The 69,658-nt window shown below is 41.9% G+C and overlaps 6 protein-coding genes across 6 annotated transcripts in view; 4 read left to right on the top strand and 2 right to left on the bottom strand.

The window, feature by feature from the left end:
• RHAG (Rh associated glycoprotein) overlaps nt 1-223 on the top strand; it is a 14,367-nt gene extending 14,144 nt beyond the window's left edge. The window contains exon 10 of the mRNA XM_074153024.1: nt 1-223. This exon is cut by the window's left edge and continues 1,798 nt beyond it. The gene's annotated coding sequence lies outside the window, so the exon portion shown is untranslated.
• A 4,505-nt stretch (nt 224-4,728) lies between these two features.
• Nucleotides 4,729-12,111, top strand: LOC141468150 (cytochrome P450 2K1-like). Its single transcript, XM_074153022.1, has 9 exons — nt 4,729-4,914; nt 6,186-6,348; nt 7,617-7,766; nt 8,828-8,988; nt 9,666-9,839; nt 10,900-11,041; nt 11,213-11,397; nt 11,624-11,765; nt 11,924-12,111. Exons 1-9 carry the CDS (start codon nt 4,729-4,731, stop codon nt 12,109-12,111), a joined length of 1,491 nt encoding a protein of 496 aa, XP_074009123.1.
• Nucleotides 12,112-14,699: 2,588 nt separating this feature from the next.
• Nucleotides 14,700-22,631, top strand: LOC141468151 (cytochrome P450 2K1-like). Its single transcript, XM_074153023.1, has 9 exons — nt 14,700-14,885; nt 15,802-15,964; nt 17,081-17,230; nt 17,508-17,668; nt 18,564-18,737; nt 19,352-19,493; nt 20,207-20,391; nt 20,585-20,726; nt 22,444-22,631. The coding sequence occupies exons 1-9, from the start codon at nt 14,700-14,702 to the stop codon at nt 22,629-22,631; spliced, it is 1,491 nt and encodes a 496-aa protein (XP_074009124.1).
• Nucleotides 22,632-28,676: 6,045 nt separating this feature from the next.
• GLYATL3 (glycine-N-acyltransferase like 3) lies at nt 28,677-32,811 on the bottom strand. The gene is made up of 5 exons (XM_074153658.1): nt 32,734-32,811; nt 32,186-32,293; nt 30,853-30,979; nt 29,989-30,115; nt 28,677-29,103 (listed from the first exon to the last, which is right to left on the bottom strand). Exons 1-5 carry the CDS (start codon nt 32,809-32,811, stop codon nt 28,677-28,679), a joined length of 867 nt encoding a protein of 288 aa, XP_074009759.1.
• Nucleotides 32,812-36,064: 3,253 nt separating this feature from the next.
• On the bottom strand, nt 36,065-43,442 carry CENPQ (centromere protein Q). The gene is made up of 9 exons (XM_074153687.1): nt 43,378-43,442; nt 42,198-42,353; nt 41,969-42,026; nt 41,126-41,240; nt 40,352-40,420; nt 38,957-39,086; nt 38,577-38,696; nt 38,230-38,307; nt 36,065-37,786 (listed from the first exon to the last, which is right to left on the bottom strand). Exons 2-9 carry the CDS (start codon nt 42,348-42,350, stop codon nt 37,658-37,660), a joined length of 852 nt encoding a protein of 283 aa, XP_074009788.1. The 5' UTR covers nt 42,351-42,353; nt 43,378-43,442; the 3' UTR covers nt 36,065-37,657.
• A 98-nt stretch (nt 43,443-43,540) lies between these two features.
• MMUT (methylmalonyl-CoA mutase) lies at nt 43,541-68,819 on the top strand. The gene is made up of 13 exons (XM_074153326.1): nt 43,541-43,576; nt 44,894-45,304; nt 47,869-48,236; nt 49,014-49,171; nt 50,518-50,689; nt 53,744-53,992; nt 55,271-55,382; nt 56,789-56,904; nt 57,573-57,688; nt 62,828-62,959; nt 65,169-65,316; nt 65,424-65,591; nt 66,965-68,819. Exons 2-13 carry the CDS (start codon nt 44,926-44,928, stop codon nt 67,091-67,093), a joined length of 2,247 nt encoding a protein of 748 aa, XP_074009427.1. The 5' UTR covers nt 43,541-43,576; nt 44,894-44,925; the 3' UTR covers nt 67,094-68,819.
• Nucleotides 68,820-69,658: the final 839 nt, after the last annotated feature.

The raw sequence follows: 69,658 nt of genomic DNA, 5'->3' as shown, positions 1-69,658 counted from the left end.
TCGTATATAGACAATTAAAATGTTATCCTCAGTACATGAAGCTCACTCCTCAAAATCCTACTTGCGGATTCAGAGGGTCTTTCATTGACCTACAGCTGTGAGGTAATTACACTGATTGTGAGTGTTGATCACGAAGGAACACCTAAGTGAGAAAGTACCACTCACTGTGAGTAAGTCTTTCAAAATGATGTCCTCAATAGTTATCATTAGTTTGTGAACACACAAAAAAAAAAAAAAGGAAAATAAACTATGTAGTTTTGTTCTCCAGTTCTCTGTATAATCTTTTCATAATAGCCCAGACTCTCATCCACTAAGTAGTTCCTTATTGTCCTCTGCCTTTTTTCATATTACTGCCCCAGAGAAATCAGTCCTTCAGGTTCTCTCAGAAAACACAACAGGGAGATGGATCCCTCTACATGGAGATATATTCCACCTAAACTAGCTATCATTTTCAGGAAATTCTTTGTTTCCTTTTTAATAAAGAAGGACCCTAGAAGTAGGGCCTGTAACAATAGGACAAGGGCCCTGTAGCAATAGGACAGGGAGTAATGGTTTTAAACTAAAGAAGGGTGGATTCAGACTAGATATAAAGAAGATTTTTACAATGAGGGTGGGGAAACACCAGCCCAGGTTGCTCAGGGAGGTGGTAGATGCCCCATCCCTGGAAACATTCAAGGTCAGGTTGGACAGGGCTCTGAGCAAGCTGATCTAGTTGAAGATGTTGGACTAGATGACCTTTAAAGGTCCCTTCCTACCTAAACCATTCTATGATTCTATGATTCTAAGTCCAGCTTAGCCTTGGAAACTATACTTTAGACGGCTGAAAGCTTGTGAGGAGTATATGACTCTAACAACTGGAAGAATTGGATTGGAATTAAATTTGAATTGGATTACAAATGTGAAGTTAAGCTAAATGAACAGGTTGTAGGAAACTGCAGACCATTATATGAGAAAGTTGCTGGATGTGACAGGAAACAATATAATACTCTGATAAGAATTACAGATAACACATTTTTTCTACTGCAAGAAAATGATAGATGTTGTCCCAATTCAGGACTACTGTGCAAACATGTTGAAGAGTACCAGAGGAAATCCTCTACTTGGAACTAAGAAATAATTTACTTCAGAATACGTATTAATGACATCCATTGAACTCTTAAAAAAAAATAAAAAATCCAACTTTCCCACTTTAGAATCAATCTTTCTCAACATTGTCTTCAAAGATGCAAAGGTGTTTACTTTATTGTGAGTGACATAACGAATGGGACCAGACCTCCCAATTTTCCAGCACATTTGGCCAATGACCCCTATGTTTGCATCCATTTGGGGTACTTTTTTTCTTGAGTTCATGTTCGGTGAGGAGAGCTAGGACAGTGAAAAGAATGACACTTGCTCTACTGAGTCTTGCTCACCGAGATGGCTAAGTACCACAACAATTTTCTCCTGTTCCTAAAAGAACCTGGCCAAGTTCTCCTCATGCATCTGTGACAGTGTGCTCTACTGCCAACCTGACCTTTATCTCCCATGACCCTGCCCAGGTGATAACCACCCATGGTGGTCATAACAGGTGCATCTAGTCATGATGGTTGTATCTGGCTCAATGTGGTTTCAGGGATACAGATAACAACACAATAGCCAAGGACTAACTTGACCAATGCACCCACCTAACCACAATACTGGTACTGGGGTCCATATGCGATATGACTACAGGTCAGTCATCTTACCCCCATAAATAGTGAACAGCCTAAGATCCCTTTGAGCTCTCCTGCATGGCCATGGGCTGCATGCCAGGATCTCAAGGTTATTTCTCGAGATTGAGAGATTTCTTACTGCAACAGATGCAATTAAGAGCATGCTAAACTTTGAAATCCTAGCTAAGTGATATAAAGGATTAATTCTGCATATATAATCCTTTAGACATAAACCGTTGACCAAGTCTGGGAGTAGGATTGGATCCAGCCACACAAGCAGGTCCTTTCTGAACCTCAACTCAAAGGGAGGATCTCCCTGACAGTTCTGTCTAACCCTATCCTCTACACAGTAAATAATCAAATGTGCCTTGCCATCGAATCTTGTTAAAACACTGATGCATTTGCTATCAAACTTCATTAAATCCCTGTTTCATATGAATAAACTTATCGCTGCTTCTTTCTATGAATACGGTGCATCACTCCATCTGCGACAGCATCATGTAAAACACCATAGAGCAGCAAAGTATTTGACTATCATAAACTTGACAAACACTTTAGAAACAACTCATCTGGTTCAAGACGTGTCTAGAGACATTGCCTGTCAGACCTTGGAGGACACACAAATATTGGCCCAAAGCAGGATTTTGAATCACCACTTCAAAATAAGGCCAAGGGGAAATGTTCCCAAGCAGGGAAGAAACACTCACAGCCTGTCACTCGTGTCTGTGACAACCTCAGGCTGCTCAGCTCACTCACTACCTGCCAGCACTGCAGGAACCAGAGACCTGCTGGAGGAAATCAGCAGGGCACCAGGGTGAGAGGGGTTGCCTCCTTCTCCCATTGCATTTCAAGAGACACCCCTAGTTCCCAAAGTGTCCCTCCAATAACCCTCAGAGTCTCCTACAGGCAGGTAAAGGCTGTGCTTGTTCTGAAACCCTGCACAGACTTAACCCTGGGCCCATCTCTTGGGAAACAACTCCAAATTGCTGCTTCCTTTCCTATCTCAGGAGTCAGTATCTGAGTCATTCTTTGTTAATAGTTAAATTCCAGGTACATGTGGAAAGAATGACATTCTCAGTGCCTTTTTACCTCCTTTGGGGAGGTGGAGTAGAAACAGGCCAACTGGCACACAGTGGGACATAGGCCTTGGACTTTTTACAGGACACTTTCCAGGTAGATGAAATGTCCTGGTCTTTCCTCCAGAGACCCTGGGGTCAGCAGCAGACTCGGGGAAAACCAGTACAAGAGCAGGCTTCCTCTAGCTTCTCTTCCGGGCTACCAGCCAAGTGCCCATGCCATTTTCCTCTAGGTCTCCACACCTCCATGCCCTGGGGGACTGATTCATCTCCTGCGCCCTTGGTCACATCTCTACAGGGATCCTGATGCCTGAGTCAAGGATAAGGGGCTCAGTCTGGGGACCTCACCTCACAAAGCCTTCATGTTTTTGCCTCGATGTCATGTACAATTTAGTTCTCTACACTTCTGCTAGAAAGCTCTTCCACACACTGTTCTGAAGGCTGCAGCTCATCTTCTCTGGTCAACCACAATCCAGCTTTCACTGATCAGTCTCAATCCAGCTTTCACCCTGGATGGTTTCTTCTCCATGGCTTCTTCTTTTAATACCTCCTTCTCTGCTGCTCACTTCTTAGATTCTAAGACACACAAGTCAGACTGTACCTCAGCCCTCTTTCTTCAACCAACATAGGCCATCTTTTCCCAATTTTCCCCTCAGCTTTGGCTCCCCATTCAGAGATAACCACACAAGCCCTTCTCTCTACCTCCCTTCCTAAAATGGTTACAGCTGGATGTCAAAGGCAATTGCCACAGCTGAAGATACAGACCCTACTGTAAAACTGCCTATAGGTTGCCCTGTTTAAACAGCAGTGTTGTACCAGATCACAGAATCATAGAATAGTTTGCATTAGAAGGTACCTTTAAAGGTCATCCCTGCAATGAGCAGGGCCATCTTCAACTAGATCTGGTTGCTCAGAGCCCCGTTCAACCTGACCTTGAATGTTTCCAGAGATGGTGTATCTACCGCCTCTCTGGGCAACCTGTTTCCAGTGTTTCACCAAAGATGACCTCCAGAGTTCCCTTCCAGCCTCAACCATCATGTGAAAATCAGGAACAAGCAAGGCATGGATTATCTGACCAGTTTCAACTTCTGGTTTTGGAAGAGAAGGTACCCTTTGCCCTCTATTCATTTTAAAGGAATCTGAGGCTTAGATCAATAGATCAATACAGACCTCACAATTTGACCAGATCAGTCTGACCCCACATTTCACTCTGCTTTTTTTTTGTTTGGTTGTTTGTTTGCTTGGGTTTTTTTGTGGTTAGACTCGATGATCTCAAAGGTGCCTTCCAACCAAGAAGATTCTGTGATTCTGTGAACTCCTGTTAGAACAAAAGATGTGTGTGCCATGACAAATCATTCAGCTAGCTCAGAGGAGCTTGCCACTAAGTTCTTCCTCTCATGACTACTTCTGATCAATGCAGCTTTCCACTACAGGACCCACAGCACATCAAGGCCATAAATCCACATTCAGGTTACTCAAGAGGAATCTCCACAACTGTCTCAGATCCCTAGTCCTCTGAGCTTCTGCTCTTGTCAATACCTGGCATCTCCAACATCTTCCATAAAGAGGGAAGGGAAAGCCTGAGCAACCAGTGGAACCTCTTCCTTCTTCTCCCACCTCCCCCCAGTCTCAAAGTTCAAGGCAGCATTTGTGTCACTGTTTCTAAATTTGACTTATGCCCTCAGACATCTCTGCCAACACACAGGACTAGTTTAGTCATCACCTATTAACCAGTAACCAGCATAGAGTAAAGTGAGCGCACGCGGTGGTGAGAGTGCCTAGTAGGGATTCTCAGAGGGGGAAAACCCCAGATGGGCATTTCTACCTTTTCTTAGAGCTGAAGTTCTTTTCTCTGTATGCGTAGAAGTGCCCGTTAGTGCTTGAAACTCTTAACTTCTGACGGGACATTGCACTCTCTGCCTGAATTTTCACCTTCTCAGCTAAATCTTTGCTGAAAGACAATGGATTTGGTCAATCTTCTTCCTGTGGGGTTACTGTTTATACTCATTCTCCTGCTGATTCTGAAAAGACAACATGCCTGGAAGAGCCACACAAAAGGAAACTTCCCCCCAGGACCCAGGCCTTTACCCATCATTGGAAATCTGCACATCATGGATATGAAGAGACCTCACCTGACAATGCTAGAGGTAACTTCTGTTGTTCCTTTTCTTAGCGCTCTCTAAGACAGTCACTGACCCCCCAGAAGGGGTACAAATTTTTCTCTGGACAAGACAATTCCACTGCACAGGCAATAGAATTAATTACCTGGTCTTCCTGTCATCTGATCCAGTGTCAGTGCAGGGGAATTGACTTCCAGCCACATCAAAAAAATTGATCCATTTCTGTGGAACACAGAAAATGATAGTGTTCTCCAGAAAAGGGTAACTAGAAGACAGGGGTCCTACAGTTCCCACAGGAACTTCCACCAGGGGCTGCTGAAATATTTAGGGAGGAGAGCAATACTTTCTGGAGGCTGATTGGTGGACTCAGCCATGAGGGAACTGGCAGAAAACGGCTTCTTGATCCTTTCCCTGCATCCTCACCGTGAAGGAGGAACTTTCCTGGTTTCCCAAAGCAAAGTAGGAAACAAACAAGCACTCCTTAATCTTTCATATCTAGTGGCAGTAAACTCCAGGATTTCAGGGAAGATGGTGTGTGACAGTCAGATAGTCAGTGTGATTTTCAAAGTCCTCTCACTGTGCTACTTCTCAGAGCCATGAACAGCAAACCTAAGAGTTTCAGACAGTTCCTGTGCCCTGATGTACTACCACCTTGAGAACTGGTCTCGTTCTGCTGGGGAACATTTCCGACATAACCACTATGAGTTCTCAGCTTCTGAATCAAAAGTTACCTACAGGGTCCATATAGTGGACACAGTTACCTCATAACTCAAAATGAAGCCATGAAGCCATTCTTAACCTGCCTTCCTGGATTTCATTCCCATGTGAGCCATGATGTCTATTCCTGCCTGGTTGTGGTTGTACCTCTTGCACCTTGTTACTAAAGGCAGTAACTCCAGATGAACCTAAAAGTATAACTCCAGATTTAAGAGTTGCTACTCATTATTGCAGCTGATTTCTACCTACATGGATTTGTGTACCAGGAACTGAACAGCGTTTGCCATGGTTACTGAGAATTTCCCTTTCTGTTTGTCTCTTCAGAGGAACATAGGGCCAAGCTCGTCTGCTCTTCAGCCTTTTCTTTAACCCCTCTAAAATTCTGTTACTCAAATACCTAACAGAATAAAATACCCCATTGTGAGTCTTTTTATTCATAAGAGCTCCAAAATTTGTATGATAAATTCTCCACATTTTGGACAGGGAAAGAAAAGCCAGTGTTGTGCAGGAAAAAGAACATTAAACTTGCTGAAAATCATATGAAAATAATCTTCTTTTATTGTCCCCTTTCATCCCACTAGCTATCCAAAACGTATGGCCCAGTCTTCAGCATTCAGATGGGACCAAGGAAAATGGTGATTCTATCAGGATATGACACAGTTAAGGAAGCTCTGGTGAATCAGGCGGACGCATTTGCAGGGAGACCTAAAATACCAATCCTTGAAGAAACAGGAAAAGGAAAAGGTGAGTGTGATGTTCTGTTGCCCATACACCTGCCTCCTGCAAAGAAGAATGAGACTTCCTCCATGGAGAGGCAAATGCAGAATGCCTCACTTTGTTTTGCTAAGTATTTACACATGAACACGTAATTTAGAGGTCTGAATCTGCAGCTGAGTCTTCATGTTGAGGTGACATGTTGAGGAGCTGACATGAGGGTATCTCCTGATCTCTTCTCACAAAGACCAGCCCTGCAGCTGCCCAGCTACCAAAACCTTGCCACATAAACCCAACAGAAGCTGGCAAAGTGTCTACTACATCAGCCACACTATCTTCAAATACTCCTTGTGAGATTGATATTATTGAATGTTTATTTAAAATTTTCCAGTTAAATTTACATTTGAGATTAAATCTCTCTTTAAGAGAGAATAAACAATAACCCAAGCCTTTAGTTTGCTTCCCCAGAGGGAGATCACTCTTGCTTTGAGTTCTTCTGGTGCAGCTTTCACTCTCCACAGATGTTAGACCCTGAACCTGATCTTTTGATTCCCATAAATATTTTTGGGATACATGGAAGTAGGGAAATGAGAGATTGTCATCTTCTGACAGGAAAGCAAAGGTGGGCACATTTGTATCTTGTGACCAGCTGGGAGTAAGCACTGTATCATTAAATGCCAACCTATCTGCAAGTGGTTTCTTTCCTCACTAGGGATAGAATCTTCAACAAGGTTCGAAGCAAGAATAAGTGATCATGATAGGTGCAAGCAGAGTAAATAGCAGCACCCATGGCTAAAACTTCTCTGCAGATGCCATTGAGAACTCTCTGCAGCTTTTCTAGTGTGCAGGGGGATGGGATTACCTCCAAGCGGGGAGATTTTCCAAACAGATATCCATATTTGAGGTTTCCTTTACTCTCTACAGTCTATGTGAGAACACAGGTGCTCTTGAGAGAGGATGCATCTTACCTAAGGGAAAAATCTTAGGTTAATGTGCCCACTCATCATCCCAGGTGATGTCCCAGAGGCACAAAACCCACTCTCTGTTCTAATCAAAGCTGAACAAATGCCCTCGTGTCTCAGGGTACATTAGACACCTCAGAACAGTGACTGCTTCCCTCAGAGCTTTCTCCTGATATATCTTTCCTGTCTTATTTCGTTCTACCTGGGGACACAACACATTTTTAGAGCTTGACAGGTTTCCTGCTAGCACTCATCTTTACCAGGATTCAGGGTAGATGAAGAATGTTTGCTCTTATGACAAAATTGTTATTGCTGTGTTTTCATTTTCCATTTCAGGAGTTATATTTTCTGATGGAGAAAACTGGAAAGTGATGCGAAGATTTACTCTTACAACCTTACGAGACTTTGGAATGGGCAAGAAGGCTATAGAGGATCGTGTTGTAGAAGAGTACAGATGCCTGGGAGACACCATTGAGGCACAGAAAGGTGGGGGAAATCTTACCTTCATAACACACTGATTTTGCTCAAGCCTTCTAAAAAATGCCAAGGGTCAAGGAGGAAAAGTCTCTGACCTCTTTGAGAGATCTACCTTTCTCCAGCATCCTGCATCATATAAACAAAGAGTTTATATGAACTGTCTGTCTCGGTCTCTCTACCTGGCAATTGCCTGACATGCAAATGAAAAGCATTCATTGAGGCACTGGAAGTCAAACAGGGAGTCAGATATCAAATAGCATATCTGAGTAGAGTAATTTGTTCCTCCATGTGCAGCGCCTTTGATTTAGTGGCATTGGGAGAGCAAAAGACTGTTGCAAGGACTTGCATATCCATACCAAAAAATTGATTGTCCGTAAGTCACGTGTCTAGGGAACCCCTTCCAAGAGGAGGCAGAACATCCAGTTGCACATTTCACCAGCATCATCCAAGATCATTTCTCACTAGGCTCAGTTACCAACAGCAGGACTTCAATAAGTAGCTCTTTCAACCAAGCAGACTTGGGATAAAACCACATTTCTACATCATCATTCTAGTCCAGGCTTCAAGTCCTCACCTTGAACTCCTGAAAGCAGCAGCTGCATCCAGCTGCAAAGGGGATGCACCAGACATCTCTAGAAGCCCAGCAGGAGAGATTGAGTGACCAAGAGCTACTGATTTAAGAGACTAAGGGCCTAAAGGTACACACTCCAACTCAAAGAATACTGGTGATAAGGGATGGCACTAATTGGGGAAATGGCAATGCTGAGATTCTCTTATACCAGGAAAATTTAAGATCATGTGTGCCCAAAAGAGCAGCCTGGGGTAGGACCACAAACACTCAGGGTCACAATAGCCTTTGAGAAAATGGAAGGGGAGCACAAAAGACTTGCCTTCAGTCTCTGTTCTGTCAAAATGTTGCTAGGGACGCACAAAGCCTGAGATGGGGGAGCCTTTCCTCCTGCCAGCTCTGTGCCTATCATGTCCCAGACTTCACCGAGTCTCTGCACGCTACTTTAACTAATTAGAATAACTATTAACTTTGTTGTTTGCACCACCTTTTCCCATGCTAGGGAAGCCCCTTGAGATAACTCTGATGATGAATGCCGCTGTTGCTAATATCATCATATCCATACTGCTTGGGAAGCGATATGACTATGAAGACCCGACATTCAAAAAGCTCCTGACACTGATGCATGAAAATATCAGGCTATTTGGAAGTCCATCACTTTCGGTAATTCATACTGTTTGAATATTGCTGTTCAAAAGCATGGTTATACAGTGGTATACAGAGGCACACCTCTCAACACTGATCATTGCAACACCTATCTGTACATCAGAAATGCACCCTGAAAGGGCAGAAAGTGGACCTCTGATACTATTTATGGATTTCTCTTAGCAGCAATTATAAGGGAAATTATAAGTTCCTCCTTTCATGAAGAATTGAACAACATGTAATACGATACAAGGATTATTTCCCCTAGACATAGAAGTTGGTGATTATTCCCCATCTCCCGTTACAAACCAGGTCAAAATCAGTGTGGGAATACCTGTAGCTGCCTCTTAAACTTGAGACTCCTAATTCCAACTGGATAGGGAGGGGTGAAGTCTCTGGGAGGGGTGAATTCTCTAGGAGGGGAGAGGTAGGAAATTGTGTCAAGGACATATTCACAAACATGGGATTTCTAGGCCGTCGTCAACCAGTGTGATTAATACTCAGTGTAAGAGGGAATGTATTTCAACCATTTTACACAGTTTTCCAGGAAGAAGGAGGACAAAGAAACACATTGCGTCTTGAGTATAAGGCTATACACCATTTTCTGTAAGGGCTTTTCTTAATATACGCTGTTGAACTGTGGTACATCTGTTTAGCAGCTGTTTTTTCTTCATTGTTATATCTTTATCTTGCAGATTTACAACATGTTCCCAGTCCTTGGATTCCTCCTGAAGGACCACAAAATATTTAGGCAGAATGTAAAAGAAATCAATGCTTTTATCAAGGTGACTTTCATAGAACATCTCAAAGTTCTGGACAGAAACGACCAGCGGAGCTTCATTGACACTTTCCTTTTGAGACAACAAGAGGTAATAGAATCCTAGCAGCTTCTTCAAATCTCCTCACTTTCCTTTCAAGGGCTGGTAGATAAACAAATGTTCTTCAGAAGAGATCTATCATGTGCAAAAGTCCTACCCAAAACTGTGGTCAGACTAAAAGACTGTGCAGTCATTCCACCTAGGAGATAAATTAATCACAGACTAGCATCTTTTATGTGTCCCCAGTAATTTATCAGGAAAATACAAAACACTGTTTCAGCAAGCAAAGTATGAGAAGTTGTCTTTACCATAGTTTAAAATTTCTTTCTGTACCTCAGCATTTCCAACTCTTTTGTTAAAAAATTCACATCCCCCTTTATAGAGATTTACCCACGGAAAGCTCTAGGCCCAGGAATCTTCAGTACATATTTCTTAGTTGTAGTTTCCAGCTCACATTTACCTGCTTCAACAAAACTCTAGTCTTACAGTTCTTGTAAAAATGTCACAGTGTTTGTACCCAGCCCTCACCTCTATGTACTATGGCCTTGTGAGGTTTGACCCCAATTCTGCTATGGCAAAAGCATGGGTTGGCTGCTGGATTGCAGCGGAACATGAACCACCCTTCTAGGCTCTCTTTTGATGCTAGTGGCAGGTAAAGGCAACGTCATCATGGGCCAAGTCCCCAGTACCTCTTGAATTCATGTCAAAACCCAGCTCTGGCAGAAAATTTATTCTTCTTCCCAACAAATCTCATCCTGCAAGATGCTCTGCTCCATGACCCATGGACAGAAAAACTCTGAAGCAAATGATGGAATCACATGGGAAGCCCCAGTGACTGCTCGCTCTTTTCCAAAACATTCTTGTTATCACTGACGTTATCCAAGCTGAAGACCCATGTTGGCTTGAGTATATGTTCTTGTGGGCAACACAGGCAGTCCAAACACTCTTATCTCAAAACTCAGCATAGAACAGGTTTCACAAGACATCCCATCAAAACCTTTACTCTTAACTGCCCCTGGGCTACATATGAAGGCTTTTCCCTGTTCTCCCATGAAAACATGCCTTATAGAATATTTAATTAGCTGATATTATTATTGTTTCATATCTTTAGGAGAATGGAAAGGCTAATGGATATTTCCATAATGAAAATTTAACTGAGGTTGTGAGAAATCTGTTCGCAGCTGGCATGGAGACCACATCCACCACTTTGCGCTGGGGTCTTCTGCTCATGATGAAATACCCTGAAATTCAGAGTAAGTGGAAACTAGGCAATCAGTGGCTTCCTTCTCATCAAGTCACCTCAAATGTGACTTCTTATTGAGCAGGGCTGAAAAGGAAATGAATTCTCCACATTGCCCTAGTCCTAGCAGCAAAAAGCGACATTCAAGTGATCTATTAATGTATGGTCCCTATTTCTTTCACAGAAAAAGTACAAGAGGAGATAGAGCAAGTGATAGGGTCAAACCCCCCACGAATTGAGCATCGAACTCAAATGCCATATACGGATGCTGTTGTCCATGAAATTCAAAGATTTGCTAATATCCTGCCAATGAACTTGCCTCATGAGACTACTGCAGACGTGACCCTCAAAGGCTATTTCATTCCCAAGGTGAGACAACTTCTGCACTACTTTTCTTCCCTCTGTCCCCAGTGAACACTTCAACCTTCCAAGTCCTGCTTGTGTCCAAGGATGTTTGCTTGCCCCAGGAGTTCTCACAGCCACTTTGGCAGGACCTCTCCTATTAAATTGGGTATTTTGAGCTCCAAAATTCGCCATCACTCTGATGGTGACAGCACCATCCTCAGTGCAATAACTGCTCTGCCTTGGCTTGCAGGGAACCTACATTGTCCCCTTGCTGGCCTCTGTCCTGCGAGACGAATCCCAATGGGAGAAACCAGACATGTTCTATCCTGAGCACTTTCTTGATGCCAATGGAAAATTTGTGAAGAAAGATGCTCTGATGCCTTTTTCAGCAGGTATCTTTCATTTTTTTTTTAGAGTTCTGAGGGGAACTGGACATCTAAGGCTCCTTTCCCAGGTCTCCTCTCCTCTCTTCTCCTCTCCTCTCCTTTGACAACAGCTCAAGAAGCAGCTCCCACTGACTTTCTTATGGTCATTTTGCATTTTGTTCCAGGGCGGAGGACCTGTGCTGGAGAGACTCTTGCCAAGATGGAGCTTTTCCTCTTCTTCACCAGCCTCCTGCAGAGGTTCACCTTCCACCCTCCCCCTGGAGTTTCCACCTCAGACCTGGACCTCTCTCCCTCCATCGGGGTCACCATCCCCCCAATGACTCATGAGATTTGTGCAGTGCCACGCTCCTAGGGCTTTTCTTAGTCATCTCCTTTTCCTGAAACACCCAGATGAACTACTTCTGTCTCTAGTCCCATCTAGGAAGCTTGGTACTTCTGAATCTAGTAGGGAATTTTTAGCCCAAGCATGCCTTGGCTCATAGCCAGAGGTGTCTCTCCCACCACTATGGCAGGGGGAAGTCCTGACTTTCAGCCACTCCTGGAAAAGGAAGGTGATGGTCATTGTGAGGATGAATCCCACAAGGAAGATAACTAACAAAGTCCATTTCATTCTGTCCTTCCCTATACCTCTGCATGTTCTGCTTGATGAAAGAGGCCGGAGCCAGTCTCTGGGTCAAAACTCAAAAGGTACTGCACTGATCTACACACACTCACACAAAAACCCAAGAGCTTTCACCTTCCACACCTTCAGCACAGTTACATGCAAACTGCCTATGGAAAATGGTCCATTACACAATTTACCCCCACACCAGTGCTCTAAATGCACACACACACAGAGAAATATAACATAATAGCTCAACCTGAGATAAGGAAACGTAAGATGTTCGCTCAATGCAGAACAGCAGTGCAGATGCATAGAGGGCTCTCAGGTTATATGCTGTCTGGAAGTTAAAATTAATTAATTTTACTACAGAATAATGTGCATGTTAATGATAAAAATAAAAGCATGGCAAAATAAAAAGTCCTTCTCCATTTCAAATCAAACTTGTCTTCAAATTGTCTTCAAAGCTGCAAAGATCTTCTTTCACACTGGAATGGCTTCTGGGGATACAACCTTGACTGGAACACACAACTAGTGCTGTGCTCCCAGCACGAACTGAGCAAACCAGCACTTCTGTGGCACCTCTTAGGCCTCTCCAACTTCTCTATCATACACCCCTGCTGTAGATTTTTGGTCATGATAATAAGTTGTCTTAGTCACAAGAAGTCTTCTTAGACTTTAGTGGGGCTTTTCACACTATCTACCATGAGATTCTCATAGATGAGTTGTTGATATATGGACTGGATGAGCAGACAGTGAAGTGGGTTGAAAATTTGCTGAAAATCCAGGCCTAGAAGCTAGTGATCAGTGGTGGGAAGTCCAGTTTGAGTCCAGTAACTAGCAGGGTAACCCAGAGGTTAATACTGGGCCCAGTCCTGCTAAATGTCTTCATAAACAATGTAGATGATAGGGCAGAGTGTACCCTCAGCAAGTTTGCTGATGACGCCAAACTGGAAGGGGTGGTTGATACACCAGAAGGTTGTGCTACCATCTAGAGGCACCTCAATAGGCTGGAGAAATGGACTGAGAGGAACGTCATGAAGTTCAACAAGGAGAAATGCAGAGTACTGCACCTGGGGAAGAACAACCTCAGGCACCAGTACATGCTGGGGGCCACTCACCTGGAAAGCAGATTGACAGAAAAAGGCCTGGGGGTCCTGGTGGACACCAAGTTGAGCATGAGGCAACCATATGCCATTGCTTCAGAGAAGGATATTTGTACCCTGGACTGCATTAGGAGGAGTGTTGCCAGCAGGTTGAGGGAGGTGAACCTTCTCCTTGGCTCAGCACTGTTGAGCCCACACCTGGAGTGCTGTCTCCAGTTCTGGGATCACCAGTACAAAAAAGATATGGACATACTGGAGGGAGTCCAGCAAAGGACCATGAAGCTGCTGAAGGGACTGGAGCACCTCTTATATGAGGAAACACTGAAAGAGTTGGGACTGTTTAGCCTAGAGGAGAGAAGGCTCAGGGGGATTTTATTAATATGTGTATAAACTCCTGGACAAAGGGTACAAAGAAGACAGAGCCAGGCTCTTTTCAGTGATGTTCAATACCGGGACCAGAGGCCATGGACACAAACTGAAACACAGGAGGTTTCCTCTGAACATCAGGAAACACTTTGTTACTGTGACAGTGACTGAGTGCTGGCACGGGTTGAGCAGGAAGGTCGTGGAGTCTCCTTCCTTGGGGATATTCAAAAGCCATGTGGACATACTATAGGGCAACTGGATCCAGGTGGCCCTGCTTGAGCAGAGAGGTTGGACCAGTTAACTTCCAGAGGCCCTTTTCAAGCTCAACCGTTCTGTGATTCTGTGATTTAAAATTCCCAACGAATTCAATGGAAGCAAAGTTATACCAATTCCTAAGCACTTTTAAAAAAAAAAACAAATCTCTGTGCACTAATCACTTGGACACTGGCATTTTGATTTCAGTTCTCATGATATCAAGGCTGTGCCTGTACTAATGACAAAAATATATCTAATCAGTAACCTGAAGAGAATGCAGACTTTATAACTTTTATAGCAAACACCAGGTTGATGACCTGTGGTTCTCCACGTTCTTGGACTTTCATACTGGGACAGTGGGCTGCGTGTTCACACAGTTACACACACTTTGCTAGCAAACACTATCTGTCTCTGTACTGAACTGAGGATTCATTAGCAAGTGCAAGGGAAGACAACAAAACCAGCCACCAATTGCAAGAAAAACATACCCTTCACTGGGAAAGAGGCTTATGGACTAGTACAAGCGTTTCAGGAAATTTTTGGTGGAGGACAGAGATTCAGATTCCACATTTTCTTTTTTCTCATCTGTAGCAAATACTTGGCTGAATAGAGATGGAGTGGAGCAGCTGCACTTCCATTGGTTTAGTGTTCATCCTGTCTTTTCTATCCATTTTGAAAGTGGGAAGTTTCTGGAATAATCACCGGAGAAAGAGGTTTCCTCCAGGACCAAGAGCACTACCTATCATTGGAAATCTCCATATGTTCGATTTGAAGAGACCCTACAGAACTTATCTACAGGTAGTCATCTTTTCTATTGGTCCCATAATCGCACATGTCGCCAAGACCCATAGTCAGAGAGTTTCTCCTATTGCAACTAATGTGTTGCATCCCCAGACAACCCTTAGCAAGGGACAGGAGACTGTTATTTGAGCAGAAAACTTTGAATGCAGCAAGATTTGTTCTTTACCATAATACTTTCTCTGTGCAACTTCATGCGTCTAGGTTTCAGCCTTAAACAGCTCTCAAATGAATAACAAGTATTAATAGCAAGTGCTTATCTTATTTTTGTGGTTTTAATTTTGAGAAAAAGGTAACTGAATATGGAGTGATTTTTGATATGTGGTCTACCTCCCTCCACCTTCCACTGATCGATGTGTCTGGGGTTGTGACTTCAGCTTCCCACCTTCACTGATTTAGCAGCCCTTCTCATCTCCCTTTCCTCCTTTCTTCCCCAAAAGCTGAAGATAACTATATACTCTTAATATTCAGGGCCCACAGTTGCCAGAATATACAGCAAAGATCTAAGCAAATGAAGGTAAAAATCTTTTGGATTTCTTCTAGTGCTTTCTTTACGTAGTTTATTGTAGGACTTCCCTAGTTTTGAGTCAGAAGACTTCTATGAACATGCTCCTTTCTTAGAGTTTTTTCTACTTAGACATTGAAATTACATGTCCTCCTTGTTGACTTTAAAAGGGTTATTTTCACCTACATATCTCTACGTATGTTACATCCACAAATCAAAAGACAGACCAGATGCAGTATCTGGAAAATCACTGTGGCTATCCAGTGCAGCCTAATTGTGTTGGCAAAAACAGGCACCCTCTTTTTTCAGGCCAACAGAACCAATGTGTTTCTGCTATAATTCAGTGAATCCATTCTAATGGAGGAGGTTAAGCTGTAAAAGCTGTAAATCACTGTTATCTTCTTCTGACAGCTGTCAAAAATATATGGTCCAGTCTTCAGTGTTCAGATGGGGCAAAGGAAAATAGTAGTGATTTCTGGGTATGAGACAGTGAAGGAAGCTCTCGTAAACAAGGCAGATGCATTTTCAGAGAGACCTAAAATCCCAATTTTTGAAGATTTGACCAGAGGAAATGGTAAGTTGGTTTTATTTCTCCTCTCCAGCTTGACTTATTCAAAAACTTTTTTTCTACAGAAGAAGCAGAAGCTTCACATCAGTTTGGATCAGAGAGAGGCAATGGAAATAGGAACAGTTTCATTGCCTTCAGTGCATTTATTCAAATTTGAAACCACTCATAGTGACATAGTGACAACATAACAACCTGTTACGTTAGTGACTCATAGTGACAACAAAACAACCATAAATATAACAGGAACCACAGCAGAAGATAATGGATAGTGTCACACTTACAGGATCTAGAACAGGGGCATGCACACCAGGGAAGGCATTTCTAGCTCTCACGGTATGGTTCTGGACTTCTGTTCTTTTAGGTTTACCATAGAACCTCAATTTTCCTGCTTCTCATTTCAAGTGGTGAATAGCGCTTTTAAAATCTGAATGTGAAAATAGAATGGAATACATACAGAATTGGGGATTTATTTTAATAAGGGAAATACTGTATACTGAGCTGGGTTTCCAGCTGAGAATTTCACATCCAAACTTCATTCTAATTTTGCATGAGAGTTTCATATTTACATCTCTAAAGACTCTTGGACAAATTCAAGAATAATTCTGTGAACATTGTAGCTGTCACATCTTTTGATCATATTATTGCATGTAAGCTTTATTTACACCTTATTTTCTTCCTTGAAAAAATATAGCTGAAGTCATTAGTTACATGGTGTAACAATTTCAGTGAAAAAACTGATTGAGGAGGCTGCAGGTTTCTCCTGCAATCATCAGAGACATGAGATCTCGGTTCAATTCCACTTCCAAAGTATGACAATCAGCGGTTTGAACTTCAATTTCCAATGCTCTCTTTCTTTCAGTCACAAGTGTCTCTCAGAGAAGTATATTCTTCTACGATTAATAACTTTTAAATTGTTCATTCTCCTTTTTTTTTTTTTTTTTTTTTTGTGTGCAATAAACCTATTCGTGAGGTCTCAAAATACTTAAGGGAAAGTTGTTTTTTCCTCAGCCAGATGTAATTTAGCTTGTTTAAAAAGTGACAGCTACTAAATATCTACATTATTTGTCTACAAGTTAGTTATTACAAATCTTCTGCCACCTTGAAACGTTCTCTTTGTGTCAGGGGTTGTTTTTGCTCACGGTGAAAACTGGAAGGTGATGCGAAGATTTACTCTCACAACCCTACGAGACTTTGGAATGGGGAAAAAGGCCATTGAGGACCGCATTGTGGAGGAATATGGGTATCTGGCCGACACCATTGGGTCACAAGAAGGTGGGTAGATGATTCATTCTTCAGACCTTTGACCCAGAGGCTTTCCAGTAACCTTCTCAAGTTCAGACCTTTTTAAGAAATGTGCTTCAGTCTGAATCAATTTCATGAATTTGGCTCCTCTGGCGTTTTTGTGTCTTGGCGTGGTATTCTAACATTGAATAATAATCAATATTAGCAATCAATCACGAAAAATAAACAGCAATACTTAGCATTAAATTTACATTTACAAATTCCATCTCTTGCCACAATGTAATATATTCTTTCATTCATTGTATAGGAAAGCCCTTTGACGCTAGTAAAATGATTAATGCAGCAGTTGCTAACATAATTGTTTCAATATTACTTGGAAAACGATTTGACTACAAAGACTCCAGATTTTTGAGACTTCTACAACTGACCAGTGAAAACGTGAGGCTTGCTGGGAAACCTCTGGTTACGGTAATGATAAATATTTTTATGTTGCTGTTCCGCTGGATGCCAAGGGAACATAGTAATACTGGTTGTCAATTGTTTCGATTAAACAGAAAAATCTGAAGCCCTGAGAGATAATAGGTTTACAAGCACTTTCTGGGGCACAACAAAGCTTGAAAGACAGTCTGGGAATCTTGAAGCCAACAGTCAAACCCCGAGTCTGTCAAAAACATACTTAAGCTATTGTTTGAAGAGTGCTAAACCTGGACTAAAAAAACCCAGACTGCATAGTGCATGAACAGCAAGCTCAACATTACCCAAAAATATAAAATGACCAGGCAAAACAGTACACTCTCAGAACATGAGGCAGAGAGAAGTTACAGCGTACGTGGTCTAACTGTACAAGGTAGCCCTGGCTCAAAATGTGTTTTTCCATGCTTCCAGTACACTGAAATCTCTCAAGGAGTAATAAATACTCTCTGATACTCACATGCAATGCTGCTGCAAACCAGATTCGCCTCTGTTCCTTTAGACTTTGAAACAGAAAAAAAAATTAGTCCAGATTCGCCTCTGTTCCTTTAGACTTTGAAACAGAAAAAAAAATTAGTGGAAGAGCTGTCTAAAACAATAAAAAAAAGTTGTGGCCAACATTTCCATCTCCCTTGTGGCAAGTTGCAGGTGTTTGATATCTGCACTAGTCCTTCAAAATAGTAATTAGGGGCTGAGAGGTTTCCTTGTATTCAGTGGTCCTTGGTGGATTTTCTACCATGAATTTGTCCAGTTGCTTCTTCATATTTTAAAGAACAAAATGTTAATGTTAAGTCTTTGGGTTTGTATCCCAATACAATGTTAATAATTTGTTCCTGTAGTGTTTTCAGACCTCTGGCCAGTAAATCCTCTCTAACATCTTTCACTCTTCCAGATGTACAACATCTTCCCATACCTTGGATTCCTCCTAAGGGCTAACAAGGCTCTTCTCAAAAATAGAGATGAATTCAACGCTTATGTACAAGCTACTTTTGTAGAAAATCTGAAAACCCTGGACAAAAATGATCAAAGAAGTTTTATTGATGCTTTCCTGGTTAAACAGCAGGAGGTAACTGCATCTTTTCTCATTTATTCCAAATTTTATGGTTTTATGAAGACATTCACAACTTCCTTTCAGTCCTTATAATTATAGTTATATTTCTTTAGGGAATATATCTTTGACAAAACACATATAACAAACCAGTAGAGTCAAATAGATATTTGACTCTGTTGGAGTTCCAACCCTTTTAGTCAGTAAACATTTACCTTTATTTATGCTTTTCTTCAGACTATATCAATATATTTACAGAGGCTGCGTCTTTTTATCTGCTCTCTCTGTTGTCCTGGACCTTCTGGCTCTTTCAAAAACATAATGCATTGCTGAACAAAAGTGATACCTGGGCTTTACTGGGATCCTTATTTGGGGTCTCTGCTATATCTGGGTTAACACCTTCATAGAGAAACCAGCTCTCTTTGCAGCTGGCCCCAGTAAACACAGAGATCACGTAAAACATAAAACCTACATCAACACTTTTCTCCAGGTACAAGCCCAAAGCTTTTATTTGTCTTTCATACTTTTTAAAAATATAGGATTTAATTATTAGCAAACTTTTAGCTACCTATATTGCATTTTCACATGAAAGCTTTAAGTTTTGATCCTTTTTTCTCAACCACTTCTTTCAGGAGAAATCCACTACCAACGGGTATTTCCATAACGGCAACTTGCTAAGCTTGGTGAGCAATTTGTTCACTGCTGGTGTTGAGACGATTTCCACCACACTAAAGTGGAGCTTTCTTCTGATGCTGAAGTACCCTGAAGTTCAGAGTAAGTGTTTTTATGACAGATGTTGTCACACTCAGTGCATTAGGAACCAAAGAGGAACATGGAGGGTCAACATACCTATTAATCATCATTAAAAAAAAGCCAAGATTTCCAGTTAATTATTGTCTAGGTATTGCTGTGCCCTGTGGTTCCAACCCAGTGAGGGGCACGCTAGTTGGCCTACCAGTGTATTATAAACAGAGTTTGTATGTGCCAGGTCTTTCACTCATAAAATCTCATTAATTAAAAAGTGGAGAGCTGTCCTGTGTTGGCCAATGAAATTGGTCCAAGTTTCCCTCAGAAACAGGCTGTTGATAAACCAAAGACCTCGTGCAAATATTAAGTGGTCTATACTGAGGCTTTAAATAAGATTCAGGGAATTTTTCTTTGACATTCTCCATTCCGGTTTATGATACAAGGTTGTTAGGAGTCAAGTGGGGTTTTTGAGACACCTCTTGGCCAGAGTAAGACATTTTAGGCAGAGGAGAGAGCAGAAAAATGCAAGTCTTTAGGTTTCTTATTGGTAAAGAAATAATCAAACACTCTAGTTCTGTCCAGTTCCCATTGTTCCTGAAAGGAAAAAAAAAAAGAAAGTTCGGAAGAATTTATGTGTTTCACTCAAGGTCTTTTGTACTTTACATTAGTAAAGCACAGAATATCTCATGAAAAGGATGAATGAGTCCTTGTCTCTTTCTCATAGCTGACTTTTTCCTCAGGAAAGGTCCAAGAAGAAATAGAGCAAGTGATAGGGTCAAACCCCCCACGGATCGAGCACCGAACTCAGATGCCGTATACGGATGCTGTCATCCATGAAGTTCAGAGGTTCTCTAATATCCTGCCATTGGATTTGCCTCATGAGACTGCTGCAGACGTCACTCTCAAAGGCTATTTCATTCCCAAGGTGAGATGTCTGCAGGATTGTTTCTTTTAGCATTTCTTCTTTCTTGAACCTGGTTAATGTGTTAAACATGAACTCTCTAATGAAGTCACATAACAGCAGTCAAAATAACCCCTTTCTCCAGGCTGACCATCTTGAAATCTTGTTGCCACCACAGCATTTGTCCACAGATTAATTCCACTGTCTTATTTTGCAGGGAACATACATCATCCCCTTACTGACCTCTGTCCTGAAAGATAAATCGCAGTGGGAGAAACCAGACACGTTCTATCCTGAGCACTTTCTTGATGCCAATGGAAAATTTGTGAAGAAAGATGCTTTCATACCTTTTTCAGCAGGTGCCTTCTTTTTTCCATTTACTGCTGTTGCAAGTACAGATCTTAGACAAGCGCTAACTGTACCAGTGGTTTTCTATTTCTGAAGCCTGGCCTCCACACTGTCTTCTTCATGGGACCATTTCACAACCTGTATTTCACAGATTTCTCTGATAAGGGAGAGTACTCACAAATGTCTACTAATTCCTCCACCCTCTGGGTGTTATTCATTTCTCAGTAATCAATGAGAATTTTTAACACCTTAAATAGGAGGGAGGCTTTCAGCAAATTCCGTGATGGTTTAGACAACACATTTCTGCATTATAATTTATAGCCAACAACTGCTCCATGGCCTGGGCTTCTTTGTCTCTGACTCTTACCATACACAGCTACATTGTGGTCTAAGACCACACACAAAGCACACAAGAACGGTGGCTTCTGTGTCTTTCCTGGGGAGCCATGTTTCATTTTTGCACGTCCCTTTTAAAAAGTCATGAATAACATCATCTGGGATCAAGACTTCATGTACTGTGCCAACAAAGAGGAGTTGTCTTATATAAAACCCTCAAATTCTGTGTAAAATCAAAGGACAGAAAGGGGTTGCCTTTTGAGGTGTCCACAGAGTGTGACACCTGCACCCATAAAGCATGGGAGATCCTGACCCCCATGATGATTGCTCCTTCTCTGGCATTTCCCCTGCTTTTCACATTCTGTTATTGCTCAATTAAGTTCTTATACATCAGTCTCTGGCTACACTCTGCATTTTTAGAGACCATATTTGTGTATTTTTAATTCTGCATGATATTTGAGTAAGGTTTTTTCCTTGTCATGTTCACTATTCAGCATATAGTAATTATTTTTTTTTTTTTTTTCATAAAAGGGCTTATGATACTTCCAATCCACAAGCCTTCTTTTTCAGATTTAAGTCTAGATGTCCTAACTGAAAGCACATCCATGGAGTCCCAGGTCTGGGCATTTACTGGAGAGCTTATTTCACAGCACAGCCATGAAAACATTCTTCCATTTTCTTTCTGTCATACAAGGGAGTTAAAATCAAATCTTATTTCAGGTCTTTGCTAGTTCTGACCTTGAATCACCGTGCTCTGATTAAGGCAGTTTACAAGCTGCTGAATTTAACCAGGATGGAGAAAAATTTACATTCACAGCAGTTTTGAAGAAAGGCTTATATTAGGACTACATAGAATAACTCTACCTTCTTCCTCGGTGCCACTCTAAACAGCATTTGTGAGTCTCCAAGGTCTTTTCTGAAAAAAATTAATATAAAAAATTGCCTGTGACTAGACTAATAGAGCCAAAGTCTAGACTAAAGAGCCAAAGTTGGTCTGAGATCCAAAAATTGAACCAAGTCAAAGAAAAATCTAAAAATGAAGAAGAATACAAATTTTATTGAAAACTGAAATTAAGGAATTCAGATTGCATTTCCATACATTTCTCCCCAAATGCAAGCATTTAGACAAAGGAAAAGGAAAAAAAAATCACCAGGTGGCTTTGTCATCGTACCCCTGAAGACCAAGTATCCTCTCTCTCAGGCGTTTCTTGTACTAAATAGAATTTTAAGTGCTACCGTGTTCTTTATGCATAGCTAGGACATGACATTTCAAGTCTTCTGAATTCCCACTCATCTTCCTCAGAATAAGAGCTGCTCAGTGTTTTTTATTTCTTCCAACTATTGAAGAGCCAGCTCCCACTGACTCTCTTTTGACTGTTCATTTTGTTCCAGGGCGGAGGGTCTGTGCCGGTGAGACTCTTGCGAAGATGGAGCTCTTCCTCTTCTTCACCAGCCTCCTGCAGAGGTTCACCTTCCACCCTCCTCCTGGAGTCTCTATCTCAGACCTGGACCTCAGCCCTGCTATTGCATTTAACATCATCCCCAAACCCTATAAAATGTGTGCCGTAACACGTTTCTAGAGTTCTAACCCGCATGAGTTTGTTTTAAAAATGTTTAAATTACTTTTTCATTACATCTGACTTCTTAATTCTTTGGCCAAAATAATTCACTACATTACACCTTAATGAAAGTTTCCAGTACTTCTAAAAAAAAGTGGTGTTCTTTTATTTTTTGTTTATTGGGGGAGGGCTGAAGTGGACCAGAAGTGTGTGGACTAATTGATGACTCATGGACCAACCTACTAGATCACCTAATCTGGAGTAAATGATACAGAGCCTCAGCTTTCACATTCTTATTTCAGTTTTCACTTGGTAATGTGTGTTTGTTGAAAGCATGTACCCCAGAAAAACTCCCAAGTCCAGGTTTCTCCAAAGAGACATACAGACCATGAAGCTGTGCTTAGCTTCTACTATCCTGCTTAAAGGTAAGCACTGCAGAGCCTCTGTGGTGACTGTGGGATGTTCAGAGCTTCAGATCTTCAGAACAGAAGGGTTGTTTGGGCTTGGCAGGTAGATGGGTTTGAAGCTGGGTTGGACATACTGATGTTCCCCAATACCTCATTGTGGCTTCTCCCCCTGGCTTTTCTCCTCCATCCTTCCCCTCTTCAGAAGCATTCAGTCTGTGCTTCTGCCTGGGCAGTAATCAGTGCAGACCCTCTGTGGCATGCCATAAAGCTCAGCTTTTCTTAGGTTAGCTATTTTACTTGGCACTAGAAGGAAAATATTCCCTGTTCTGCCATTTCTCCTGAGGGTGGGTATTGAAACAAGACATTCATTCCTTTTCCTCGAAGGAGACCCTCCTCTGAACTTTCCCTTTCATTCATATACCTTCTGAAGCGCCAACTGTGCCAACCGTACATCCTCATTATTGGGTACCATTTTGCCTCTCAGGGGGAACAACTTTAAAACAACAGAGCTGCTGCACTGGAAGTTGGACTACTCCAGATCCTCACAGCTTCAGTTGCTGTTGTAAGGAAAATGAATATCACTTACTTATATCTTCTGAGCTATGTTTGCAGTTGGAGAAGGTGATGTTTTTCATCAGTTAGCTGATATCTGTGAAAATCACAGTTTAATTAGCTTTACCAGGAATAAAAATATTTTTTTCGTCCTCTGCCCCTGAATTTTAAATGTTAAAAACATTTCTGAGAGTATGGGAGGGTTCCACTGAAGGTAAGGTTTGAAAAAGAGAATCACTGTAGAAAAGGTATTAGAAGCTGGTGATCACATTTCATTTTCTGAAGCTGTTCTTTTTCATATCATCAAAGCACTCAAAACAAATTAGATGTTTGCAGTCCTTATTCCTATTAAACTTTAAACAAAACATATTTATCTCAGTAATATAAGAAATCCAGTGTAACAAGAAGTCTTGCATTTGTCTTATAAATAAAGATTCTGAAGCTGTAGGAAGAATGTGATAGTTGAGAGCATGATCGCAGTGCATGGAAGAGGTGGGAGGTGAAACGATTGCACTGTGTTTTCCTGAGAGAGCTTCTGTTTGTACAAAACAGCTAATCTCATCTAACCATCTTTGTACATATCGATTCACGTGACCTCAATTAACGTCCTATCTGAGGCTTTTCCACTTATTTATCTTCAAAGACAGAACCAGATAAAAATGATTTAGTCTTTCACCAGCTCTAACATTTCAGAAAAAAAAAAACCACTCAGTTAAACACTGTTTTTTTCACTTGGGGATTTGGAAAGAAAATTATGAAAAGAATTTATTTTTTCATGAGCAAAACAGGCCCCCGTTGTTTACACTACTTCTTGTCAACAGTTGCCACCAGCCCTAGAGATGTTAAACCCCCATTTCTAGGTCTTTACTAATTCCGAAGAAGATGGACATCACCTGAAAGATGGCAGTGCCAGACTGTGTGCGAGTTATAGCACAGTCGCTTGATGTTTGCAAGATCACCAGGATGAACAACGTCACGAAGGCTGTAACCAGGTGGGACCCACACACTTCAGAAGAAGGCAGAACCCAGTTATACTAGAAACAGGACATTCATTCACATCTAATGTTCATCAAAAAGGCCCATGGTTATAATCACAAGAGTATTTAGCTTGCTGTTGGTCTGCCCAATTGCTTTGGACAGTTTGGGTACACTTCTGTCAGACACACTGGCTGACTGACTGCATCTCACCCTGAGAAGGAACAGAAACTCTCCCTTCACTACACGACACTTGCAGCTGTAAAGTGGCAATTTCTTCTTTAATTGTCATTTCTTTCTCATTTCCCTGCTCTTTTCTGTTGAGTTTCTTCCAATGATGGAATGCTACAAGTCAGTCAAACAGCCCTGAAAATTTATTTCACAAATACAGATGTATCTGCCAGAGCCTACCATATGAAAGAAATAACATTTGTGTACTTGTTATAGCGGATCCCTTCTAAGGAAAAACCTTAAGCCGAGTTGATCTGAGTCCAGAGGGTCATTAAAAATTTTCCTGAATATTCCGTAACTGGATAAGCTCAGTAAATAAAGCATGCACTCGTGACGAAATAGCTGGTGCTTTTGTAATGGACCTTCTGACTTGCTATTAAACATTGCATAAACACTATCTGCAAATTCCAGCTGTCAGAGGGCTCCCGCCTCCTGGCAACAGTAAAAGGAAGTAAAAATTGACTGAGAGCCCAAATAGCCCAAGGTTGACACCGTTTCAAGCCTCCGCATCTGCTCTGCCCCGTAGGCAGCATGGGAGTTGAGTAGTGCTCTTCGCCCACATCCAGCATCCTCAGGGTGCCACCAGACACATCAGGGCTCACCCACCAAGTGCTGGTGCAAAGAACATCGTTGTTTACTGAGCGATCACAACAGAGTGTGTAGGTGACCCTTCCCTCACCATGTTAGTCACAGAATCACAGAATGATATGGGGTTGGAAGGGACCTCTGGAGATCATCTAGACCAACGCCCCTGCCAAAGCAGGTCCACCCAGAGCAGGTTGCACAGGAACGTGTCCAGGTGGGTTTTGAATGTCTCCAGAGAAGGAGACTCCACCACCCCTCTGGGCAGCCTGTTCCAGGGCTCTGCCACCCTCAAAGTGAAGAAGTTTCTCCTCATGTTTAAATGGAACTTCTTATGTTAAAGTTCTACTGTCTCACCCTGCAGTCAATGAGTGCTTGTGGTGGTAATACTTCTAGGAGTAGATGGAGAAGATAAATCCGCTTCCATTTCAAGTTCTTCTTATCAACACCTCTCTGAAGGCAGGAAGACAGAAGCAGCAAAGGTCATGTTAGTGCTTCAGTGAGTTTCCTATGCTGGCTATACATTGAGGGGTTTCAACTGAAAAGTCCGTCTTGTCTGGACTGACCCTGCTCGTTCCTCCAGGAACGATTATTTGCCTAATCAGCCTGAAATTTTTCCTTTCACATGGCAGGATCCTACATTGCATGACCACCTCATGCTCTTTGCTGAGATATCTCTGTTTATCAGGTGGTTATTTTCTGTCTTCAAATCAAACAACCACTGGACGTAGTTACCTGGAAATTATTTTCCCTCTTGATAAATATAGAGTCGCCACAGCTTCTGTAAAAATGGTCTAATTGGATTGAATGGGACAGAATCTAGAGGTAGACATCTGGATCTATCAAAGGCAATGGCAGAATTTACCTGGATTTGAGAAAGACAAAGATTATAATCTTGGTATATTCAGTTATCCTAAAATACTGGGCTGCCTGAAACACAGATTGGGCTTTGAATCAGGAGTGTATACATCTGTGCCCTTGCTCACACACTAACAAACCACTATCGTTTCCTGCAATTCTCACTTTCCTATGGTCTTGCAGAAATTCTCTGTTGCATGCCAATAGCTCCCTCCTGCCTGGAATCCCTGCTTTGCTCAAACAATATATTCAGTTTTTAAAAATTGATTAAGTAGAATCGTAGCTTGGTTTTCTGTAAGCAGATCTGCCAGCCCCGTACAAGTGATTCAGATACACGTACTGTCTTTCCAATGGCACTGCACATACAAGTGACATTCTTGTATTTAATGCAGTATGAAACTCAGAAAGCTAAAATAATAATGGAATATTTGAATATTAGTGAACTTAAATGTCTCAATCCACCTTTTTTCCCTCCTTTTAGAAAATTTTGTGCCTCCTATTGTGCTCCAGGCATAGATTTAGCAAGGAGAGGTGCCTTCCATTAGTACCATCCTGTCTGGTACACACTGCAAGTTGAGTTACCCTGGAATTAGCCCATGAATGTGTCCAGCATCACCTCCTCAAAGACCTACAGGCATCCAGCCCTGCATCATTCCAACCCTGCATCATTCCAGCCCTTCCAGAGGTCTATGTACATTAACTATTTACCTTTCTCACTCACTTGGGCAGTTGTTAGTTAAACCATTAGACCACATCATTAGTGATGTCAAAGGATGCAAGGAAAAAACACCAGCAAGCTGATCAGTTGGGCACTGCGTGAAGCTTTGAAACTATGTGAAGCCAGAACTGGTATTTATTTGAATTTTTAGCAGCTTGACAGCTGCTGTTCAGAGGCTCCCTGGCAGCTGTTTGGCCAGCAATATGCCGCTGCTATGCTTCTAGTCCACATCATCTGAAGCAAAGGACATCTGAGTGACAGCGTTGACATAAGTCAAGCCAGCAGCTTAGAGGAGAGGCAAACCTTGGAGGAAGCAACAGTCTCTTGGGTATCAACCAATCTACTTTTTTTACTTGAATCTGTGTAGACTGCATTTTTTCCTCCCTTGCTTTCTATAATACACCCCCTGGGCACATGCTGTCTGCATTAAGCCTTCACAGAAATGAAGCCAGTTACTTAGCTTTCATATAGGACTAAGGACACCCTTGCTGTCAGTACCAGAAAAAATAGGTAGAAGATGTAATGAACAGGTCTGCGTTTCCTCCCCAGTCCCTTTCTGTAGGCTTGGTTCTCTAAGGTCCTTCCCCTGAAGCTCGTGGCTCATTTTCTCAAGTAGAAAGAACGACCTAACCTTGTTTCGCATACAGGCCGGCCCCTCAAATCTTCTTTCCCATCTCTCCATGTCTTATCTCTCTGTCTTTTGCTCTGTTTCCCAGACAAATTCAGGAACAAATCTGCACGGCTTCACAGGGTCCCTTTCCACTACCTGGAGTCTTTGTTCTGCCTTTGCCTGTCCTCCACCTTTCTGCTCCCCTTCCTTTGCCAGACAGGACTGCCAAAACTGGTTCTCACTCAGGCTTCAGTTAACCTCTTTGTCAAAAGGAAATAGGACTCCTTTTATACTGGACCTGACTCCTGCGAGGTGCTGCAATCATGGCCCCTTCCAGTTCAGTAGATAAACACAAGCTTAAGGCTAAATCTTAGCAGTCCTCATTAAGTATATAATGACTGACTCAATCTTCCACTCCCCAAAGGAGCATTTGCAAAGCATTTGGAGTTATTTACTGATAGAATTGATGGAAAGGACTTCTAGCAATCGCTCCTGACTTGTGAAAAAATACATTTGTGCTGAAGTTAAAATCTGCAAGACTTTTTATCCAGCCTTTGCATGCTTAGCTCTACCACGAGTAGAAGATACATAGACAGACTTGTCTTGAGCATAAAGGAGACACACAGTAGAAAGGAAACAGACTTATTCCTGTATTAGACATTGAAAGACTTCTTTATAATGTTTTTCTTTATTTAGATTGCTCTTTTCAGGTTTCTCTGCTTCTTAATTTCACATACTAAACTCTTTTAGGCCATGCTAAGGAAAGGAGAGGCTTGAGGACTTATACCACAACAGATAGATGGGGTTAGAGATGTCCAAGGATTCTGCTGTAGATATCCCAGAAAACAGTTATACAGAAGGAATCATTCTTCAGTCAGAAGCGGTACAATTACAGCTGAGTTACAACAAAACTATTAAACTTACAACCATTCCTAAGTCTTCTGGATTTGAGAAGTCTTCTGGATTTTCTCTGCTTCCCTGAGCAGAGAAGTCATGAGCCTTTAATACCTTCAATTTTAGGTTTATGCAGGAAACTCGTGTGAGTTCTGATCTCAGCTAAGTTATTAAATTCCACCAAAGTGCTCCTGCAGTGCACAAAATTTGATCTGAATGTAGAGGAATGTGGGATTTGGCTATAAGTGAGATTTAGCTAAAAAATGAAAAGGTGTATGAATCACTCTGAAAAATGAGCAGGTAAGAAACTGGGCATTCATGCTTTTCAGCAATGTTACTGATGGTATATTCGTCTCCGAGACATTACCCTGCGCTGGAAAGCCACAGCTATGTAATTTCTTAGCTAAAGTGGTAGCCACAAGCCTGCTATAACCCTTCCTCCGATGTTCTGGAAGAGTGTAACCATGAATCATGGTGGCAAACTGGTCTGTCAGGCTCCAGGAGAGGGGATATCCATTGTCATCCAGGACACAGACACTGGGGAAGCAGCAAATGAGTTTAGCAAGGTACTTCTGGCTCCTTGGGTTGCCCCCCCGTGACCAGGTTTTGCTGAGCAGGCTGGCGTGGGAGATGTCCAGGTGAGCCAGTGTTAATTTAGGGTCCATCCTAAGAGACAGTACAGGAAGCGTATTAGGTAGAAAGCTGTGCCTTATATTCTCCAAGCAACTGCGCTAGATTTTAAGCTTTCTTCTCCAGCCAAACAGATTTTCAAGTCTAGAACAGAAAGGGGAATCAAAGACAGCTGAGTCATTAGGCTGGAGGATGTGTGAATAATTATAGAGGGCAGTGCTTCTCCATTTTAGGTCTTTGTTTATATAAACGCCTGAGTCTCCACAACGCACTCCAGAGGTGCCTTATTCCTTACAGGAAGAGTGGAGAATATGTTAAGGAAGGCATAATATGCCCCAGTGACATATTAGGTGGCACAGGAGAGTGGAAAGGATTTGATTTCCAGTCTCGCATCCTCCAAGTCTGATAGATTGTCTCTGGATTTTGAATCCAATGCTGAGAAATTTGTTCTGGGAAAAATGGGGCCTCTGGTTGCTCTACTCTTCTGCTCTGATGTCAGACCAATATCTCACCAGCAGAGGGATGTTAGAAAAGGCTTCAAGCAGTTGTGTAAAGCCCCCTTGTGAAAAACAAACTTTGCGGGAGTCCCAGGTCCATCTATCAAATGTAACAAGCTTTGACACAGGAAAGTCAAAGGGAGTGGAAAGCAGACCTATGGATCCCATGTACACGACGAGAGGAGGGAATGGGGACTGTTCTGGAATATAAAACTGCAAAAGTGATAGAGTGATTAAAGAAAAATCTTGGTAAGTATTTAAGGTGATAGTTCCTTCCATACCTACTAATTCCTCAGTCAGGCTTTTGACCCATTCACAGAGAAAGCCTAGCAGTCTTCCTGATAGTTTTGACTTAAATGTACTTTCAGGAAATATGTTGCTATAGTAATGACATCAACAAATAACACAGCGTGCTTAGACATACTGAAGTCTGACATCTGGCAGCCTGTCCGGGTCTGAATGGAGAACCATCTGGAAAGAGGATGCTTTCACATCTACCTTCTTAGATAAACCCACAGTTCTGGATATTTCACATATTCCATTCTGCAGCCCTGTGTATACAAAGATAAACATTAAGGCACTTTGAAAAGAAAGCATTTTTTTTTTAAATAAAGCCCAATGGAACACTTTTAGTGGAACTAGCTAGGTATCTGAAACCTCCAAAATTATTAACTAGGTTCCCTCCACACTTTGGCTACAGCTTTACATCCATGACGCTCAGAAAGCACCACCCTTTTCATCTCATCCAACCACCAGAACAATAAGGACACAGACCCTCTCCGAGTGAGCTGCCTATCTAACTCCTACCATCAGTTTGAGCCACAGTAAATTACCCAGTCCTAATATAAGGATTTCAATCATGGAGGAATCACCTTTTCCATAAGCGAGTTCTTCTACAAATTGGTAACCTTCACCATTAAAAATGGTTTAGCTTTCAAACGCTCTCTCTCACTAAACCTCTAATTACCACATTGACTAGCACTCAGCTCAGTCTGTATGTTGTCTTCAGAATCCTATGGCCATTAGCAAAAATAACATAAACAAACATGCCTTCCTGCCAAGGAAATAGCTCCATCTAACTGAAAGCTGAACTTGAAATGGTAACAGTGAATATGATGTGGATGAAATTCAAAATCTAGAAAAGCCATATCCTAGATCTTGTGTTTGACAGAAGTACAAGAAATGTTTCTACAGAGCAGAACGGTAAGGTCTGCGCTCCATTAAGACTTTTTAAACCAACGGGATTTTCTATTCTGTTTCCTTTAAACCCAGTAAGCCTGGACTGTACCTTGTATCTGAAAAATTTGTCCCCAGTTAATGGCGTTTGTGTTTTCCAGTAGCTCCTGGTAAGCTTGTAGCTCCTTGTAGAAAACTGCATGAGCGTTGGTGTAATGGTCGAGGTCATCCATCTCATTCTGGGAAGAAAAAATCTGGAAGAATTAAATATCCCCCCCCCTTCCCACACACATATCTTTCACATTGGAATCAAAACTTACCGAAAGTCAACCCCAAAGATTTAACAAATATTTGGACCTTCAGGATGGCTTCTTTTAGGATATTTTCAGTAGCAGCTCTCAAGTAAGACAGCAGAAATATCTGTTGCTCTCCACAGCATCATATTAGTAGAAAGCAGCAATGGTTACTAAGTCCTCATGTACCCAAAGCACAGTAACCCAAATCTGGTAGCAGTTTCTTGAAACTCTTGCCTAATTCAAAGCTCACCTCTACTGCTAGTTGTCCCAAAAAACATGCTGTGTTATTTGTTTGCCAAGGTCAACGTGTTTAGAACACATCTCTTCTGGTAAACAAAATAGGACCAATGCTTGCTCTCCACCCCCGAGATGAAAGAGCACAGTCTGGCCTCATCAATACTATTAAACTCTCACAGCCTCCAAAACAGGTTGGAAGCATCCAAATTGCCAACTGGGGATTGTCCACATCATGTCCCAACTCCTGTGTTGCTGGCCCAGGAGAGTTGGTTGTCCCAGAGAGCATGCCAAGGATTTAACTCCACAGGCAGTACTCCTAGTACCCCGTATGAGACCACACCAACAAGAGCTTGTCTCCTTGCCTGGAGACACAAATCCCTGCAACTCAGAGGTTACTTTATCATGGTGGACAGAAGAGTTTGAGGCAATGCCCCCTCACAGCATTTCTTTAGCACTGCCTATTATGGAATAAAAGACTGCAAAGAGACCCTTCTTTCACCTGCAACTGCATCTGCCCCATCACAAACTCACTAAGATTCTTTTTTCTGTCTGCACAAAGGCTAGAAAGACCAAAGAGTCCTGGGAAAGTTCGGTCAAGTGTAATGAGTGCAGGTAAAATGTGTCTCTGCATAAGCTACGCAAGTTAATCTTCAGTCGGTGCAATCAGGATAATTACAATCAATTAGAACACGTGCTTCATAAGTAAGCTTGATTAGGCTATAATTGCTATAGTTGGCTTCGTGCTGGCACCCACTGGGATGTCCTATTGCACTTCACGGTTCCCACCTCCCCCTGTTAGATGCTTCCCAGATAGAGCCAGCCCCATCCACAAAGCTCTCGGCTGAGAGGAAGGCCCCAATCACGTTGGATCCACCTGTCAGAAACAAAAATTAAAAAAATAGGTCAATCTACCTCCTTCTGCGGCCGGGTGATGACAGCTTTGAAGTCTGGCCATGAGTCTACCACCACCTCATTCCTGAAAGGGTTGCCTCGGTTGATGTTCATCACAGCCCCATAAACCTGCAGGGTGAACAGCCAAGAGAAGAAAGACAGTTTGGGACACACTTACATGGCACCACTGTTATAAACCAGAGACTGAACCAGTGACAAGGAGCTGAAAACACATATTTAGATTTTCATAGACACACATTTATCACCTAGGTTGATACCTACACACTCACCCGTAAGGCGTATTATCACAAAGATAAAGCATTGTTTAATTATGCCAACCCTAATTACTTTGAAGAGGGGGTGGACCTGTTTGCTTCCATTTTTATCTTAAGTACATGGATTTGGGTTAGTAAGCAGAGCCAAATCGATATCTTAGATGTAGTCACCTAAACAGCGAATCAGTCAGTCCAGAAGAAGCACAACCCTCTCCCCATGGCTTTGATCCCCTGACAAATGTCCTGATTCACTGATGGAAGTACCACGAAAACGACAGGTCAGCGCTGCATTACCTTGAGGGACTCAGGGAAACTCCACCTTAACATTTTCTCCAGCATCTGCAGCTTCAAGGAGCAGTTGAGCACCAGCATCTTCCTTGCTGGGGACACACACAAGGTATAAAGAGTCATTGAGAGAAGCAGTAATGTGGAGGAACTGAGTGGCATAATTGCTAATTTCATAAAATACAATAGCTCCCACGAGTGCCCTGTTTCAGCATTTTCCTATGGAAAGGGTTTTGGGAATAATCTCGTATTTTTCAGTGAATGGATGTGCAGAGAACAGAATGACGGGATGATGTTTGGCAGAGCAAGTTGGAGTCGGAACATTCTGGGCTTAATTTGCTATTCTACACCAGGTTTGTTGTGCAACATCAGGCAGGTCATCGGGAAGACACTATACGGCTACTGCGGAGGTACTGATCCAACAGAGAGATCGCAAGTAAGACAACAATCAGATGTTACTGAATCTGATTTTCCCGGTTTTAAAGGAAATACTACCAATGTCGAAGGGTCTTAGAATTGATGACTTAACTTGTCAGCACTATATATTAACCTTTTAATTGACCTTCTACTGCAAGTTAGTCAAGGAGTCTTTCCAAGATTGCTGCTACGACTGATCCGTTACCCATAGAAGGCAGCCTCTATTTAATTATTCTTCATACAATGTGCCAGTCTGGCCATTTTCTTATTTTGTTTAATTCTACAAATTCAACAGCATGTATATTTTTCTAAAGGCTTTGCATCTCGTAACTTGAATCTTCCTTCCACGTTTCGATTTCAAACGTTTAGTCCAGTTTCCAAGGGACAAGGCTTTGATTAACAGAGAAACAACACAATTAGTCAGCACTAATTTCCTCTTCTGGTTGTCCCCAGCAGACAGATTAGGTGTTGAATAAAACATAGCATTAAGCAGCGTGTACACAGGCAACCTGCTCCCCAGGTCAGGGCAGAGACAGGAGAACAGAGGGAGACAGTGAAGCTCAGGGTCCCCACTAAGACGCCTATGCCCTAGATAAGCAAATATCTTCCAGCATCCATGGGAACCACCATCAGCCTCAAGCCCTCCCCATGTTCCTTGTCTTGCTTCACTGAACATAATAATTAAAAAAAAAAAAAAAATTAAAAAATTAACCCTTTCTATGATCACATGTACATACTTAAATTTATTGAAGCTCACACTCCGTTTTCTCACAGCGTTCAAGGGGAAAATCGCCTCTGTGACCCAGAGCACCAGTTAAAGACCAGGCTGGATGGGGCTTTGAGCAACCTGGTCCAGTGGGAGGTGTCCCTGCCCATGGTAGGGGGGTTGGAACTAGATGATCTTTAAAGTCTCTTCCAACCTAAACCATTCTATGATTCTATATGCAACTATATCTAAAGGCAGCATTGATACGAGGTTGAATACCCCGCTACTCTTCTGTAAGGGCAGTTCTTGCACCTCCGTGCCCAGAAGTACTTTCAGAGTGAAAACAAACATCACACCAACGGACCACCCGGTTCCTTACCTGCTTGCAGGCTCGTACCTCGTCCTTCCAAATCGCAATAAGCTGGAAATCAGGAGACAATAAAATGCTTCGTGGCTGCTTCTGCGAGAGGAACAGTAAAAGTCCTTGTTCAGAATCTTAAAGCTATAAAAATATAATTTTATTGATCAAAATTCTTCTGGTGTACTGTTCCTAAAAGCTTTATTCTTTGTTTCTTTTGTGGAGGATGGAAATAAAAGCCGGAGCCTGCCACACCTTGGGAGGAGGAGGGACTCGGTAAGCACAGCGAATAGTGTCAAAAGGCTTGTTCAAAAGTAGAAGCTCTAGTGAGAACCTTCAATTTTGTCATTAAGACGTTTAATCTCCTTGCATTCATGGCAATGAATGATCTGCTCTGCACATACGTATAATTATCCTTTGTCTTCTCAGTGGTAGGGAAATTAAAGCGGTCCATTCTCTTTCTCAGTGCCAGGCTTCATACCATGAGGGAAATGAGCTCAAGATAAACTGAGACACAGAAAACCAGGCCACCTAAGCAGCCCCGAGAATCGTTTTGAGGTGGCAGCTCTGTTCACCCTTTGCCTGGGTTTTTGTTGGTCCCAGAAAGTCCAGTTTGATGATGGTAACCCATATTGTCCTTGTGATTTGGATTTGATAACCTAGAGCACAAGGCAGAAGAGTCAATAGGGAAGGAACATTGAAGTGTTACGGGAGAGCACATGCAGAAAGATGCTTTATTTGAGCATAAGAGTTGCTATGGGATATGGATTGATATTCCTGCTATATCTTAAGATGACTCAGGTGATTCTGCCCCTCCACTCCACTCTGGTGAGATCTCACCTGCAGTGGGGATTCCAGCTCTGGAATCCTCAGCACAGGAAGGACATGGACATGGACCTGTTGCAGTGGGTCCAGAGGAGGCCCCAAAGGTGATCAGAGCACTAGAGCCCCTCTGCTGTGAGGACACGCTGAGAGTTGGGGTTGTTCAGTCTGGAGAAGTCTCCAGGGAGACCTTAGAGCCCCTTCCAGTACCTGAAGGGGGCCTACAAGAAAGCTGGAGAAGGACTTTTTACAAGGCATGTACTGCTAGGACAAGGGGTAACAGCTTCAAACTGAAAGCGGGGAGATTTAGATTAGATCTCAGGCAGAAATTTTTCACTCTGAGGGTGGTGAGCCACTGGAACAGGTTGCTCAGAGAAGCTGCAGATGCCCCATCCTTGAAGGTGTTCAAGGCCAGGCTGGATGGGGCTTTGAGCAACCTGGTCTAGTGGGAGGTGCTGGCAGGGGGTTGGAACTGGATGATCTTTAAGGTCCCATCCAACTTGAACCATTCTATGATTCTATGAATTCTGTAGCTTGTAACTCACTTACCTACTTGAAACCAAGGTTTGTGAAATGGAAGTTTCAGATGCTCTTGGGTCTAGTCACCCAAGTTCACAGTTCCGCACCCACTGATCAACAGTGAGCCTTCTCCTAAAATAGTCCTCAGGTCCCATCAGACACCACAAACTGATCAGCCTGCAACTCTGCCCAATGGTATCCACCATCAAGTAAGCTGCTAAGACCACATCCTAAAAGCCTGGCTTTATGTTCCTGTTTACGTGTGCATGAGAACCCCGAAGTACCAACATCCACAGCCAACCTATCAGAAATCTCCCAATGTCAGTAAAAAAAAATTAAAAATTAATAAAATGATGGTTTTCTTCTGTAAGTATCTACCCCTGTAATGCAGTACCTCCACTGCTGGGGACAGCTTTGCACTGTGTTTACAAGGTCTCAGGTTTGAGGCTCAAAAGGTGCTTTTTAAATGTTTTACTTCGCTGTGTAATTTAGAATTTCCTTTAGTTGACCAGGTGTCTATGAATAATTATTTTATTTTTGTCATATTTGCACGGTACAACCACAGTTTTATATAGACAGCAGTAACGAGCAGTTACTCTATGTCAAATGAGATATTTATGACTAATATACTGAATATACATAAATAACAGGCAGAGTATGACAGCAGAGACCTTGAGAAAGGGAGAGATGGGACGCGGTGCAGGGAAGTACAGGTACAGGGTGACAAGCGATGGGACATGGGAGAGCGGTGGGGATGATAAGAGACGAGGGAGAGCTTGGCATGGGACACCCCTCAGCTACAAAGAACTCACCAACAATCAGCTTGGGCAATACAGACCCGGGAGTTGGGCAAAACGGTTTAGGAGTAACAAAGAAAGAGCATTTAACATACATAAAAGGCTAAGATGGCAGGAAAATATCAACCCATAAACTGGATTAAATTACTCTTGGGGGAGTGGTTATGTCAGTAAGTGCTCCCCTTGCCAGGTTATCAAAAATTTGAGAACTATTTCTAAGTATCTATATACTTTTTGATGTGATTCAGCAAAAAAGCAAGCAAGTACTTAGTCTGGTTTTCCTGATCTTACACGTAACAACTACAGAGAGGCTTTCAATCTCTCATAGGAGAATAGAGATAATTAGCTCATGTCTCATTAAGACTTCCAGCAGCTTGTAAACAAAAGGACAAGTGTTTGTGCTGTAAATTAATGTAAAGAGCACTGCTGTCTTCTGGCAGATAATTCGACTGGAGAAAGCACTTTATATTAACTGGATCTTTTAAGGAAGAAGCTCTATCATGGAAAAAAATGAAGGACAGATTAAAGTGCATGAGGAAATAAGACTTTTGACTTAATTTTCTTTCCCTAAAGCTAAAGAATATCTGGCAGTTAATAAAATATAAGGTGAGTATACAACTCTGAGATAGAGCTTTGCTTTATAACATTCTTACCTGCTTTCCCCAACCACCTGGATAAATCAGGTGTGAATGTCTTTTTTTAAAGTTTAAGCAGTGAATATGAAAAAGTAAAAAAACCCTTGTATATTTGATAAAAATCATTCATATTCTGGCCATGGAGGGTTTTTATTAAAAAAAAAAAAAAGAGGTAAGAAAGTTGAAAAGGGGATTTGCAAATGAACATTAGATAAGCATATTTTTTACTATGTGTTTCGGGTTTAAAGAACATTTAACTCCAAAACAAAAGTTAGTTTAGCAAGAGATATGACCTTCACTGATTTACAGATACAATATAAAAGTCCAAATATAATGGAATATGTTGCCTTATTCTATAAAAATACCCTGATAAACCCAGGATCCTTTTCCCTCCTTTCTCCTAAAAGAGTATATATCATCATTAGAAGTCATCACAGGTCCAACCCCACCCTCCCCCAAATAAAATCCCTCGGTTGATCACTTAAATCACTAGAGTCCCAGAATGTATCTACAGATTTATACACCAATATTCATAGAAAATGTTTTAACAGAAATTCAGCAGTCACAACAGCAAAGCCATTAGGAAGAAAACCACGATGAGCATCCTGATGCTCTACATTAACACAGAATGCTGGCAAAGGTTATCTTCTTCAAAGGAGACCCCATATATTTTGGTTTCTCAAAGGAAGTTCACCTTCTCATAGGTCTTTTCAATGAGGGTTAACATGTTCTTCAAGTCAGCTGACTGCTGAATAGTGTTCATATCCTTTAAAAGTCCTTCCTGATTTTTAATCTTCAGAATTTCTTCCTAAAGAAGGAAAGAAAGAATAACCGACAACAAATAAAACACAACTTTCATTGAGTCCAACAGAAATTTAACTTTCGTGCAACCTAGCTGTAGCTAAAATCAGTAAGAATAAAAAGTATTCAAAGACACGGAATCAGACAGTCTTCCTTCCATCAGCTACAGAGATACTTTTCCGAAATGGTAACAGGTCCTCTGGGACCACAGGTCTCCTAGGAAAAGGCATGTGATCCTTTATGGCAAATTTTCTAGGGCTTTGTTCTGTTTTTAAAATGTAAGCGTATAGTTCTCAATGAAAAAAAAAAAAAAAAGAAAAAAGATAAAAGTTTCAGATATTTTCAAGTTTTCAGAATTGCACCCTCTGGCAGAGGTTAAGTGATAAAAGCCCATTCTGTTGCCTTTCTTCTCATAGCCAAGGTGTCTCTGAAAATATATTCCATGCTCACCTGCAAAATGGGTGCCTGGAAACTGCACTTGGGGAGTTCTGGAAGGTGAAGTGCTCCACCGTCGTTTTCCCTGAACACCTAGAAGGCAAAAAAGGGAAAAAACAAACAAAAAAATTCACACCCAAACATCAGGCACACTAGTAAGAAAATCAACTGGCTGTCATTATCCAACTTCTGAAAACTAAATTTCTTAATTTTGCAACTGAAGTTGGAAAGATTGAAGAGATACATTCCCAAAGACAAACAAGACCATCCTTATATGATGCTCTCTGCAGAAACAGCTTGGATGCGATAGCTCTAGAAACACGTTCTCCTTTAAAGAATGGAGCAACATCCATTGGAAATACCTTCTTGGCCTTTCTTTCATCTTCCTCTAACTGGCTCTTGAGCACCTGGATTTTGTACTGCAGCTGCTGTATATCTTCTTCAGTGCGTTCTGCTGATCGCTCAGCTTCATTTATCTCTTCCTAAGACAAAACAGAGACAAAACCAGAGCAAAATTTACTTTAGAGATGGTGAAGCTTTTGCTTATAAAATACTAATAATCAGCATCAGCTGAGTCACTGAAAAACCATCCAAAAAGACAAACTGCTTTGTAGCAAAGGTGGGTGACGATGAACAGTGGACATCTCTTCCACAACAGAACGGACATAGCCAGCAGTCCATCTACTAAAGAGTTACAACACACTGAGCAGCAGATAAGTAAGAGATTTTCTTTATTTCATACCTGCAATTGTACCAAAGACTCTTCATTTGTCTCCAGCATTTGTTTCTCTGCCATTTTAAGGCTCCGGACATTCTTCAGGTTGCCCAGCTTCCCCGGAGGCACCTTTAAAGTCTTGAAAAATCTCAGCACCCTTTATTATAGAAAAAAGGAAAGCATGACTTGCTTGGAGTTCTTTGCAAAACAAAAAGAAAACTGACTAATGACTTCTCTGGGGAAAAAAATAAACTCAATTTAACCCAGTTGCTGTCAGTGAAGTAAAACGATCCAGGCAGGAAGAAAAGCTGTCTTGAATTGTTTTCCAAAAATCATGTGGAATAGACGTCTAAGGAAGGAACAAGGAACAAGAAATCCACCCCCCCCCCCATTCTAACCTTTGCTATTACACTGGTGTTGTGTGGTTTCTATCCCATTGGCCTGTACACTCCCCGACTGTAATTTGACATTAACTAATATTTTCCCAGTTCTGACCTTTCTACTTTTCAAAGTAAAACCAAGTTCTAAAAGCAGCGTTTTTAACTGCTTCCACGCAAAATCATTTTAGTTAAATCTGTAAATGCTTTTGTGAAATACGATATCTAGTTTTATGCCAGAGGACGAGTTTTAGCTTGCTCTCAGAGGTCCTTCTGATTCTGAGCAAGACTTGAATTCTTCCAAGTTGGATCTGTCTCTTAGATACACCAAACTGCCACAATTTCCATGCATCTCAGATGAGACTGCAGGAGTCTGGCAACTCAGAAATCAGACATTAAAAACATTTAAATAAAAAAGAATCACAGGAAACCATTTATGAGAAACTAGCTCCTCATGTTTGACTCCTGAGGTACTGTAAGAACAAAGAAAGCAACATACAGGCTCAGGCTCTATGTTGAAAAGAGCCTGGTACAACGACACACGTGCATACAAAAATTCTCAGGCACCCAGGCACACGTGATTGCTCCCACAATGACATAAAATGGCTGTAAGTTCTGCCCCAACACAAAATCTCAATTCTCCGTGAAGTAACTTCAATAGTCAGAAAATGAATTCGCATTTAAGAAAATCTAGCTATAGCTGCTCCTGCCACTACCATAAAATGCTAACAAAATAAACAGCTGCCCACAAATTTAAAACCTGTATAAATTTATAGCTGATTAAAGGAGCTCTTAAGAATACATCCTAGGTTCTGTTACTCATATAGAAGTAGTTAAAGTGGCTCTTTCAACAACTCTTGCTTGTCCGCTGCGATCAATACACCATCAAGATATCTCCTTCCTTGATTTTGTATAATTGTTCCCTTCCAAGACTTCGTAAATGTGACTGCTCTGAAAAGCAATTCTGTAAGTACGGCACAAAACGACTGCGTAAACTAATTCCATTCTCTCCCTCTTTTTTTTTTTTTAAATTATAATTTTTCACCTTTCTTTCAGTAAATTGAGGTGCTTCTGAACATCATCTTTTTTCACACTTTGTTGGCACAAAACAGATCTGGAAAGAAAATAAAGGTAGAATTTTCATCACAAAGCCTGCAAGCACAGAGTACACATCAAGTGACATGAACAAAGTCAGAACTTCTCCAGCTAAAAACTTCCAACTTCAGATAGAAAGTGTTATAATATACCAGATAAAATATATACAGCCAGCCATATTGCCCAAAAAAGCTCTAAAGCTTTTCCAGTTCAAGCAATGTTATGATTTTTACTTTATTCTGTCCAGAGAAGGGCAACGAAGCTGGTGAGGTGTGTGGAGAGTAAGTCTTATGAGGAGCAGCTGAGGGAGCTGGGGTTGTTCAGCCTGGAGAAAAGGAGGTCAAGGGGAGACCTTTTCCCTCTCTGCAATTCCCTGAAAGGAGGGCGTAGAGAGGTGGGGGTCGGTCTCTTCTACCAAGTCACAGGCAATAGGATAAGAAGAAGTGGCCTCAAGTTGTGCCAAGGGAGGCTCAGAGTGGATATTAGGAAAAAATTTTATGCTGAAAGGGTTATTAAGCATTGGAACGGGCTGCCCAGGGAAATGGTTGAGGCACCATCCATGCAGGTATTTAAAAGACAGATAGACATATTGCTTAGAGACATGGTTTAGTGATGGTTTTTATCAGAGTTAGGTTGATGGTTGGACTAGATGATCTTAAAGGTCCCTTCCAACCTAGACAATTCTATGAAACAAAGAAGAACGAACAGGATATTTGGCACTTACAGTATTACTGAATCCATTACAGTTTCCAGAAACCGCCTACTGGTCTCCGAGAGAGGCTGCCAAGACCCTATTTTAGCACTGGTTAGCTTCACCTTTTTGGAAACACCTTTTTCTCCTGTTAACACAAAGGCAAAAAGAAAAAGATATGATTTGTCAAACCTGGACAGACAGCTTTGTGACTCAGTTCAGTCAGATTGTAGGAATAGGTGTAACAGTTATGATTTTTTCATGTCACAAAATTATCAGGAAAATCTATCCACATGAGGTGCTACTTATTATTTGCAAGTAACAAGTTGTCTAAAAAAGCACAAAACAGAAAAGGTTCTTTCTTACAGCAGTTTCATTCTAAACAGATACTTTTCCAAAATCATTGGTGATACAAGTGAGAAAACCCAGAACGAAATTTTTAACAAAAAGAAGAATAGTGGGAATATATATAAGTAAGAAACTCAGTGCAGCAGAGGACTCGCCTCATTTGTATGTTCAATATAACACATGCCAGTCTTAAGATAGAAGGTTAATAGAGAAGACCATGATCTGTGAAAAGAAACTTAAAATGTTGTGGGTGCTTGTGGTAGAATTTCACCAGAGAATTTAACCATATACTTGTAACAACAGTATATGATTAATACGTGCATATACAACACACGATTTGGATGCACGCTGGCTAACCATACTGCAAATACTCACTGTTACTGCTCAGAAAAAAAACTTTTGAAGCTTATTTAAGTGACATCTCAGACATCTATGATTTCAACATAGCAGTTACTACTTTCACTTCCAGTGTTTTTTCAAAACACTCACTTTGCTCGAGACAAACATAAGGCAAGAATACAATCCTACCTGCAGGGGAATAGTCCTCGTGCTCCTGAGCTTTCCCTTTGACTGTCTGAGTAACCTGCTGAAATGACAAATTTACAGCAAATATGGTAATACTGAAACACCCTATGCTGCAACCAAACATCTAGTTAATTAAATATTTTCTATAAATTCCAGGAGAAAACTGGGAAAAAATGCCTTTTTTTTCCTTGGGTTACTTCTTTAACTTTGTTGAGGCAAAGTAATGAATTACCTTTCTTTTCTGACCTTGTTTTCTTCCTTCTCCATCCGTTCCCTTTCTTTTTCTGGAAGAGCCCTGATGATTTTGTGATTTAAAGGCTTTTTTTGCTGATCCCCCACCAGGGGTCTCCCCCATTTTACCAGAAGATGCGTGGTGGTGTTTCATTATCTGCAAACCAAACAGAACAGGAGGAAACAAAAAAAAAAAATGCTGGATGGAGCTTTGAGCAACCTGGTCTGGTGGGAGGTGTCCCTGCCCATGGCAGGGGATTTGGAACTGGATGATCTTTAAGGTCCCTTCCAACCCAAACCATTCTATCTTTCTGTGAAATGCTTGCCTATTTTCTAACCCAAAGCCTAAATCTTGCATATTTATCTAAGTGCAGGACCACTAAAGCAGCATCCCCATTTGCCTTTTAGACAAGTCTTGGGGTGTTCAACTATTTATTTTTAAATTTAAAAGCTGGCGGCTCCAAGGAGCAGCAACGGCAACACAACAGTAACTGCACTCAGAACAGCCTAATTTCTTCTTAAAGGCCTCCAACAATAGGAATTCTTTATCTTTCTAATGCTGCTCAGTGCATTTATTATATTACCGCAACTTTTTACCTAAGCACCTAACCATAACGTTCCCTGCTGGGGTTTAAATCCATAGTTTCTTTTTGTCATAGAATCAAAGAATGGTTAGAGGTTTTTTACTCACTACAGAGGGGGAGGAAAAAGAAGTCACACAGGAAGAGTAATCATCACACTCCTCAGCCTTCTCCTTTCTAAGCCCAACGATTCAGATGTATTTAGTTGTACCTTCATCCCCTCAGGACACTTCTTCCCTCACGCAGAAACCCCGCCACCGCTTGCCAGGCGATAGTCGCGACCGACAACAGGTGAATAATAAGCTCTGTCTCCCCCCCGCCAGTAACTACTGATTTTGTGGAACAGCCTAACTCAGAGGGCGAGGCGCTGACTACAACTCCCGGCATGCAATGCTCCCCCGCACTGCAGTACCCCTAACCCAGGGAGCGAGGTGCATACTGGGAATTGTAGTCCCATTCCCCCACCCCACATCCCTCGTACCCCCAAACTCCTGCTTCCCGTTGCTGCCCGATAACACCGCGGGGAACGCCACAGAGCCTCCCACCACCTCATCCCACACCACAGAGCCTCCCACCACCTCATCCCGCCCCACGGCTCACCGCCCCGGCGCCTCCTCAGCGCTCCCGCCTAACCGTTACCGATCCGTTTTCCCCGCCGCGCCTCCGGACGCATGCGCACTGCCACTTCCCGCCGCCGCCGCCGTGCGCGGAGCTGCCCTCTGCGCATGCGCTAGGCCGCCTAACGCGCATGCGCAGTACCGCGGGGGGCTGTGGGCGCCGGCGGAGGGGCTGACAGCAGGTAGCGGGGGGCGGCCGGTGTCCGGGCCTGTCCTGAGGCCGTAGCCCTGCTTAGCGCTCCTGTCCCTTGGGCAAGCAGGGCCGCGACCCTCCGGGACAGTCCCCGTACCGGCCCCCCGTCTCTATTGGCCGCCGAGGGGGCGTGTTGGGGGCGGGCTGTGGCGGCGGGGGGGGGGTGCCGGGCGCTTCAAGGGGGTCTGTCAGGGCGGTGTGGGGCTGCCAGGCCGGGCCGGTGCTTTCTGGTGTGCCCCCTCCCCTCCGGCCGTGGGTGCTGTGGTGTGAGGGGTGCAGGGAGAGGGCGACAGGGCAGCTTTGTGGGTTCTTCGGGGGGATGGCGTTGGGACCCCTGCAGCAGCAGAGGTGGAAGTTGCCTTCCATCCTCTGCAGGGAACTGGGTGCTCCTCTGGTGCTCCCCTGTGCTTATCAGACTATATGTTTACCACGCGTAGCATATGTATTATTAACGCACTTGTGTGGAGCGCGTTGCTCCAGCACCGTAACAGTGATAGAGCTGCTTTCCAGTTTTATGCAGACTTTCTCATAAAAGGTGTCAGGGAAGCGTGTGTTTCCAGGGAGTTGTGAAGGAGATGAGGCAGAGAGGAGGTCACTGTCCCTTGAAGACAAGCTGTAAAGGTTTTGGCTTGGGGAAGGAATGCAGGGATAGGGTATGGAAGCAGAGGAGCTTACAGTTTTCAGTTTTCAGGAGTTACTGAACTTATCCACCATCACAGTCTCATGGATGGTGGGATGAGCTCTACAACTTGTATGGTCCCTGTGTTCTTGCATACCATATTTTTTTTCCTTTCTTTCTTAGCATAGCTCTGATTTTCATCCAACCCAAGCCACTGTTTCCAAAGTGTATGACATGTCAGCAGTTTTCTGACAGTCCGCTCCCTTCAGAGTGTCTCTTTGATGCTGAAGGACCCCCATAAAATAATTCATAGATGAGAGAGAGAGGTGAGAAGGTAGCTGGGCATACCACCTTCATGCATAACACTGACTTTACAGTGACTGATTAATGATGGTGCTGCTTAGGCTACTGAAATAAATTACACATTTCATACGTGGATGTAGACGACTTGTAAGAAGGTTTTCCTTAGCTAGAAAAAATTGTAGGCTTTTTCTTGAACTCTATTTTTTTATGTATTGTCTGGTTAAAGGACAAGGGGAGGCAGTGTCTATCAAATGAGTAAGTGAATAAAAACATTTAGTTTTTTCCTTAGTTTTGAATTTAGCAAATGGCGTGACCTTTCCATGCTCACTTCTCTCATGTCAGATTTATATGATAATGCAAAATATGTGTTTTTATTTTCTTCAGCTTACACCGAGCTCACCAACCGTGGGGCAGACATGCTCAGAGCCAAGGATGCTCTCCTCCGCCTGTGGCCCCACCACAGCACGTGCCTGGCACAGCTTCCAGCCCGCAGGCTCTTGTGGCGGTCGCTGCATGGGAAGCCACTGCACCCCGAGTGGGCTGCCCTCGCTGAAAAGCAGCTCAAGGGCAAGAATCCCAAGGATTTAATTTGGCACACACCAGAGGGGATTGACATCAAGCCCTTATACTCCAAAAGGGACACGGAAGATCTCCCTGAGGAGCTGCCGGGTGTGAAACCTTTCACTCGAGGACCCTACCCGACCATGTACACATACAGGCCGTGGACTATCCGCCAATATGCTGGCTTCAGTACAGTGGAGGAGAGCAACAAGTTCTACAAGGACAACATTAAAGGTAAGACAGCCGGTTTGGGAAACAACATTGCCTTGCAAAGCAACGGGGAACATTCACATCGTGAATGTGATTATTCTGCCTTGTGAGTTTTGATTTCTGATAAGCTTTACCAGTGGTGCTGCATTTCATTAGTACTGGGAAATTGGATCATTTCTGAATGATCCAATTCTGGGCTCCCAGTTCAAGAAGGACGGGGAACTGCTGGAGAGGGTACAGCAGAGGGCTACAAAGACGATTAGGGGCCTGGAGCATCTCTCTTGTGAGGAAAGGCTGAGGGACTTGGGTCTTTCTAGTCTGGAGAAGAAAAGACTGAGGGGGGATCTGATCAACACCTATAAATACTTAAAGGGTGGGTGTCAAGAGGATGGGGACAGTCTTTTTTCAGTGGTGCCCAGGGACAGGACAAGAGGAAATGGGCACAAACTTGAACATAAGAAGTTCCATCTAAACATGAGGAGGAACTTCTTTACTTTGAAGGTGGCAGAGCCCTGGAACAGGCTGCCCAGGGGGGTGGTGGAGTCTCCTTCCCTGGAGACATTCAAAACCCACCTGGACACGTTCCTGTGCAACCTGCTCTGGGTGGACCTTCTCTGACAGGGGGGTTGGACTAGATGATCTCCAGAGGTCCCTTCCAACCCCATGTGATTCTGTGATTCTGTGAAACTGTCTTTGCTTCATTTTGCTATTGAGGTGAAAAAGTGAATGCGTTAAAAGCTATTTTTAGTTATTCTGCCTTGACACTGACAGAGATAAAATTTGGCTGCACCCCAGTGTCCAACCAGCAGAGATCCTGGAGCACTTTACACTCATTTTGTGATTGTGAAAGAAGATTATAGTGGGAAAAATCTGTTCAACTTTGACACTTAGCACTTCAGGGCATTCTGACGTTTTGTGTTTCCACCTCACGTTAAAAGTTTCACCTGAACTCATATAAATACATGTGAATAGTGTCGCTCATGGTGTAGTAGTAAAGCCAGCTTCCTAAAAGTATGTGTATTTTCCTTATTTGACAGCAGTTTTCCCAATATTTCTGCAGAGTATTGTGCTTTGCAGCAATTAGTTTAGCTGATAGCCAGAGTGTCATCATAATATACTATTGAGATAGGCATTGTAAAACCACTGCTAAAAAGTTGTTCGTGATAGAATGAAGCATTAGTTTTACCCCAGCCGTACACCTTGGCAATTGTTTGCAGCTAATTATAACCTTACCAGTCAAAATAACAGACTTCTGAGTAATAAATCTGTGATAACTTTGATTTCCCACTTTACAGGCCTTTCTACTCAAAACATCACTGTTTAGGGCAGGGGAGAAGAGTTGTTTGGGGATTTTTACCTCTTGCCATAATATCATGGTTAGCTAATATGAAGCAATATTAGCTGCTGCAGTATTCTTGCAAGTATTCTTGATTCTTTCCATTTATAAAACTCTCAGTAAATGAAGAAATGATAAATACAGAGTATTAGAGGTTTGCAAACAAACATTTTAATAGGCAGATTATTCTGAATATATACTGTGTTGCTGCTGAAGGGGTCACACTTGGGTTAGCTGGTAGCACAGCTCCATTACTCAAGAATGTTTGCTGCCAGGAGTTTTTCATCTTTATTTATAGAGTTTTGACGTTGCGGTGTTTTATCTTTGTTGTTCTGTTAATGGGTGCATTAATACTGAGTTATTTAGTATAGCTTCTGAATCTGACCTATTTGTAGAGTATTTTTCATAATTCACTTAAAATCTCTCTGTAATTAGAGGGATGCTGAAAAATAATTAATTATTCTCATAATTTCTGAAATTTCTATTACTTGAAACTAGGCAGAAATTTAAATTTTTGTCATTGTGCTTGAGAGCTAACACCTAGCTTTTTAGCTCAAAGACAATAGCTAGTATCTGACAATTAAGAGCTCTGCTGATGTTGAGAAGGAACAGCAGTGCTGGTGGGAGGCTGAATGCTGGGGGTAGCAGAGTTGGATGCTGCTTTCAGGTTGCAGTAACAAGTCTGCCAAGAGCTCTAACTGCCCCGTTCCCTGCTTTATAGGAGTAATTTTCTCCTTCTGCAGATTTAGAAATGCATCACTTTGCTTTACAAATAAACAATGTATGTCGCAAGAGCCAGGGTAACAGTCAGTGTGTGTTTGTTTCATTTGTGATAAAGAGAAGGTAATGTGACGTAATTTATCACACTTGTGTTTCCTGCTAAGCTAAGTAGAATTTATATTTATAAGCCCTGATACTGTCTGTCTATCACGTTTATAACTTGCGGCTAAACTGTTACTCAGTAATTTGTTAAGCACAGTAAGCTGATTGTGTGGCTGAGCTAGAAGGACTGCAATTTTTTTTTTTTTTTTCTCATCTAAAAGCTTTTTTATTTAAAGTTTAAGACTAGAAGACCTTGGACAAGTTTGGGGAGGGAGCAGTGTTGAACATCAAAAATTGGTTTGTTGTCCAAGCTTAGATCACATAAAATAAAATTGATAAATTTAGACCCAGTTGTAATGCAAGTCTGTTCAACGCTTCTGTATTTCTCTCTCTGTTGTTTTTTTTGTTTTCTTTTTTGTTTTTCATTTAGCTGGCCAGCAGGGTTTATCTGTTGCTTTTGATTTAGCCACCCACCGTGGTTATGATTCAGACAATCCACGAGTTCGAGGAGATGTTGGAATGGCTGGAGTTGCCATTGATACAGTGGAAGACACCAAAATCCTTTTTGATGGAATTCCTTTAGAGAAAATGTCAGTTTCTATGACAATGAATGGGGCAGTCATTCCTGTGTTGGCAACGTTCATTGTCACCGGAGAAGAACAGGGAGTGCCTCAGGCCAAGCTGACAGGGACAATCCAAAATGACATCTTGAAGGAGTTCATGGTCCGAAATACGTACATTTTCCCTCCAGAACCATCCATGCGGATTATTGCTGACATCTTCCAGTACACCTCAAAGGTATTCATCATTTAAATGTATTTACTTCTGTTATTATAGATATAGTTAACTATTTATGAGGCACTTTGGAGAACAAAGCAGAAGATGGGAAGACCTGTCATAGTGAAGAATGATGTGGTTGTGGAAGGGGCCAGGAGGAGAAGTCAAGATCCCAAATCACTTACAGCATAAATTTTAAGATTTTTAAGTCAATCCAAATCAAAGTCAGATTAAGATGAGCCTAATCCTACCTAAAAAGGCAGCAGGAAGCTTGGAGACAAGGAACAGACAGGCTGTTCTTTGCATAGAAAGTAAGAAACCACAAACTTAAGAAGCTTTTTACAGGTGTAAGGAGGAGTGAGGCGGTAAGAAGTCCTGAAGGACTTCTGCTGTGAAAGTGAGCATGAAAAGCAGATAATGAAAGGAGTGAAGTCCTGAACTGGTGAGTGGAAGTTCAGTACGACCGGTTGTTTCCTTAGCTGCGTTTTTATTAGAGAGTTGGAACACAGCCTGTAATTGAGAAGGAGACTTATCATGGTGGGTGATAGTTTAAGCACAAGGAGTAATGCAGAAGGATAAAAGCATGTAACGTATAGGTCTGCAAACACCATGTAACAGAGGTGGGTTGTATTCGCAATCGACAGAGTGGATTGTTTGCCAATGTTGGTAGAACAATTATCTGATCCCTTCTTCTGCTGTCATAGAATCATAGAATGGTTTGAGTTGGAAGGGACTTTTAAAGGTCATCTAGTCCAATCCCCCTGCAACGTTGTACCATGTTGTCTTTTATTTTTGCAGTATATGCCAAAATTCAATTCCATTTCGATCAGCGGATACCATATGCAAGAGGCAGGAGCCGACACCATTCTCGAATTAGCTTATACTATAGCAGATGGCTTGGAGTACTGCAGAACTGGACTTAAAGCTGGCCTTACCATTGATGAATTTGCACCAAGGTGAACTAAAGAAGTTTCCAAGTATAAAACTCACTTTCGGTAAAACCTCTAGAGTTTGGTATCAAATTCAGTATTTTTACACATACAAGCAATATTGGCAGCGCTCACATTGCAGATAGGTTTGGTTTTGGTTTTGTTACACAGTTTCAGCGGTAGGAAAACACCTGGTCCAACAGACACTTACGCGACATCTATGGTAATAAACTGAATAAAATCATGTACAAGCCCGAGCACTGTCAAGGTCTGTTGTGACAGTCGGTCTCTGGGTCAGAAAGAGGATCCCTCAGCTGTTATATCTGATGCGGTTGTAACTTTAGGACAGCAGAATGCAGCAAGAGCTCTCATAGTTCTTTTATACTGGAGTATTATTGAAATTTTTTTCATTAGTATTATTTTGAAATATTTGGGAAAAAATGCTTAACAAGGGGAAATGCAGGTAGTTCAATTTACAGTTGCAAATTTGCTAAAAATAAAATCTAAGCAGAATATTGTAAATTTTGTACAGTTACTGTTAAACTAAGCAGAATCACCATGTCAGTGGTCTGGTTGTTTTACAGATTCCCTAACTATACGGTGAGGCTAAAAATAAAAAGGTGTGGTTCATGTAGCTTGTTGCACGTTCAAACTTCAGAAGTGGATCATGTAGAAAAAGTTACAGCCTTGTTTTCGACTTTCTAGTGGTGGAGAGTCTGTTAGAGCCTTTGGAAAATTGTTTCAGTAGCTAATTCACTGTTAAAAAAAGTGCATCTTTAGTATAATGAATTTTACTGGCTTTAGCTCTGCATGTTTACATTTAAAAATCTTAGAAGCTATAAGTAGGAAAAAGTAGATCAATCAGTCCGTTCCCTGATATGCTATCCAGTATTGAACTGATGTTTGATTTGGATTTTGATTAAAATCATGAGCAAAAGGATGAAGTCATGCTTATAATATGTTATGTTTTCTCATTGTAAGTAGTTTGTGAGCATACCTACCCTATTAGATTGTGTCCAGGAGCATTCCCTGGCACTGGACTGTCACTGTCTGTATTACTGCCGTGCTGGAACACTGCTGGACCTAGGGCTTCCCCGAAACAGTCCCTGGGGACAGTCGAGCAGTTCCAGGGACCCTTGTTGCTGGCAGTTTGCTTGCGGTCACCTTTTTTGGAGGCTAAATCGGTTTACTGGCATGTGTATCATTCTGTAGCAACTGGCATCAGTGTCTGGGAATATTCCCATTATCTTATGTCTGGTTTCTTTCTGTAAAAGTAAATTAATCAGAGACCTTGCTGTAGGACTTCTCTTTTACTGAAACAGAACTATTAGAATCATTTAATGTTTTATCCTCTTTGTGTGCTCTTATTACAGGCTCTCCTTCTTCTGGGGAATTGGCATGAACTTCTATATGGAAATAGCCAAGCTGAGAGCTGGGAGGCGGCTGTGGGCTCACTTGATAGAGAAAATGTTTAAACCCAAGGATCCCAAATCTCTTCTGCTGAGAGCTCATTGTCAGACTTCGGGCTGGTCACTCACTGAGCAGGTTAGAAATTGGACTCTCATCAACTTCCTTATTTAAATATGTTATCATGGTGTATATCTTAATGGGAGCTGCTGGTTTTACTCATAAAGATGCAGCTTTCTGAAGGAGACAATCTTTCTTACTCTCAGTCAGATGACAGATGTGTTGGATACAACTTTCTGCTTATGTAGTTCAAAAAGCCTTGTTGAGTGTCACAGAATCACAGAATGATACAGGGTTGGAAGGGACCTCTGGAGATCATCTAGTCCAACCCCCCTGCCAGAGAAGGTCCACCCAGAGCAGGTTGCACAGGAACGTGTCCAGGTGGGTTTTGAATGTCTCCAGAGAAGGAGACTCCACCACCCCCCTGGGCAGCCTGTTCCAGGGCTCTGCCACCTTCAAAGTAAAGAAGTTTCTCCTCATGTTTAGATGGAACTTCTTATGTTCAAGTTTGTGCCCATTTCCTCTTGTCCTGTCCCTGGGCACCACTGAAAAAAGACTGTCCCCATCCTCTTGACACCCACCCTTTAAGTATTTATAGGTGTTGATCAGATCCCCCCTCAGTCTTTTCTTCTCCAGACTAGAAAGACCCAAGTCCCTCAGCCTTTCCTCATAAGAGAGATGCTCCAGGCCCTTAATCATCTTTGTAGCCCTCTGCTGTACCCTCTCCAGCAGTTCCCCGTCCTTCTTGAACTGGGGAGCCCAGAACTGGACATTCAGCAGCGTTGCTTCCCAATATGCTGATTTATGAAATACCTCTGTATTCTGGACTGCCCTGTAGCACTCAGGGTAAAAAGGGCAGAAACTAAAGGCTTGAGACTGTATTCACAAAAGAATTCCATTATGGTGATAGGCAGAGTCTCAGCGCCTAACTTTTCATTGTCTAGTTTCATTTTCATTCTGAAATCATTGTCTTAAGCGTGTGTTCTCTTAGTCTAGTGGATACTGAATTGAGAATAGGATCCAAACCTGCTAAGTAAAGAGAGAATTGCAGAGGTGCTTATATTAAGTCAGGACTCAGAGGATGAAATTCTCTCTTGGATTTGTCCTGTAAGTTATCCTTTCAGAATGCAGGTGAATAGGGAAGTAGAGGTTCCTTTTTCTCAAGATCACTGGCTTGAGAATTCGTCTGAGCGTCCAAGTCATTCATGTCCTTGACTCACTGCTGAAGAGTGAAGTGATGGTTACCGCTCGTCTGCTCTTTTGAAACTGGGTGCACTTTCTGCTTTTCCTTTCAGTTACATCACTCACAACAAGAAAATAAATCACTGGACTCCATATACAGTTTCCCAAGGGAGGTCAGAGCCGGGTTCCAGCTCTTCCTCCAAGGCCTGCTCTCAAAGTCATGCAATATGAGTTATTTTTAGGTTGTGATTGCAACCATTGTTATTTGACTTCTGCGCCTTAGTTTTATTTTGTTTCCAGAGCAAATATAATGTTTACTTACATTACAGGAATGCAGTAAGACTAGAAAGATGGAACTTTTTGACCAGTAGCCTTTGCAGATCCTCCAATTAAAAGTAGCGTATGAGTGCAAAATAGGAATATTACCAAAAATATGATCAACCGTCTTCAAGTGTAAACATATTTCTGGCTGGATCATAATCCTTTTTTCCTGTCTAACATTGTTTATCTTAATGTAGCTCCTCAGTGCCCAGTGTTTGCTCCTTAGAGGTTTCAGAGGGCAAATATATTTTTCTTTGGCCTGCCTTTAGATAGGCACCCACTCATAAATTAGGTTTTACATTCTTGTTCATCCAAATCACATTTTCTGTAGTTCTTTAAATGGAATATTGCAACCAGAAGTAGACTCCAGTGTGGGTAGAATTCCCATGTCCTTGTAAAATAGTGATATTAATTCCATTTCTTTATGGAAAATAACTTAATTCACAGATCTCATGATTCCTTTTGCCTTCTTGAAGATCATATTACTTTGATAGTTCTTAATTATGTTGGATACATTTTATCGCAACTAAGCATGTCAAGAATTAGGTACACAATCTGAGCTACTGTTGAGTTCCCTCAATAATCAAATGAAGTGAGATGAGCCAGTGCAGCGGGTGACTCTTCACTCGGTCTCAAAACACAAGTCAGCCCCTGGAAATCATGATAACTCCTCCTTGACTGTAAGTCACATATCTACAACTCAACTATCTAGATGTATGAAAAGACCAGATAAAAATTTGGACTTAAAGGCTCAGATAATATTCTGTAATACTGACTCTGTTTCTATACCTTGTACTCCAGATTATCCGTTTGTTTTGGTTAATATCCCAGTTCTCCCATAGATGTCTTTCAATTTTATAGCCCCTGCAAATTTCAACTGTAATTCCTACCTTTATGTAATGCTGTCATTAAGGAAAATAGTAAGCACATTTAATTCCAGAATGGATCTTGACTAGTCACCCATCTGACAGACGTGCTCTTCACTGCTCTGAGACTTCTGGATGGAGAACATCAGGACTACCTGTTCCATACTCTCCAACTTGGATTCATTAAGTTCTTTGAAACACCACTAAATATGTTAGGCTTTGCTTTGTTATCATGACCAATTCACTCGTACATTGATAATTTTTACTTTCTTTATGGATTAATCTCTTTATCCAAGATATTGATAAATGATGTATCAGTTTGATTGGATGCTTATCATTTTCTTATGGCCTTATTTTTCTTATGGCCTCAAGCTGCACCAGGGTAGGTTTAGATTCGATATTAGGAAAAATTTTTACGCTGAAAGGGTATCAAGCATTGGAACAGGCTGCTCAGGGAAGTGGTGGAGTCACCATCCCTGGAGGTATTTAAATGATGGGTAGACGTGGTGCTTGGCGATACGGTTTAGTGATGGTTTTTGTCAGTGTTAGGTTGATGGTTGGACTCAGTGATCTGAAAGGTCCCTTCCAACGTGGGCAATTCTATGAGTCTATGATTCTTTTTCAGTTTTTATTACGATTCCAGTGTTTCAGTGGGGAATCTTGGATTCATTTCATTGCAGTAGTATATGTGCGTGTGTGTGACTGATCTGCCTCAGCCCTGTGGCAGAACCGTGGCACTTCAGAGCTCTCCTTTTCCTTCCAGGATCCCTTTAACAACGTTATCCGTACGACAATTGAAGCAATGGCCGCGGTGTTTGGTGGCACACAGTCTTTGCATACGAATTCATTTGATGAAGCCTTGGGTTTGCCGACAGTGAAGAGCGCTCGCATCGCTCGCAACACACAGATCATCATTCAAGAGGAGTCGGGTATTCCTAAAGTGGCGGACCCCTGGGGGGGATCGTACCTCATGGAGTGCCTCACCAACGATGTCTATGAAGCTGCCTTAAAGGTCAGTTTGCGTAACCTTTGATGTTTTATGGGAAAATTTTAGATATAGGAGTTTGGAGAAATGGGTTTTAAGGGATTATTTGATATGTTGGTAACTTCTAAAGAGGGAATTATTTTACACTTAGACATCAGTGATTTCTTTATAAATGAACTTTACAAAAATACACTGTATGTTTAGAGAAAGAGAGAATTCAGCCTTCTAGTAGACTACATTCAAAAGGGAAATATCCCAGTGCGGAACAAATAATGAAGTCCTGCAAAGCACACTGAAGACTCCCAGTTTGCTGGGATCTCTGTTTTATGCGTAAGGAAAAAAAAGGGTTCAACAGAAGTAAGAGTCAAACCAACCTATTTAGTTACATTCCCACTCATGCTTGTGATCTGCGTGAGGCTCTAAATCTAGGGGTTATTGAAAGCAAAGTTTTATAGTCCAGCATGTAGGCAGATAATTCTCTGACCATATTCGAGTATTATGCAGAATTTAGGAGAAATTTTTCTGTTGGATTGGAATATTTTCTTTTAATAATGTTTTTAGCTGCCAGTCATTACTTGCATTTGGAAAGTATTCTGCAGGAGTAGTTTCACTGGTGGCAATCCTGCATAAAGATATATGCCTACATGGTCTAGCCTACAGTGATTCTCTTTCTAAGCAAATTATTGCTCTTGTGCGAAGTCCCAAATTGGGCTAATACAGGCCCAAACACTAGCCTGGAACTGTGCAGACACCGTTAGCTCGTTGTCTGATGAGTTTTTTAAGTCCTTGTCAACTTGGATGCTTCTGTACAGTGCCAGGCAGGGCCTGATGGCCATTTTGGGTAGGCGGTTTGAATGTGGACACCCCGTTTTGGAGCTGAATGGGGTTCTGCTGTGGTGAGAGGTGAACCGTGCTGTGCCACTTGTTTTCTGGATCAGAGAACCAGCCCTGGATTTTTTCAGTTTATTTGTATTTGTTTGCACGTAACCGTAAGGGCTGTTTGGCAGGAGAAGTCAGTGCAGAGTCAACATCCCAATTTTTAAGTCTTTTCATCCATGGGTGTTACTGATTGAACAATATGCCATGCGCCGTTATTGAATTCGTGGAGTTTTGGTAGTTAAAATGCTCTTTTTATTGGAGATATTTATACCAAAACCTGTAGTCAGAGATGTGGGGACAGGAAACACACCTAGAGCATAGGCTTGTATATATAGATATGATCAAATTTTGGATGGCAGTACAAGTGCAAAGCTCGTTTTGTGAATCCTGCTGCTATTTATTTTCTCAATCCTTTTCATTTCACAGCTTGTTGAGGAGATTGAAGAAATGGGTGGAATGGCCAAAGCTGTCGCTGAGGGGATTCCCAAACTTCGTATTGAAGAGTGTGCAGCCCGAAGACAAGCCAGGATTGATTCTGGTAGGGAGCAGGGAGATGAAAGAAGGAAAAACTGCTAGTAGAATACCTCTGTATAAATGTTTAAATGTTTTTTACTCACATTTTCTTTGGTTTTTTTCTTCTTATTCTAGGAATAGCAGATTGTGAGTGATAAAATGGTCATAGTTTTATGTCTGGAAAGACATAGCAGAATGTATGAAATACAGTACCAGTATAAAAACAGTCTTGCTTGACATATTTATGACTAGAACACTAGAAAGAGTATTTCAAAGGAGTATTTTCGGCCTTCAATAATTAAGCCCTTAATTTCTGATAGTACCTATCAATTTTGATTCCTGAATTTAAAAGCATGACCGCCAGCAGATGGCGATATTGAATGGCCAGATTCCTGGTTTTGCTTGAGAGTTACCCATTTTCCCATTTTTTCCTGAAACCAGAAAAAATGCAGTCATCTCAGATTAGTGGATGATGCAGCTCTTTTTTTTTTTATGAGATATATATATATATATGCATCTCTACACATATAGTAATTACAGGATCACAGAATCACGGAATGATATGGGGTTGGAAGGGACCTCTGGTGATCATCTAGTCCAACCCCCCTGCCAAAGCAGGTCCACCTAGAATTATACGTGGAGACGTGTATACATGTGTGCTCATAGATCTATTCTGCTTTTTATAGTCAGCGTTCCAGTAGCAGTCCAGTCACAGTAACTAGGCATAATTCGAACATGAAAGGAGTTATATGATTTTTTTGTTTGGAGGATAAATTTTATGCAGCTCCTTAATTAAGGCCAATGAAGAATAATCAATAAAGTTCTGTGTTTTCTTTCCCAAGGTAAATTACTTCATGTGGCTTTGAAGAGTGTAATAATGTTATCAGGCACTGCAAATGAAAAATGGTTGTAAATTCCATACTGGCTGAAAGCTAAAATACAATTTTCCAACATGATAAATTAATTTTTATTTACTTGGAGTAGTTTTAAGTAGGAACTTTGCTTTCTTATTTATCTGGTAAATCACAAAAGTGACCAATGACCAACACTTCTGCTTAATTCTGTAAGATTCAGTTCTGTAAACTTAAAAGGAGAAAAATAGCTGATGTATATTAGTGAGTCATTACTAAATCAGTTTGTAAGATAAATATTGTTATATTTCAAATCTTTTTTTTCTATCCCAGTATTCTCTGAGTTCAATGTTCATGCATCTAATCATCTTGTCAGAAAATACGGAAAATACAGAAAAATACGGAAAATACAGACTTAAGTCCTTCCTATAAGAACAACTTTTAAGTATTTGAAATGTATGTAGTTATAAAGCAAAGTGTTGCATTATATTGTTCAAATTTTTCTTTTCCTATTAATATTGTGTCTTTTCACAATAGTTTGCAAATGTATTCTGAGTTTCTGGTGTTTCACTGGAAATAGGGTCTGAAGTAATTGTTGGAGTAAACAAGCATCAACTAGAAAAAGAGGAGACCGTCGAAGTTCTGGCTATTGATAATACTTCAGTCCGCAACAAGCAGATCGAGAAGATTAAAAAGGTGGGAACTACTTTCTTAAAAATGAAAGTTCCTGTAATTGCAGATAGAATTTGAGTAATACTAAAGAAAGTTTGCCTTCTAGAAACTTGACCCTCAAATTTCTGAGAATCTGCTCTAGTCTTTAGCAGAGAAGATGGATTGCTGTTCAGCTTCAGTGGAGGCTGATGGAAAATCCCAAGAAACACAGTATTAGAATCCAAACAAAAATGGTTTTGTTATGTTCATTTGGTTTTCATAATTGTGAGTATGTCTAACCTTTCAAAATTAAGAACTTTACGTTTTCTGAAAGTAAGATAGGAAATATCTATGCAATGTTTTGCTCTAAAAATATGGAGCTTAATTATTACTTAATCGTTCAGACTATTTGGTGCAGCTTGTCAAGTGCTGTTAAGGGGCAGGGTTATGGCAGCAGCAATCAACATTCACTTTTATAAATTGTAGAAACGTAGATAAAATGGGTTTAGAGTTATTTAATGGACTTGTACATGTGTTCTAAGGTCTGAGACACCTTTTTACTTCTAATCTTTTTTAAATACATAGCGTATATTGACAACTGACAGTTCCATGCCTCCAGAATTAATATTTGAAATCAGAAAATCATACACACTCCAACTTCCCAGTTGGCCTTGTACTTTGTTTTAACGTAATGTTTTTCTCCTCCGCTTTAGGTGAAGGCTAGTAGAGATGAAGCTGCAGCCCAGCAACGTCTCAGTGCTCTGACGCAGTGTGCTGCTACTGGAGAAGGCAACTTACTCGCCCTTGCAGTGGAAGCAGCACGTTCAAGGTAAGGAGGTGGGGGTAAATATCCAACTACTGTCTAAAAAACCGTGGTTCATTTTCATCTTTCAACTGTTCTTGGGTATGGTGTCAGTGAGGTTGGTGTCTTGAGATGTTTTGGGTTTTTCTTCCAAGGTGGAAGTAAAAGATGACTGCAGTTGACATTGTAAGATAGATTATTACATTCTAAAACAGTCTCTTAAGGCTATGCTTTAATTTCTCACACAGAAAACGGATACAAATACTCTCATACGAAATTATGTTGTTCAAACACATTGTGTTGTTTACAGCTCAGACTCTTTCCAGTTTGAGGATGTAACTGGATTTCTCTGTCACCCTGCTGCTTCATAGGTCAGGGAGCTTAAGAAGTGGCTGAGATGTGAAAATGGATATTCACAACCTTATCATGGTCTGTTGCTTCATCCTTTCTTGCACCACAGAGTGGTGTGAAAACATTTTTTGACTGAAAGAGAAATAGCTTTACTCAGCCAGGCAAAGATGTAAAAGATGCTCTTGAGTAGAGCAGTGAGGCATCCTTTAGAGACCTGTGGAAAATTTATTTTTTTCACCTAAGGTGCTTTTAAGACCGTTTTCATTCCGCTTCAAATTAAGCAATCTATTCTCTAAAATAGATCACATCTGTCTGTTCCTTAATTAACTAAATGGCCCGGAAATGAGCAAACCAAATACACTCCTTAATGGGGCACTTTCCTATTTTTACTGTGTTGTCTCAAATTTCTTCATTCCCTTTCCTTGGACACTTAACAGCCATAATTAGAATGCGTTTTCTCCCACAGAGAGCTTGTCACAATTCTGCCAGCTGCACCTCTACACCTTTCTTGAAACTATAAAGTTCCCAGGAAGCTAGTGATAGATTTACCGGGGATTCCTATCTTTTGTACCAAAAGTGACCAATTAACTGCTAGTTTCTCTCCTCGGTGACCTTGTTTGTATTATTTGTAAAAGCCTTCATGAACTGCAGGTCTACTTTGTAAGTTGCAAACACAAATCTTATCTCTGCCCCAAAATTATGTATGGGACGTTACCACAGAAAGGAGTTGTCCCAGCATCTGATAAGGAGTGTTTTGAAGGAGGATCGTGAGCTCTGTGAACATTTTGGGGAGCCCTTCTGTTAGGGGCAATGTGGGAAAAGAATTTCAAGTGATCACGTTCTGCAAGTAGCATCATAGAATGGTTAGAGTTGGAAGGAACCTTAAAGATCATCTAGTTCCAACCCCCCTGCCACGGGCAGGGACACCTCCCACTAGACCAGGTTGCTCAAAGCCCCATCCAGCCTGGTCTTGAACCCCTCAGAGAAGCCACAGCTTCCCTGAGCAACCTGGGCCAGTGTCTCACCACCCTCACAGTAAAAAGTAGTAGACAAGTGGGCCAGCATGAGCAGCATGTTAGTGACAGATGCCTGTCTCCTACTGAATGGAAAACAATGGGGTTTGTTCATGAAGACAAGTAACATAATTCAATTGAAATAAAAGGAATAGCAGAGAATTTTCAGCATTGAACTATGGAAAAGACTCTGTGGACTAATACTGACAAGCACAAGGAGAAAAGTCATTTAATTATTGTAAGCAAAGTAATAAGGCAGCCCGGAGCTGATAGGGAGTGGGAACAGCTCTGCCTCCCTTCTGTGCCTGTTTTCTCACGAGAAGCCACGTCACAGGAGAATGGGTGAGTTAGGTAGGTAGGGCTACAAGACAGATTATGCTAAATTCTGTCTCATCTCCTTCGTCTGCGGCGTGGTTTTTCTGTCCCTCTCCAAACTCGCAGTTCCCGCTGCACCAGCTCTCGGGGATGGAAGAGGAAGGCATGAAGTGCAATGCAGCATGTAGTGCTGCCTCTTTGTGTCCCTATGGGACTTTGTCACCTAATTACGCAGTGCTACCTCTAGTTACTGGTGAAACGCAGAGAGGCGGCGGCAGTAGCATGAGCCTAGACGGGAGGTGACAGTCCTAACAGGCACGTCATGGTCGTTGACTTTCTTTCTTCAAATTTGTATTTGTGCAGCCTCTGCAGCTGGTTGTGAACCACGTCGACCTACGTCGTAGCACAGATTGCTAAAGGAGATAGATGCTGTGCCTGATAGGAGATGCTGAATTGAACAATATCTTCTCTGGCCATCACAACTGTGGCTGTATTTCATCCCGTTGACCTCGTTGCATTGCCCAAAAGCTTAGCATAGAGCCAAGCTCCTCTTATTTGGAAATGCCCTGCTTTTGAGGAGGCTCAGGGAATCTCTGAATGATTCGGGACTCTTATGTTGCACAGTTAGGGCAGCAAAGCTGGTGAGGGGTCTGGAGAATAAGTCTTATGAGGGGCAGCTGAGGGAGCTGGGATTGTTCAGCCTGGAGAAAAGGAGGTCAAGGGGAGACCTTCTCACCCTCTACAACTACCTGAAAGGAGGGTGTAGAGAGATGGGGGTTGGTCTCTTCTCCCAAGTCACAGGCAATAGGACAAAAGGAAACGGCCTCAAGTTGCACCAGGGGAGGTTCAGATTGGATATTAGCAAAAATTCTTACACTGAAAGGGTTATTAAGCCTTGGAATGGGCTGCTCAGGGAAGTGGTTGAGGCACCATCCCTGGAAGTGTTTAAAAGATGCGTTGACATAGTGCTTAGAGACATGGTTTAGTGATGGTTTTTATCAGAGTTAGGTTGATGGTTGGACTAGATGATCTTAAAGGTCCCCTCCAACCTAGGCAATTCTATGATTCTATGACAGTTGGTCAACAGTAATTCTGAGCAGTGTAGAAGTTTATAGGATGCAAGCTACAGTTTATCTCCAAAGATGCTGTCCTTGCCACAAGGCACTTCGTAAGTGCTGTAGGCTAATACAAAACAGAGGATATAGTGATCTTTTGTTCTCCACTTAAAAATTTTAAAGTGTACTCAAAACCACAGATTAGGTTGTAAACCTTGGGGAAACCTTAACCTTGGGAAAATCACTTAACCTAGCGCTTAATGCAGTTTACTTTTCAATTTTTTGTTAGTAATATCAGGGAACAGTAATATTAATAAGATTATTTAGATGTCATGAAAAAAAAAGGGATTCTATAGTGAGTAAGGTCTGAGAACTTTTGTAACTCGGGCAGTGCTTGCTAAGCTTTATGAGATCTTACAGGTAAAATTAAGAGTATTACATCGTGATGTCAGTGGTTTCTGATGCAGTCATGAACAGTTTGCTTTGTAACTAATGCTTTCTCAATCATTACTAAGAGAGAAATTCAAAGAAAGTATCAGACTAAGTCCCATTCACACATTGCCATATGTGTGATACTATGAATTTGGTATTACCTTGCGTTAGGTGCTATTCTAGACTGTGATCCTCATAAATCCAAATGTGAACTCCTTAGTGTGCTGAGGAAGAAAATGCATAAAAGCAGAGAACTTTAAAAATATAATTCCAGGAAACTGGGGGAGGGGAGATAACAAAAAGTGGCCAAGACAGTGTCAGTGACGTGACACAGTCTTAAAAATGTGTTGCAGTGTGGTAGTGTCTTCTAGACAAAGCCGGCAGCTGTGAAGAGTGACCCCAGAGATAGGAGGCAGCTTCAGGCACAGCATTATCCAGATGTTCCCTGTACGCTCAGGGTGGGATTTCTGCCATTTTACATTAGCGCAGTTACAGTTTATAACTATGGTTAAGTTTGCTGAGTATAAAAGCCGTGAGCTAACAAAGGAGCAACATAACTGGAGGGTCAGAAGAAGTAAAATATGTCTCTGAAGTTCACTGAAGGCTTCAGTTAATGCAGCAGAAATTCATCTTCTCTTACATGGAATACGCGCCAATTGCATAAGGTGGGAATCAGATAATAGCTACTGAAACTGCCAACAGCAGAAGGAAAAAAACACAATTCATTTGGCCATCCCCTTCTAAAAATACGTGGGCTAAAAGTTGCATCTTGTCCAAACATCCTTTGAGCATTTTATGTAAAATCTTTAGAGGATGCTAAACCTATTTTTGCCCCAGAGTAGCTTATAGCTAAATGCAATGTGACAGGAGAAAATGTGAATTCCAGGGGTTTGAAATGTGCTTAGCAGGAGCTGAATAGATGGGGTTTGGTCTCTGTATTTGTAAGCACACTTTTAAAGTGTTTTACAAGAGCAGTATTTTTCTTTCTGTCCTGTGACGACGTTTGCAGCAAGCTGTATTCATTTTTTAGTATATACAAATTCTTAGTCTTTTCCTATTCAAGTGTCAACTAAAATATTGTCATCAAAATATTTTTGCTGAAATATTTCATCAAGAGCTCAGTAGCCTGCCTTCAAGATCGTTACACAGTACCAAATCCCAGTTCATGTCATACCAGAAGTAAGAAGGTTGCTGGGATGCAGCTACCACCTGACCTGCTCTTTCTCCACAGATGAGTTGTTTCTCCCTTCTCAGTAGGTTCCTTTCATCAGGTATTTGGTTGTGGGCTCCGCTGTAAGTAGGTTTTTGAGATTTTTAAATGCTTTGGGACGGAGGCTGTTCTTTCTGACGTTTGTGCAAGACGACAGCACAGCCTCGTTTGCTACAGCAATAAAGTGTATATTATTTCGAACATGCACAGTGTCTCCAGTAGCAAACAAAGCTCGTAACTTGCGTGTAAATGTGCTTCCCAGATTCTTCTGTATCTCAGTGGATAAAGGAGCTATGTCAGTAGAGAAGAAGAAGCAGCACTAAAATATAAAAATCAAGGGAAAGGCAAACACCTCCCAGTTAAAAAGTTTGGCTTCAGTGTTTTTTGTGTGTTCTTCCTTTTTTTTCCCCCTCTTGTTTTATATTCTGAATTTTAGTGTGAGTCCAAATGCAAGATCTTGCAGTCTGAGCCCAAAAAAATTCCCAGTTGAGAAAATTCGATATAATTTCTTGAAATATTTTGCCATTCAGTGGTCCCCACTGCCTTGTCACTTGTAAAATCACTTCTCACGTCAGCAAAACAGTATTTTCTTAAAAAGACTCTTGCATGTTCTATTAGTGGATGACAGCGGGGTGAGTCAGACGTTCAGCGTTGTAGCACCCAAGGGGAAACGAGTGTAAATTAATTTTTCCTGCAGCGAGACAAATATTTGGGCCACTGCCAGGGATTTCTGTGTTCTGTTTTCATATCAACCTCCTGACGGCGTTAGTACTTTGTTCCTGTGTCTCAGGTGCACCGTTGGAGAAATAACGGATGCGATGAAGAAGGTGTTTGGGGAGCATAAAGCCAGTGACCGAATGGTGAGCGGAGCTTATCGCCAGGAGTTCGGAGAGAGCGATGAAATTCTTCATGCCATCAACAGGTGAGAATGGCTTCCCAGGAAGCCCAACACGGTCTCACATTTAATCCATTAGATACATGTGCTACTCGCTGCGCCCTAAAAAACCCTTCCCCGAACCTGAATGACATCCCCAGAATAAAACAAAGACCTGCACAGTCATTCTCATGCCTGTAAGCAAGTAAGCAGAACGAGAAGAAATAAGTGCAATATGAGAATAGAAAAAACTGAATTGAACTTGTATTTGCTGAGTCCACTGAGTTGATGTTACGATTTGAGGATTTTGTTCAAATAGATTAGGCACCCATAAGAAACTGAGAAAAATTGCCTGAAATCCCTCTACATTGAAGACTCTCTAATAGTAGTCGCTACAAATATTTCCAACAATTCATATTTGCAAAAACCTGGTTTTGGTTTGCCCATAAGGCATCCCTGCAACTTCACTCTTACTGTTCCTAAAGTTGCGAGGCTAAAATCTGTCTGGATACCCACATACAGCTCCCAGTGTACGACTCTTACTCGTATCGCGAGGAAGAAAACATCCGGAGATGGTGGTAGGTGTGAAAACACTGCCCATTTGTGCCTTTTGTCAGCTTCTGCCTCTGGGTGAGGAGACGGAACGGCTGCGGTGGGTGGGGATGTAATGGGAATCGATGCTTATAGGTCCCTGCTGTGCTGGGGCTTATACATTAAAGAGTTACAGGATCTCTTAAAACGGAATTACTTGATGGCTTCGCAATGGAGATATTTAGCCTGACTTGAAAGTAGTTCTGCTGGGGGCGTCACCATATTTTTTATTTTAATTTTAAGTATTTGTAATTATGCATTTACATGAAACTGAACTGAACTGATTCCTTGAGAACCAAGATGTAGCTCCCTTTTTTTACATACCTGCCTTTATGTCCGAGATGGTATGTAGCAGGCAGTAAATATGGTAATGATACTGAATTTACTACGTGTCACCTTCGCACAGGCCTTCAAACCTGTGATTTCACACTTGCCCCACACTTAAGCCCAGCCCTGAGTTGCAGCTACTCAGGTCCTCGTAGCCTGGCAGGCTTGGAGCGTCTAGAGCTGGTCTTGTTGGGAGGGAGCCTGTGGGTGGAGAAGTAAGAAACCAAGAATATGGAAACAGAAAATAATAAATATAAGGAATTTAAGATCTCACAAATCAATTCAGGTACCTACTTCATTGATGTACTCGGCAATAGGAGTAGAGAAGGGAGGCCCTATACGTCCTCAAGCAGAAGCTTTCTCAGGCTGCTTCTTCAGGCTCTCTTGACATAATTGCTTTTTAAGCTGTCTGAGTTCTTAGTTTTTCCCTCTTAGATGATGCATTTTCCTGTCCTAGAATCATCTCCTGAGGGTGTTCAAATCTGTGCTGATAAATGCTTTATCTAGAGTCATTCTTTTCCCCAGACTAAGCCACTGGATTCATACAGTGATAATCTCAGCCAGGTCAGCGTATGGTTTCCAGGCGCACCAAATCCATACAACCCCATCATTAACAGAATGCTCAGAACAGTACAATATTTAAAAAAACAAAACAAAACAAAAAAAAACCCCAGAACAAAAACCCCACCTTTTATTTCTGAGAAGTGGTAGTGTCCCACTCAACAGACACATGGATAATGAGAAGTAAGATGAAAGATTAATCTCTGAGGCTCTGAGTCACTTTTAACCAACAGGAATGTGAACTGCCGCTAAGCAGAAAAAAAAGAGGCACTGGAATGAGTGCACGGAATGGGGGGACAGGTGATACGATAATCCTTTTCTGCCCAGACTTGTGCCGGCTTGAATGGAGCCATGCACGGTATGGTGTCTGGGACCCATCTCTATGGCCTGTGTGCCATGCAAGTACTTTTGAACCAGTTGGTCGCAGTTATTCTTAAAATCTAAAAATTGTGGGTCAGTTAGTTGCAATTCTGCTCATAAAACCCTTAGAGAATTCAGTATTTTGCCCATTAGAAAACAGAAAAGTAGTAGAATGGTTTTCTTTAAAAAAAGAACATTTTATTGTTAAGGCCAGTAAATACACGGTATCAGTTACTAATCATCTAACATGAATATTAACGTAGTATGCAGGTTACATAGACACACCATGACTTAGAAGATCTTTTGGTTTGATGTACAGAAACGATGCTACAGTGGCAGGCGGTGCTTTTTTTATTTGTTGAAATGCTTCTGATGATTCTCAGTGACTTACAGTGATACAACACGTGTTTTCAATCAGAGTGAACAAGTTCACGGATCGTGAGGGGCGCAGGCCTCGCATACTTGTCGCAAAGATGGGTCAAGATGGCCATGACAGAGGAGCTAAAGTTATTGCCACAGGATTTGCAGACATTGGCTTTGACGTGGACATAGGTCCCCTCTTCCAGGTATGAGTTACTGAGCGGTGCCCAATGTATTTCAAATCCAGTGATTTTTCCCTCAGTAATTAGGCTGGGGCTAATTATTAATTATCACTGATGATCTCTCTGTATAGACACCTCGAGAAGTGGCCCAGCAGGCGGTGGATGCGGATGTCCACTGCGTTGGTGTGAGCACACTCGCGGCAGGTCATAAAACTCTTGTGCCCGAACTCATCAAAGAACTCAACACCCTTGGCCGGCCAGACATCCTTGTCATATGCGGAGGTGTCATCCCACCTCAGGTAGGGGTCAGCGTCACTTACATCGAGACGAGGAGACTTCTCTACTTTTGTCTGTGCTGGTTTTAGCCATTTCTTATATTCTGTTAATGTCAGAGGTGATTTCCAGCGCTGAAGTACAGTTCCAGCTGCTGTGTACAGTCAGCGGGGTCAGCGGAGGTCTGTCACAGAGCGCTGTCAGGTCTCATTGATCTGTTTTTCTGTGCACCATGTCCTGCTTTAACTTAACGGTGTTTGCTGGACGGAATATTAAGTTGTGTTGTGAAAAGACTGGCCTCGGGGAGATGTCCTTCATGCTCCATTGTTTCTGATTACCAGTACCTTGCATATTACTGATAAAGGCCAGCTCCTGTCTGAAGAGACTTTATGGCTTCAAATAATAGTTCAGAAGAGGCACATCTAGTGACTGAGACACGGGGCGGGTCCCAGCACCTATGGGCTGCGCATCTCATTTACTGTTTAGCCTCTCTTTGTGTTCCCCATGCTCAGGCCTCAGCGTTGCCTCTCATTCCCTCTGCGTGACTATTTCTCCTAAACTGTTGAACAGTTTGTTGGATTCCTTTGCAGTCAGATCTGGGCCTTTGTCTTAAATTTCTTAATTTTCCTAGCTCACCCATAATGTGGCTGGCTCTGTCACCTTTAGGGTCATCATCTGCCTAGAAAGATTAAAATTGATTTTGCATATAAATCTCCTGTTATGGTTGAACTCTATGATCTTAAAGGTCCCTTCTAACCTATATGATTCTATGATTCTAGACGATTCTACTCCCTTTTCCCAGACTCCTTCCTTTTCTAGCCAATTAGGTAAGCATTTAGGCTTTTAAATTGAACAAATAAAACTTATAGTATTTTTCTAAGAGATAAATTGTGTCTCTCGATGGGAGGCTACTAGTCTGTAGTTGGAAAAGGTATAATGTATCCTATATAGAAGTAAGAGAGGCTACGTAACTGCTTCCCAGGTCTTTCTGAAATTTCAGGCCAGTCATAAAATTGGAGTAAGATTGCCAGAGACCACTGGCAGCATCTGGTCCAAGACCCTGTTTAAAGCAGTATTTTCAAAATTAGAAGTTAGATCAAATTTAGATTAGTTTATTCAGGGTCACGTCTAGTTGATTTTGAATATTTTCCAAGGGTCTGACATTAGTCTGATTCTAAACAAATAAAACCTTTACCATAGATGTTTTTTCAACCTTTTTTTACCTCCAAACTACTGGGGTTTTTGCCATTTCCCTTGATGCTGTGCTGCCTCTCTCTGGGACTCATTGCAAACCCTTTCTCAGGCCCAACATACAGCGTAGAGCGTACACCGATTCTAAATCAATTATCTCTTTCCTGTTGCACTGTTAACTACAGGTCTTCAATTTCTTTCTGAACAGGATTACGACTTCCTCTACGAAGCCGGCGTTACCAACGTGTTCGGTCCGGGGACTCGTATTCCGAAAGCAGCTGTCCAGGTGTTGGATGATATTGAGAAGTGCCTGGAGAAGAGGCAGCAATCTCTGTAATGCTGAAATGTCACACAACGCAACCGGCCTTACACTAATCGCTTACAAGATGTAATCACCGGCAAGGGATGACCAGCCATGTGCCCTGTGGCCTGGTGTTTTGTGCTTTCTAAGAAAGTTATAAACTCTCTGCTTGTTCTAGTTGAGGATTATTTATATATGTCCCCACAAAAAAAAAATTTCTCTCTAGAGCTATGACTTCAGGGAATGAAGGGAATTCAGTAGGTGGGTTTGGTTTGGTTTTTTTTTTTTTTCAGATATACTGATGAATAAAAGAGCTGTTCCAGCGCTTTGGTTGATCTCTTTTGCCTGCAGATAACTTCTTTTGAATTTTTTGGCAAGCGTTGTAGACCTCGAAGTCTTCCGGCAAAATCACTAAAGTTCAGCAGAGATGTGATTGAATCCAGCAGCACTTTGATGTTAACGTTAATCTGACTTAACTCTCTTTAGAAACGTGTAAGTAGATAAACCATAATTTTTCAGAGTTCATGGATTGTTTAAGAAGATACAAATCCTGCACCCGGCAGTAACCCGTGTAGGAGCAGCTGTGCTCCTCCAGTGCATCGCTGCCCTTCCCTCCTACCTCACTATTTCCCAAATGAAATTAATTCCAGTGCTCCTTCTCCCTTACTTAGTTCTATATTTTTGTCCAGTTACTGTTCTTGTTCTCCCTGTCTTCTTTAGCGTTTGGACTTTCTTCATGTATCCTAAATTCTCAGCATTTTTCTCTCCCCTCCAGAAGGAACTGGAGGATTTATACATATGAAAAGTCCTTTGTGGAATCCGTACAATGCAAATGGGGTGTGAGGGTCTTTGGAGGTGGAGTCTCTGGCGTTATGGCCCTGTCCCACCTCATTTTGCCTTGTTGCTCATTGCGTCCCATCATAAAACAAGACCTCAGCCTCGCTGGGAGAAGGCTTCAGTCTGCCTTGTGGTGGAAGAGGCTGTAGCGCATTTCTGAGAGGTTTGGCACCATCAGACTTTATTCAAAACGAGATTTTCTGCAGTTGGCTGGAAGTTTGCAGATCCCATTAATAGCACTGTATCCTCACTTCAAAGACCGCAGTTCATGAGATCTTTACTTAAAATAAGCTTATTTAACGGGGCACGGGCCCGTTGTCTCACACTGCTCAGAAACAAGGAGGTTAATTGACTGGCTGTTCTCTTTTCTCTGTCTTTATAATTAAGGTTCAAAGTATGGATCCCGAACCAGACCTTTTGCCTTGAAAACTCCTTTGGGGTTTACCCTCAACAATTTATCTCATTCCCTCCAAGAAAGATTAGTGTGGTTCAGACCAGGATATGCAGAAAGTAACAATAATAAAAATACTCCCCTATGTCTTTCCACAAGGCCTCTTGCCTGCCAACCGGAAAAACACGTAGTCGAAGCGTTAGTGACCTCTAAACTTTATAATGACACTGGTTTCATTCATTTCTTTCTGCCTATGTTTTCTCTGCTCTTTGATAATGTATGTTGGATGGGGCTTTGAGCAACCTGGTCTAGTGGGAGGTGTCCCTGCCCATGGCCAGGGGGTTGGAACTTGATCTTTAAAGTCCCTTCCAACTCTAACCATTCTATGATTCTATGTCATCTACCTGTGTTTGCCTTAGAGTCCTCTTATTTTAAAAAAAAAAAGACTCATGATCTTTAAAATCTGCATCTTGTTCCCTTTGAACTCAATAAAAAAATTCCCACCAGCTTCGATGGGAATTGCTCCAGGCCTTTAATGCTTGAAGGAGGGCCCTTTAAAGCTCTAGGCTCGGACTGACTGACATACATGGGTTCTCTCTTGCGATATCAAGGCTGGAAAACCTTGGTGAGTCCACAGAAAGAATAATTTTCTCACTGGGCACACAGTGTTTGTGTTTTCCTTCAAGGAAAGAAAATACTCAAGCGAACAGACGTTCCTTCAAGCAAGTCGTCAGTTTGCTGCCCAAGCAGAGATTCCTTACGGGATGAGAAGCTGGGATGGAACATGCTTTTCCCATCCGTTCCCTGTTGCTGGAGGGTAGCGTTTTCCAACGGGCTGATGCCGGGCTGTCAGCCCTTGTCAGGGCTAATGTGAAATCAATTTAGTCCTCTGCAAATATACTGAAACATTTTGTTTCAATTTGAGGGTTTTTGGCATATTCCAGGACAAAATGGTAACTATAAACTGTGGGACTTGGGTCTTTCCCATAGGAATGAGGAAGGTAGTGGCAGGTTACTGCCTGGCTAATCATTTCCCTTAGGAAGTTCCAAAATAGTAGATATTTTTTTATGTGTAAGACACTTTATATTTTGCAAAGATGCCAGGAATACAGATAGGACAAAGGACAGGAGATTGGGAGATGCTGATTTACACCCAGGAACTGACTGACTGCGATGCGTTGTCTTTCATGACAGAAGCTATTGATGAAGCAAGAACTTGAGCACAGCACCGTGTCCCCGGTCAGTGCCCTCACTATGAAACAGACTTTCCTCTCGACTTTCAGTTGTAACGTAACCTCCTGAGCACGGCAGATGATGCAGAGGACAAACTTCTTCATTCTGAGTTTACGTGGAAAGGGTTATTAAGCATTGGA

Source organism: Numenius arquata, chromosome 9 (assembly GCF_964106895.1).
Source record: "Numenius arquata chromosome 9, bNumArq3.hap1.1, whole genome shotgun sequence".
Classification (NCBI taxonomy): Eukaryota; Metazoa; Chordata; class Aves; order Charadriiformes; family Scolopacidae; genus Numenius; species Numenius arquata.
This window is presented reverse-complemented; position numbering and strand designations above follow the sequence as displayed.

Excerpts from the sequence above, each read along its gene's own strand:
- CENPQ (XM_074153687.1), bottom strand. The coding sequence starts at position 42,350 with ATGAAACACCACCACGCATCTTCTGGTAAAATGGGGGAGACCCCTGGT. Across the intron at positions 40,421-41,125 it reads GTAATGGATTCAGTAATACT|ATCTGTTTTGTGCCAACAAA; the intron begins GTAAGTGCCAAA and ends TTTTCTTTCCAG. Across the intron at positions 38,697-38,956 it reads AGTCTTTGGTACAATTGCAG|GAAGAGATAAATGAAGCTGA; the intron begins GTATGAAATAAA and ends GTTTTGTCTTAG.
- MMUT (XM_074153326.1), top strand. The coding sequence starts at position 44,926 with ATGCTCAGAGCCAAGGATGCTCTCCTCCGCCTGTGGCCCCACCACAGC. Across the intron at positions 45,305-47,868 it reads CTACAAGGACAACATTAAAG|CTGGCCAGCAGGGTTTATCT; the intron begins GTAAGACAGCCG and ends TTTTTCATTTAG. Across the intron at positions 50,690-53,743 it reads GCTGGTCACTCACTGAGCAG|GATCCCTTTAACAACGTTAT; the intron begins GTTAGAAATTGG and ends TTTTCCTTCCAG.
- LOC141468150 (XM_074153022.1), top strand. The coding sequence starts at position 4,729 with ATGGATTTGGTCAATCTTCTTCCTGTGGGGTTACTGTTTATACTCATT. Across the intron at positions 7,767-8,827 it reads CACCATTGAGGCACAGAAAG|GGAAGCCCCTTGAGATAACT; the intron begins GTGGGGGAAATC and ends TTCCCATGCTAG. Across the intron at positions 9,840-10,899 it reads TCCTTTTGAGACAACAAGAG|GAGAATGGAAAGGCTAATGG; the intron begins GTAATAGAATCC and ends TCATATCTTTAG.
- LOC141468151 (XM_074153023.1), top strand. The coding sequence starts at position 14,700 with ATGGAGTGGAGCAGCTGCACTTCCATTGGTTTAGTGTTCATCCTGTCT. Across the intron at positions 14,886-15,801 it reads CCTACAGAACTTATCTACAG|CTGTCAAAAATATATGGTCC; the intron begins GTAGTCATCTTT and ends TTCTTCTGACAG. Across the intron at positions 19,494-20,206 it reads GAAGTACCCTGAAGTTCAGA|GAAAGGTCCAAGAAGAAATA; the intron begins GTAAGTGTTTTT and ends CTTTTTCCTCAG.
- GLYATL3 (XM_074153658.1), bottom strand. The coding sequence starts at position 32,811 with ATGCTGGTGCTCAACTGCTCCTTGAAGCTGCAGATGCTGGAGAAAATG. Across the intron at positions 30,116-30,852 it reads ACAAATTTTTCAGATACAAG|GGCTGCAGAATGGAATATGT; the intron begins GTACAGTCCAGG and ends TTGTATACACAG. Across the intron at positions 29,104-29,988 it reads CTGCCAGATGTCAGACTTCA|GATGGACCCTAAATTAACAC; the intron begins GTATGTCTAAGC and ends ACTGTCTCTTAG.